Consider the following 72089-nt stretch of genomic DNA (forward strand, 5'->3'; position numbering starts at 1 on the left):
ATTTTTATTAAACAATAAAAAATATTATTATTGATATATTTTTATGGTAATTATTATAAAAATTAATAAATTTATTAAATATGACAATTTATAATTAGATAATATTATAATTTTTTTATATTATCAATGTATATACTACTATTATTTACAGAAAAATATTTCTTAAAAATTATTTCATTAAATAACTCCATCCGACTGAATTAATCATTGGCTTTAATTAGAATAAATAACAATAATGCTAGTACTAGTATCAAAAAAGAGAAAGCAGGGGAAGGAAAGAGAAAGGAAAATGGATGCAAAAAGTACAAGAAGAGAAATGAGGGTGTGATGGGCACCATGACACAAAAACATTTCTTATTTTAAGTGATATTACTTAATATTTCCATCATTGATATTTATAAGATCTGAATTATTAAATTTGTTTGTTTATATTTTTATTGATTGTCTTATGTATTAATTAATTTTAAAATAAAAAGCTTATCAATCATAATAACTACTTTTTTTTTTATTAATCTTTTGATGAATTAAATAATTAAATCTAATATAATTTAATGATATAGTAGTATTATTATGTCCCCGTGACCTATGCTGATGTAATTTTTAAGGTTTCACTTTCATAACAGTCTTTAGTTTCCTCAAAACCAAGGTTGGTACTTGCTAGCTAGCTTCCAATAATACCCCAAAATGCGAAAGCCCCTAACCCCACGCATGCATATAATCATACTTTTCTAACACTGTTCTGTTCCAACGTGCCCTTTCCTCACTCTTCCATCTTTCTCGCTCTCACCTTACTCCTCTCTCTGTTTCCCCTCTTCATTTCGATTCTTCTGCATCTGGGTATGTCCCGTGATCTTCAAAGTTTCGTCCTTTTCCACTTTTCTTGCACACCCTTTTGTTTTTCCCAGGTTCTTGTCCACCCCCATTGCCCCTTTCCTTCCTCTGTTTCGTACATTTTCTCTGCTGGGTCCAGTGATTTGATTCAGGGGAAGATCTTGAAATGTTAGAAATTTTTTCACTTTGTCTTGTCTCGGGAAAATGATGTTTCGATTTGTGACGCCAATGAAATGAAGGTTTTTGCGGTCTTTTTTATTTTATTTTATTTTGGGGTGGAAGTAAAACTTTACTCTTCTTTATGTGGCGATGCTGAATGAAAGTTTAGATGGGTTAGATCTAATTGAAAAGCTTAAGGGGTTGTTTTCTCTGTTATTTTATATGAAGATGTTAAAGAATGAGTCAATTTCTTCTTTTCACCGAAAAAGTATTTATCTTGTTTTAATATAGCAATTGGACTTTGCTTGAGAAGAATGGAGTTTTGGTTGTTTTGGCTAGCTATGGATTTCCCCCTGTTTTTTCATTGTCTTTTTCATGCGATCCTCGTGTCGGTTAAACCCAATGCATGCAGCTCTGTTTTCGTGTTCCATGAGGTGCTTATGTGTTGTATCATGTAATGCCAGTTTTGGAATTTCTTTGATATGTGTCTTTTGTTTCTGTTTTATGAGGAGGTTTGGGTGGTGCTGAAAAGTGTGTGTGGATTAAGCAACTTGTGATCATTGCCAATACTCTAAGCATGTTTCTCAAATTCACATGTATTAGCTCTTTCTTGTCACACTGCTGCATGTGCATCAATATCTCACTACCCCTTTTGTTAGTCCTCAATCTCCTACACAAAAGTGACTGTAATTATGTATATGGCATTTAGTTCTGTGCATTTTTTCTCTGTTTTGGACCTTCGGGGTTGAGTTGGCCAGTGATTAAGCTCAAGAGTCAAAAGCAATCCTTTTCCCTTTACTCCCGTGTGTTTTGTACGATGAAATGATTTCTGATACTTTCTATTGCAGCAAGCAGTTTGTGATGAAGATTGAGTAAGAAATTCATTTTTTCTATGAGGTCAATCAAATCATGGAGGTGGCCCACGAGAAAAAGGAGTTTCTTGCCTAATGGTTTGTCTTGGTTTCTTTGAAGTCATTACTTTTGATATTTCTAAGCAGAGTATCTTGTAACTAGATTTTTGTTAAGGAGTTCTGTTTGTAACTTCACTCTTTCATTGTGGATTTTCTTGGACCAGGGAAAATCAAGTTTGAAGATGACACAACTGCCTTTTATGGCGGTTGTTTGTATAGTAATGTTGTTTGTTGTGTATAGGACTCTAAAGTATCAAAGTTACCAAGAACAGGTAAGAGATTACATGTCATAACTTTTTGGGCCAAAAATGTTGATTAAATTTCTGTTCTGCATTTGGTTAGGGATCATTTACTGCTGTAGTGCTGCTTTATCCAGAGTAGTATAACAATATCCCTATTCTGGTTAGGAAATTTGTGTAGTGGTTTTGAAAAACAATAAACGATCAAACTCTTTGTTGTCATTAAGTGATATTGAAAAAGTATATCAGCATAAAACCCTATAGCCTTGTTTGAAACTTTTTTCCAGCTCCTAGTATGGACTATGGTGTACATTCAAAAGCCACTTTTTTTGGCAGGTGGGGGCTACATGGCTCAAGTTTACCTTTCTTATAAAGCACCAGTTCATGACTTTGTATTCTTGTTCTTCCTGTTCTAATTTGAAATTTACTTTGTTTTCATTTTTTATTTTCAGATAGACAAACAGTGGAATATCAGGGAAGAGGAAAAGGTATACTCTGATGCTAATCAGTTTTCTTACTCTTTCTAAATTTAAGCTTTGGTGCATTTAGAACAAAAGCTTTGCGGGTTATAGTGAATGATGGCTATGGTTGCTTGAAAATTTTGACGCACCTGCCTACTTTACAATATTAATTTGATAATGTAATTTGGATACATATTCTTTTTCATGTGGGTGCTTTTGATGCCACTGTGCAGGCATATACCGAAACTTCTGGAAACCTGAAGGGCTTACCACAAGGTATAATACAAGCTACTTCAGATCTTGAGTTAAGGCGTTTATGGTCGCCAAGTAATTTGAGGTCAAAGGTCAGCATCTTTGCAATTTTGTTTATTTTACATTGTATAGTTCTATTTAAACCGATAGATGATGGCCGGATTTGTAAACTGCAAGGGGCACACCATCAGTTATCAAAGCTGCTTCACCTGAGCTAGCTAATTTATTGCTTGCTTGCTTGGTGGTAATTATTTGATTGCAGGCTAGTGTTTACTCCAATCGCAACTTACTGGCAGTTGCAGTTGGTATTAAACAAAAGCATAATGTAGATGTGATGGTGCAAAAGGTATTTTTGATGATTCATTGGGTTATCAAAATTGTTTGAATCAGCACTCCTAATCTAATTTCATTGATTTCAGTTTCTTCCAGATAATTTCACAATTATTTTATTCCATTATGATGCCAATCTGGATGGGTGGTGGGATCTTAGTTGGAGTAGCAAGGCCATACATATAACTGCTCAAAACCAAACAAAGTGGTACATATCTAGACTGACCATATAGACTCTTTTTTCTGCCTGAAAAGCTTATATTGTTTATTGTATGTTAATTGAATGGAGTTTGCTTTAAATCTTCTCTTAAAACTAGGAATATATGGAGCATGTCATGTCTATATCACTGAAAGGATTTATTGAAAATCAAAATATCTTATGGACTTTATTGAGTCAATTAAGCTATGCAAACATCTTTAGAAGTTGGGAGAAAATTTTAGTTTCTCGCTGTCAATGTATTGAAATCAAGCTCTTTATTTAGTTTCCTTTTTCTTTTTGGGAACAGCCACTCAAATTGAATAAACATCACAGAAAAACATAACACCTCATTGAAACCATGTGAATCTTCTAGTTGTAGATGAGTTGGGTAATATGCCACTGCATGACCATGGCTGTTACGATTGCTTGGTTATGTATCCCTTTTTGGTCTGTACTGTAGTGTTTCTGTGGATACCAGACTGCTGGTTCTCTTACTTTTTGTTCCTAACATATTACATATATGTTTTTATTTAAATAATTGTGAATGTATATATTTCAAGGGCTTATTTTTTCCCAATCTATATATTAATTCCGGGGTTCTTTCTCAGGTGGTTTGCAAAAAGATTTCTACATCCAGATATAGTTTCTATTTATGATTATATCTTTCTCTGGGATGAGGATTTAGGGGTGGAACATTTTTCTCCATCAAGGTATGACTGATGGTTTTGCTGCACTTCTCTGCTGATGGTATACTTTGATATTTGATGGCCTGGTGGGCCGGTCCAGGCTTGTAAAATAGTGGCCTAAAATGAACCAGGCCAATTTGGCCTGGCTTAGCGGGCCAGGCTGGTCCTGAAAAATGTAAAAGCACTGGGCCTATTTGGTCCATTTTTTCTTAAAATTCATATAAATATAAATTGAAAAAATAGACAGATCAATTTTGGCCCAGCCAGGCCAAGAAATACATAGCCTGTAGGAGATTCGGGTCGGGCTGGGCCAGCCCATTTGACAGCTCTCACGCACAATAAGCTCTATATCATCCTTACTAAGGTCACATTTGATTACTAAGTAATCTTTGTTTGTCTGGAAAGGTAGAAAAAGTGGTAATTGGTTTGATTTATATTCATTATCTTGTTCTTCTCTTAAAGACAAGTCAATCACCTCATGACAGACTTGTGCTCTCAACAAAGAGAATGAGTTAACATGGGCACCTGTTTTTTTCTTCCAGATACATTGAAATTGTGAAGGAAGAAGGATTGGAGATATCTCAACCAGCCCTTGACCCAAATTCGACAGAGATACATCATAGAATTACAGTTAGAGCTAGGACTAAGAAAGTTCATAGGTGACTTATCATTAGAGGCAATTGATATGTACTTGCTAATCAATTTCATACTTAAGCTTTGAGTTTTTGTACATGCAGGAGAGTCTATGAACTCAGAGGCAATACTAAGTGTTCAGACGCAAGTAAAGGGCCTCCATGCACTGGGTAACTGTTACTTTCCTTGGATCTGGTTGTGCTGTGTATTTTTTCAAGATGTTGTTCATTTTGGATCTTATTCACGTGGTGTTATCATCCTTTTTTCTGCCATCTATAAGGCCGATGTTTAAATTTAACCAGTCAATGTATTGAAAATGGAACTTGACAAAATCAATTAACAGTTGCTGTTTTGGAGTTTTATGATATTTTTTTTTTGGTTGTATCTATATTCCTGTTATAAATGACACTGAAATTTCAATACAACTTGGCAGGTTTGTGGAAGGTATGGCTCCTGTTTTCTCTCGATCTGCCTGGTATTGTACTTGGCATCTTATACAGGTAATTTTCATGGTCCATACGAATTGTAAAAATTCTAACTACAGACTTTGCCTGAAATTCGTTCAAAATTATTTAAAGTTTTGTCTCCTTTAAAAAACAATTGTGTTATCTACTGTGGTGTAATGCTATAAACTGAGAGATTGATTGATAGTAAGGTAGGAGACTAGATAAAAATATGAAAGTATATTCTGTATAACTATCTCCAGATCTGGAAAATTCTTGGAATTCAAGAACTGAGAAGGAGAATCACATAAGAAGAAATAAGTAAATTACAGAATTGAGCTCCCAGCCTTAAGAGAGGCTTCTCCTCACTCGGAACCACTCTTTACAATTTTATCTTCTCTCTACTCTTTTGTGTTGTTCTTTTAATCTTTCACTACAATTACGTTAGGCTCCTCCCTCTCTCTTCCTTCCAACCTGTCGTTACTTCTTTTTCCCACTGATTAATCCCTTCATGTCCCTTGATCAGCTCTTGTTTCGACCCTTCAACGATGATGAATACTACTACTCTGCCCTGCTCCTTATTTCCATTAAAATATAATGTATTGCTTAAGCATTCTAGAATTAACTTTGGTCATGGACCTAAAATATACTTTTTTTTTGTTTTAATGAAATTCATTATTTAATATATTCAACCATTTAGTTTGTCAATGTTTTAGAATGCTTGCAAATAGGTTTTTGGAGATGAGGTTGCGGATTAACTTTCTGCCCTTTTCTAGTAATTAAAAATTAAAACTATTCTGATTCTTTGGATTTTAATATTTTATTTTGGTTGATGTCCTTGTGGAGTTTAACTTTGTCTCTTTTGTAATTTCAGTATTCAATTTGTTTTTTATTGGATTAGTTATAGATCAAAATAGTCCATAATTTTGATAACATCATTATCCTTTTCATTTTCTCAGAATGACCTTGTCCATGGATGGGGATTGGATATGAAAGTAGGATATTGTGCACAGGTGAGATTTATAAATTTTCTGGACAAGATTTTTAATTATTCATAGTTCTGGAATGCTTCATGATTTTAATTCAACTTGTATATCAATAGTTGGCTGTCATTATGCTAACTGATTTGCACTTCTTTCTTCCTCTCTTTTTAAATTCATTTACTACATGATAAGTATCATTAACAGTGAAATCAATGTCATTTTCCAGGGAGAACGCACTCAAAATGTGGGAGTTGTTGATAGTGAATTTGTTGTTCACAAGGGAATACAAACTCTGGGTGGTAGCGACGATCCAACTAAAGTATTTTGCTTCTTTCTCTCCTGTTTGAATTAATTTTGTATCCATTTGCTTCCTTGCATACAAACTGTCTTTGCTCCCCAGAAAGAGCATTAGTTTGCAAACTTCATTAAAATTTGTATATATATATTCAATGGTCACAAGCAATCCTGTATTTTTGGCCAAATCCCCATGATTATACATAGGAACAGCCCTTAGGAGCGAGCATTGTTAAGGACACATTTTTTTAACTTCCAGTTGTTTTTCAAAAGATGTTTCTGTTGCTCTATATTCATTTTGTCTGGTGAAATTTATTGGTCTGATCTCAAGCTCCACTAAAACTTGTGTCAATACTCAATAGCATGAACACATTGAGTTGATCATTAGAATATATTCAATGGCTGCAAACACTCCTATAACAACACCCTCTCCCCCCTCCCCCCTCCCTCTTCTTTCAATCATTAGCTTTGATTTTTAAGAATCTTAACCACTTCAAGCTTCCACTTTGATAAGTGATAATATATCATTATCAACAAACAACTAGGGAACACAAGAATTAACTTAATAGGATAAGTTGAATAGCAACTGGACGTCAAGAATCTGCAACAATAATTTTTCTTTTTGGTCTTTCTTTTTGCAGGTTTCAAGTCAGAAAAGGAAAACTCCGGTACAGTTTTAAATGTAATCCTGTTTCCTTTACTAACACACTCAATCCTAACTTCATTTTCTTGCATTTTGTATACCAATCAGAGACACGGTGCAGCGGCCTTTGATCAACGAGTTGAGGTGAGACTTTTTAACCGCCTTTGAATCCAAGCCTTGTATTTGATCACTAAGTAACTTGCAAATGACCTTGTTACATTTTTAGCTGCTTTTGAAACCAAGTATTGTAGTTATTTGTTTTGATTGCAAATGACATTGTTTACATTGCAACATGGACTAATCAGATACGAAGACAATCAACATGGGAACTTGAAGTCTTCAATGAGCGGTGGAATAGAGCTATTGCTGAGGACAAAAACTGGGTTAATCCATTCAAGAGTGATAAAAAACGCATTAGACAAAGGCAGAAAACCAACCGGTTCTCTTAACCACTTATTTTTGTCTAACCTGGTTTCATATGTTAGCCCTTCTTCATTCATAGGGCATTAGTTTTTTCATTTTTTTTTTTTATATATAGGCTTAATTTAGTTTTTGTAGCTGAATGAATTCTCAATTCATTCAATTTTGGAACCTCAACATATTTCTTTATATTCTTTTGTTCTTTTCTTCATGTCACAAATGCTTCCCTTTCTCTTTTTTCTTTTTGCCATACGAGTCCTCTGATATTTTTTATTTGGATGTAATTATCATATTATATGCATCCTTAGTTTTATCATAAAATATATAATGAAGAAGCTTCCATTCTTGTAGTGTTTTGGTTTTGGTGGTTTAAGTTTATTAGCTAAACCATACTCACCAATGTAAATTGCTTCTTATTTTCAACAGAAGCCGAGTTGATCAAATTTTTCAAACTCTAGGTGGAATTTTGTGAGAAGACAAGCAAATTATATTGCTCAAATTCTTGTAAGGACATGAAGATTTAATGCTTGTAAACATGATTTTTATTATATCCCATCATGTATTCACTCTTTTTATATGCAATGAAATGACAGTCTTATTTCCCCTTAAATAAAATGAAAAAAAAAACAAACTGAGGCCGAGTTTGATGTTATTGCCAGTGTAGCAGCCAATTGACATTTTCTTAGACGATAAAATTGGAGATATATAATAATATTTTACAATTTGAATTCATCATTAAAAAATAATTAATGAAAAAAAATTCCATGCAAATTAAATTGGAGATATGTAATACTATTTAATCATTAATTACTTTAAAATTTTCTTTGCATGAATTTTTTTTCATTAGTTATTTTTTTACCTCAAGTTTTAAAATTTCATCATTTTATAATTAATTAATTCTTATTTTGTTTCATACTAACACTCTTTTTCTTTTAAGCTTAATTATTTATATTTATATTTTTTACTTTTTAATTTTTTTTCTTAACAATATAAGTTGTTTATATTTTCCTCTTAAATGAAAAATATCCTTGTAATAACAGAATACGAAAGGCCGTAATCGATACGTTTGTGAGCCCGTCAGTCAAGGTTAGTGAGTGTTCTATTCAAAAACAACCTGCAAATGTCTACTCTAATCTCTCAAACAACCAATTGATCCGACCGATATTATATTTGATTTTAAGATTTTGAGTTTGAGTTTTATGAAAAATATATATAATTGAGAAGATGATATTTTTATCCTGTAAAAGTGATTGATTTTCGGATGAAAACTAGCCATCAATAATGTCAGTAAATATTTTGTATTAATAACATAATTAAAAAAAATATATGATATATGATGTAGTATGTTTTTATTTCCAAGTGTTACTAGAATTCTTTGTAATGAATTTTCTCTTTTATAGAAAGTACGAAAAAGGATAACATTTTTATCCCCCTAATAAGCTCTTATATGTTATCAGGTTGCAACAAGCAACATTACCATCCCACCTAGAAAATGACATGATTTTGAATTAAAGTTCTGTTCTGGAGGATCTGAGCGAACCCAAATTTGAAATTTTGGCTTCCTCTAACAGCAAATGCCAAATACACAATTTGAAAATTTTGGCCAGTTTTCAACAACAAATACACAAGTCCTATTTGGACAAAAAAAGATTGATTACCTTTTTCATTTTACCACGGGTAAGATACAATTGCTTAAAAAAAATAAAAAACACTTGATTACCTGCCTTTGTCGTGAAATGCGGTTCTGTTTTTAGGATGATATTACCTGCCAAATATAAATGAACCACAACACCAACCACTAATCCATCCCATTAATATTTGAATTTTCTATTATCAAATATAAATGTAAAAAATAACAATATCAATAACTTGGAGCAGCTCCTATCCAATTCTATTATTAATAGTTGAATTTTCTTATAATTGAGTTAGTTGGAATACTATTAGAACAAATGAGTTCTTAAAAAAATTATTATTTAAGCAATTTAAAAATAAAATCCACTAAAAATAAGTTTAAAATTCAAGTTAGATTCTATTATTAGAATGAAAATGGCAAATATTCTGAAATCTTATATGACACCAAATATCTATTAAAAAAGATTAAAACCTCAAATTGAGTTCATGTATTAAAAATAGTCATACATACTATTGCATATTTTTATATTATATTAAAAAATATTATGAGTTTAATTTAATACTTTATAAGTATATATTCTTATATTGTAAAAAATAATAATTTAAATATATATTTTAATTAATTATTATAAAAACAGTAAATTTATCATACATAAAACTATCTAATTAAGTGAATAGTTTTTTATACTATAATTATATTTTAGTTATCTGTCAAAAAAATATACTCTAATTAAATTTAAATCTTCTATAATGTCACATTAACAAAAAATTAAATTTTTTTTCTTATTTTTTTTTCGAATATCAAATCCTCCAATTATATTTATAGTTTAATTCCTATTTGTTTTTTCAAATATCAAATCCTCCAATTATATTTTTAGTTTAATGTGTGGGAAAGCAAAGTTGAAAGCAGAGTCAATGTCTTTAAATTTTCTTCTGTATTAAGCTGACCAAAGACAAATCCTTTTTGTATCTGTAGCTGGAATTTTCTTCCTTCTTACTTTACCTTCGATTGTCACCTTCTAATTCTGCAACAAGTTCCAAACCTTCAAATCTCACTGCCCCAAAAATCCTTTCTTTTTTAAATAGCCATTTGACTTCAGCCTCTACAGCAGAGTCCCAGATCTCTGCATTCCAATTCCCATGGCTGGTCGCTATGACAGTAACCCCTTCGATGAGGAAGAAGTTAACCCCTTCTATGTAAGTCCTTCTTTTGTTGCTGCTTTTTTTCTTTTTTTTTGAGATTTTGTGAACTGGGTATGCTCAAAGTTGAGATTTTGTGAACTGGTTATGCTCGAAGTTGGGATTTTGTGAACTGGGTATGCAATTTTTTGTTGAACTTGATTTGATCCTGTTTTGGGGTGTTTCAGCATGCTATTTTGGTCAAATTATTGTTTTTGAAATTTTGTTGTTGTTGATTTTCGGTTGACTTGTTTGATACTATAATTGGATGTGGTCGAGGAAACCGGATTCTTTGGGTAGTTAGTTATAGATTTTGTTCTCTCTGCTTCTTCATGTAGGGTTTGGTGTTTTTTAAAGATGTTTTGGCCTGAAGAACTTACCTTTAGAATTAAGCTCAATATTTCTGGCCTTTAAAAAAAAAGCTCAATATTTCTGGACGAATCTCTTGCATGTCCTTGAGATTTGCTTGCAGATGCAGATACTAGTATTGTGTTTCCTAACTTTAGAGTGTCTAATAACTTTTAGTGAATTGACATGAAGTATTTGTCCCTTCAGGGTTGATGGGATTCTATAAGTTTTTAAATCCATTCTTTATTTAAAGAAAAAAAAATGTGAAACTCCTGACCACATAGGATTAAATATTAACTAGAGACTGAAATTCCTGGTAATGGTTTATTTGAAAGAGATACTGAGAGACAACTCCCCTTTGATGGAGGATAAATTGTGGTGTGTGTGTGTGTAACTATGATTGGAAAATATACGGGTTATATTAAGTAATTCCATATGTTACTGTGTGAGAGGGTGTGTGTGTGTACAAGGTACAAACACACACATATTCTATTAATTGGACTTTGGCTGGCTATGCAAATCAGCACTGAAAAGTAGAATTTGATTAGAAACAAAGGCATAGCAAATCAGGAGCAGCTTAAAATATCCTCAATGGATGGAACATGATATAATTACAAAAAACAGAAACTAAAATGCATGACCATATACCTCTAATCCTGTTAGATACCAGACAATGTATTTCCTTAAAGCAACCATCTGTAAGGGGAAAAGCATCAAGCCAGTCAAACTTCAGTGGGGTGCGTTTTACACCGCAGTGAGTTTATTAATCAAGCATCTGTGAATAATAAAGTCAATCAAATTGGTTTTTGATGATTTAAAAAGTCCCATAGGGCCATAGCCTATGATCAGTGGTGTGTGTAGGACTGAAGGATAGATGGCACACAGCTTTTATGCAAGTGTGTGAACACTGAATAATATTCACTTTTTTTAGAATATTCTAAATTTATGATTCAGAATTTTAAAATTGTATATAGTTTTAATGACTGACATTGCATAAAGAAAAAGTATTGTCAAATATATCTTAACTTTTTTATTTGTTACATATTAGTTTTGCAAATGCAAAGATTTAGGAAGTAATATAAGCCCACAAAATATTACCAAAGGTCTCTAAAGATCACAAAATAACTAAAAATGCAATAATGCTATTCAAAGCTATGTTGTGTGACGTTTTATAGGTGTATGATTGTGATATTGACATTTTTCCTTTACATGAAATGGACTGATAGATGAGAGAAGAAAATTTAGATATTGTGATTACTAGTGAATCATTTGGAGAGCAAAAATTGAGGAAAAGGAAGAGGTGAGTTGGGAGTTGGGAGCACTTGCCCTGCTGGTGCCTCCTCCCACATTTAAAAAAAAAAAAGGAAATTTTGAGTTTTCAGTTTTCACTACCTTGTCATGGCAACATCCTTATTGTAGTTGAACTCTAGGGTCTATGTTCATGACTAGCTTTATTTATTTATTTTTTACAATGTACATTACATATCAGATGCTGATAAAATGCTATAAATCTTTTGCAACTTACTTAATGTCTTGTAATGTTTTTAAAATGTTAGAATCCTGGAAGTGTTCCCGCTGCCACTAATTCAAGGCTTTCACCTCTGAAGCCAGAACCTGTTGATTATAATTATGGCTTTGGTGCGACAGTTGATATACCTCTTGATTCATCAACGGTATGTATATAATTGAGGTTGTTAAAATCCTCAGGTTTTTTTTTTCTATTTATAATGTGTTGTTGCAAGTATTGAGTGTGGTTTTGCTAATTCATTTCAACATTAGGATTTGAAAAAGAAGGAGAAGGAACTTCAAGCCAAGGAAACTGAATTGAGAAAAAGGGAACAGGTATATGATGGTATTTCTTGTTGTCTCTATGTTAGTTGAGAGTTCCCTTAGTTGATATTTACTGAGATGGGAACATTTTCCCCTTTGAGAGGTATTCTTTCCCCTCTTTCAAGAGTTCTGTTCTCATTTCTTCTCATCCCCTTCAATTTCCAACTTCTATGTTTGAGATGTCTTCTTGTCCTCCATGATATAATCTTGGTTCTCTTGCATTATCCCTTTGAAAAAATGTACTAACAGTTGAAAATACATATGTTTGGTAGAGTTACAATTTGAAAAGTCTTGGAGAAAGCATTTCCAGTTTAGGAACAATTTACTGGATGAGTGGTTAGTTGGTATTGCATAAAACAATATACTGACTAAATAAACATTCTGTTAACTATTCTTATATATATATATATTCCTTTTACTAACTTTTTATGGACATTAAATTTTATCAATTTAATGGTTTGATTAAAAATTCTTAAAAAGATCAAATATATAAAATGTTATACAATTTTAAAACTAGTTGATACTTAATCAAAAAGCTTTTTTTTAATGTATCATATGCTTTTTAAAATATAAGTATCGGCTAAAAGATTACTTACCTATAAATGTTCAATTAATCTAAAATTTGGTGTGCATGATTATCGATACAATATCATATGATTTAATGGTTTGATTTGTTGAATTTGTATTTTATAAAAATATATTGAGTGGAGTAGGTGTCTAACACTTACTCCCAGAGTAAGTGAATCATTTCCCATATTACCTGAGTCTACAAACATCAAGAATTTGAACTGAATCTGATTGATTATATTACCTGACTTTGGATATGAATATCTGTCAACTGCAAATGCCTGAAAATTCACATGTATTTTTGTTTCTTTTTATTTATCAAATCCAGGAAGTGAGACGGAGAGAAGAAGCTGCTTCACGAGGTGATTTACATTTCCTGATTCTGTATTTGAAGTTTTTTACTAGTTTTTTTTGGTTCTTTTGGGGGGTGGGGGGGGGGGCGGGGGGGTGATTTTTGTTTGGGTTGGCATTCAATTGCATAGAGGAAGTGTCTTGGAATTATATGCACTAATTTAGGTTCTGCTTTAGTACTACTAGTAGGTATTTATATTTTTGTTTTGCAGCTGGAATTGTTCTTGAGGAGAAGAATTGGCCGCCTTTTTTCCCAATAATCCATCACGACATTGCTAATGAAATTCCAATTCATCTTCAAAAATTGCAATATGTTGCATTTACTACACTGTTAGGTATGTTATCTGATATATATATATATATATATATATATATATATATATATATATATATATATATATTATTATTATTATTTTTTTTGGGGGGGAGGAGGAGGAACTTGGTTCCTATTATGGCATTGTTTCAGCATTCATGCACATTTATTGTCAGTTCTTTCATTTATTTTTCAATTTTTTCTTTAGTCAATTCTATTTCATGGATCCTTTTCTTAATTATCTTTTAATTGGCATCAATGTCAAAAGCTTTACACCTTATATTAAAAAGTTGCAATTTGGAATCTTTATTCTTTTCTACTCCCTAATTTTTTTCTGATAAAACATTAAATAATTTTAGGCCTTGAAGAGAGGAGAGATACTCTGAATAACTAGTTTTGTCTGAAATTGATTGATTTGAAACCATTAACCTGGATGCTTCGAACTAATCTGTTTTATTGAGTAAGATAATGGCCTGATAAATACATTCTCTATTTATTTGTTCGTAGCATGATCTCATGTTTTGATTAATTATGGTCACAATAAATGTATCTATCAGGATTCATGAGTGATTTGTAAGTCATGTAATTTTATACCCAAAATCAATGCAAGTATGAGATTGGTTCACTGTCATTGATAAATAGTTCTATCATGCAGGATTAGTGTTGTGCCTTTTTTGGAATGTTATAGCTGTTACTGCAGCTTGGATTAAGGGTGAAGGTGAGTTTAGATACAGAGTATTTTCTTAGGTTATTTTACAGCTCAAATTACAAATCTGACATTTCCAAATTCCATGCATTTGGAACTTGGCCTTGTTTGTTGCAGGTGTAAAAATATGGTTTCTTGCCATTATCTACTTCATAGCAGGGGTCCCTGGAGCATATGTTCTGTGGTATCGCCCATTATATCGTGCTTTTAGGTAAAAAAAATAATTCTTATGTGCATTTATTTGTTTTATTTTTTTTAATGTATTATGCAACTTCAATTTGTGAGCATTTATTTTATAACTTGTATACTAAGACTAAAAATTGTTTTCGAGAACAGATGCATGTTTGGGTTTTAGTGATTCAACCTCGGGGCTTTATGAGTGTTATCATGTTTTATCACATTTGGTTGTGTCCATAATTAATGTAAACAGTAGAAGTTTTGAATTCTTGAAGTAAATAAATATTAGAATTTGGGCAGAGGGCTTAACTCCAAATAATTGGCTTATAAGGTGAGGTCTGCCTAAGCTTTATAAGGATTACATTGGCTATATCTCTAGTTAATGTGGGATCTCTACACTTGAGAGCCAATGATCTGTCGGCTGCACTCTATGACGTTTCACTCAACCTTTCTAGTCATCCTCTCCATAGGTGACCTTTTTTGAGATACTGGAGCCATCTCTGCTAAGCCATAATAATGGCGGGATGTAACCACAAATAAGGCAGCTTTCCAACAATAAATTCTGAGACATTGTTGTTGACAATTTATTATGAGAGACATCAAGTACAGAAAATTCTGCCTTATGCTTTGAAGCATTCATGAGAACAATAGGCAACTATGCATGCATTTCCTACAACATGGACTAGCCATGGCTGATGGATTGAGGGCTAAAAGATGGAAGTGGTGGTGGTGGATAGCTGTCACGTGGACTATTTGGCAGCAATGAAATAAGCTGATATTCTCCAATGATGTTTTTGACAGCAACAAACTCATGGATGATGCAGTCTTCTTACTTTGGACATGGTTGCGGAATTTAGAGAAGGATTTTTCCATGCATTTTAACCAATGGTCTAGTAACATTACAGCAGGGTTCATGTAACAGTAATATTTAGACTAATTCTAGCTTGCTCAAATCTGGGGTAGCCCGACTGTGGTTCCACTCCCGACTCCATTTTAGTCTGCTTTGGAACCATTGGCACGGGCAATCCAATATCTGTAATTTAGTACCTCTGGTACTCAATTAATATATAATATTTATTTTTGCTGAGCAAAAAAAAAAAATTTGGTCTTACTGTTGATCTTGAATATGCTGTTCTTTTTTGCAGGAATGAAAGTGCTTTGAAATTTGGATGGTTTTTCATGTTTTATCTGGTAAATGGATTGTACTTTTTAATGTGCATAAGCTATGCTTAAAAACTGTAAGAAATCTAATCATCTTCATTTCTTCTGCTTACAGCTTCACATAGGATTCTGCATCTTAGCTGCAGTTGCTCCTCCTATAGTTTTCAAAGGCAAATCCCTGACGTACGGCAATTTCATATATGTTCTCTATTTAACATGCTAATATTACTCATATGGCTTTATTTTTGTCACAAGAAGACTAAGCTTTCAAATTCATTTTCTTTGCACAAGATAGGTTTCTTTTTTTTCTTTCCCTTTTCAAAAGTAGAAGTAAATGACAAATCTATTAGTCATTGATATTAGTTGGTTGGGCTGACATTGAGAGGAATTAAGGCATATTACCTATAAATAAGAGGAGAGATTGATAGAGAGGGGATCATGCCATTTGTGAGGAAATCAGGGGCATTGGGAGGTGTTGACCCTCAAAGATATGTAGTGTTGTAATCAAGTAACGGGTTTCTATTAAAATCTAAGTTGGCATGTTGGTGAGTATGGTATAATTTGGATTTTAAGGGTTGTTTCATATCTTCAAGAGGCTTAAGTTATTCCCATTTTTTAACCTAGTGATGGACACTGTCTACTCATTGATACAGGGGCATTCTGGCTGCCATAGATGTGCTGGGCGACCATGCTTTGATTGGGGTAAGAGTGTCTATCATGAATTATTTCTTATTCCTACGTACTATTTAATTGTCAATGCCGTAGCAATTTGATACATGTTAAGTCATATGTTAAATATAAGACTTTCTGCATGGCCCATAATGCCTCATCCTTTTGCAAATACTACAGAATGCAACCTAAGCAATATTCTGCTTCTGAATGATTGATCTTTTATTATGATTTTCTCCATTTGCCTTGTAGATCTTCTACTTCATTGGATTTGGATTGTTCTGCGTTGAAACTTTGATCAGCATTTGGGTTATTCAGGTTTGACTACACTTCTTGAACTTTCCAATCATCTTAAGCACATGCACCAGCATTTTGAATGCCATGATTTCCTTATGAATTACCACATACCAACTCACTATTTCTTTGGTTTGCTATACAGCAAGTATACATGTACTTCCGCGGCAGTGGGAAGGCCGCTGAGATGAAACGGGAGGCCGCAAGGGGAGCACTGAGGGCTGCAATATGATTCATCAGTCTTGTGGAGAAGGAAGTGTGGATAACTTGTGTATGGATCAATGTTGTATATTAGAAGCCACACACAGAAATTGTGAACAAAAATATTTCACTGAGCATGATTTTTGTTTACAGCTGTTATTTGTTTATTTATTTTTCTGTTTAGCATGCTACCTATTAATGTGGTTTGTTAGTGTATATCGAAAGCTGAGAGCTTGGACATACTAGTGGCTGGTAGAAACATGCTATAATTTATGGAAATTAATCCTCTATATAGTTTAAAAGGTTCACTTGTCTTGTTCCAAAAGCTAGTTCTATCAATCTATCTTGAATGGCCAATATCAGACTTCAATGCCCATCTTACTTTGGGGATAAGAAATTGGCTTAATTGCATTTTTTTTACCATTGGCTCTTTAATTTTTAGCAATTTTTACCCCAATAAATCAAGATTGAGTTAAGGTTATTTAGTGAAACTTGCATGAAATTCAACAACAATAAAATAAGGAGTGCTAACAACATACTCTTTCCAACACACTTTCTTTTATTAATTAAATTTTATTTAAAAAAATACAAAATTATGATTGAGGTTTATCAAATGAGTGAAATTTACACAATTTTGTGAATTTTATCAAGATGATGAATCTTGATTTAACAAAGTGAAGTTGTGATTGATGATTGATTGATTATGAGTTCAAATTTGGAAATAGTCTCTTTATAAATGTAAGAGTAAGGTTGCGTACACTAATCCTTTTCGTACCTTCACATAGTGAGGAACGTTCTAATATTGGGGTACATTAGTTTTTCTGTAAATTTACCAAATTTTAGTAAATTCTAGCCTAATAAAAAATGTGTTGAATTTTTTAAATTCTAGCCTAATAAAAAATGTGTTAAAGAGTATATTGTTAACATTTTTTATAAGATTATGTTTTGAAGAGGGTTTTGAAAGGAATGTGTTGCTGCAAACACTCCTCTTTGGGTCAATAGGTGTTGATTACACTTGATATTTAAATGTCTAGCATTCACTAGCATATATATATATATATATATATATATTGCTAAATGTCATATAGTTGTACGATAAAATATGTCTTTGAATTTGGTAGATACTTTTTTATCACAAATAATTTTTGATGTCTTTCTCTATTTTAAGTCATTTCACTTATATTCTGTGTGATATCCACATTAATTTTTCTATCATATTATATGATTGATTCCAAATATTTAAACTTAAAAAATTTAACATAAATATCCATGATTGTGGTGGGTACTCAAGGTATCTAAGAAATTCTTAATAAAATGGAAATAAAACATAAACCAAGTCTCAAGCATTGAGGTCTTAATGGTAAAACATAAATCATTAAGTCTATGCAACCAAAAGCTGTAAAAATCTAAGCTAAATCATTTCCCTTCTCACAGCTGAAGGCCTCGTAACGTGTCAAACTGAAATATAACTAAAATAATTCCTTTCCCTTGCAGTACATTGTACACTGACTTACCCTCAACTGTTTTGGATTCTAACTAGAAGTTAAGCAATTTGACATATTCACATTAGTTATTGGTCTATGAAGCCCTTTTCAAGAGGTGTCATGCCTTAGTAAATTCCATTCAGAGTACAAAGTAACAGACATAACCTTTTTATTCACATAATTTCAAACAATAGTAATTCAGCCTAGCAAACTGGCACCAATACATCAACAATAACTGATGTTTATAAGCTGGGTTTTTCTATGATACTGTGTAAAGCAGAAAAGACAAGATTATAAACATTATTCACATAATCACAGTATATATCCTATATAAATGTACATTATTAGAAGCAGTCTCAAAGACAAGAAGAGGCCCAGCTAGCATCAACAGCATCAATGATCTTTTCATGTAATGTGGGTCCAGCACAAGCAACTATGCCACGATCAAGCCTTTCTAAATATAAACCTTTTGAGAATTCCAAGGGATGCCCCCTAACATCTGTTACTATTCCTCCAGCCTCTCGTATGATGATAGCACCAGCAGCATGATCCCATATTTTCTCCTTGTAACCAGCCCTTGCAAACTTCATGAAAACCTCAGCATCCCCACAAGCTATTGCAGCATATTTCATCATGTTGTATACTCTTACTGGCTGATTACTGCATATAAATGACGAATAATATACCTTATAAACTATGCTAGAAATTTATGTTGTCTTTGGTGACCTTTACCAAGTGACATTTTAAATATTCAATCTTTTTCAAATAGACAAATAGGAATTGTAATTTGTAACTAGTCATTAAGTAAGGAATATGCAACTGCAAATAACAGTTTTCACCTTGCTATCATACTCTAAGAATCCTTCTATCCCTATAGTATTAAATTAGCAAAAATGACTAAATTTTATCAAGAATTTAACAATGGATATCATGCTAAGTTGCTAACTGAATACCAAAAAGAAAGAGAGAAAAAAAACAGAAAATTAAAGAGCATAGGAATAAATCCCATTTTTGAATGTCTAGACACTACAATCACACATGGTAAAAAAATTTAAAAACAGAGAGGGGGGGGGGGGGGGGGGGGTGACTGATATTGAAATGGGATGAAATGAAAATGAACCTGAGACCAACACTGTGAGCCAGTCCTTCAGTGAAAGAGTGACTTGAATTAGCCTTCTCAACTGGTTGGCAGAAAGTGGCCATTGCTAGGTTGTCAATGGAAGAGACAGAAACTTGTTTTGCATGGTTTGGCCACACAGACTTGTTATTGACATGGAGCAGTGGTTGGATCCAAGCCTTGCCACTACCCCTTTTAGCATAAATTATACAACCTTTATTCCAAGTTTGAGAGGTTGGAGGAGTCAACTTAGATATCATCCTAAGATAACTATGATCATAACTAAACCAGTCCTTTCTCATAGGGTAGTTAGGACAGCCAAGAACTCCAACCACCACTTCTCCATCCTCTATGAGGGATAAAGCTACAACATGTTGATCACCACATGAAGACCCTCCTCCATCAAGAGGACTAAGTGTCCAAAATCTTCCGGAAGGACCTCCGTTGCAGCGACTAATGATTTCGAGAACCTCTGAAGTTCCAAGAGCTGATTTTGGTTCTTCAAATCCAAATCGAGGCACTTCAGCTAGACATTCATTCACAATTTTAACCACAGCTTCCAATAGTTCAGATGCATCAGTACTGGATAGTGTCTGAACCTCTTTTTCAGTTACAATTGAGACATTTTCATTCTCTAAACACTCAAACAATATCCTGCTGACAATTGCTTTGACACTCCAACCTATATAAATAACGTATTGAAGAGTACAACTCAATCATGATTGTAAGTATGAATAAAATTCAATAGCTGCCACGAATAGACTGATCAGTCGTGCTCTCCAAAAAAGAAGTTATATTCACAAATTCCAGAGACTAATAAGCATCAAGTATCTCGTGACCAAAATTGTTAAGAAAATATAATGAAAAGAGAACACCATAAATTTGACTGTGGCTCAATCTGAGTAACCTACGATTAAGCATATATAAATATTTTTCAAAGAGCAAAAAGCATAAGGTATATTATTTAAATTTGTTATCATGTTATGGAGACCTACTTAACTTTTAGTGAGGATATTTGTCCCTACTTTCCCTTCTAATATAATTTCTTATTTTGTAAACAAAATTGAAAAATAGGTAGGTTTTATATATATATATATATATATATATATATATATATATATATGCACTTGAGAGCAAGAGAGCAGTGAACAACAAAAGAAAAGTCACATAGGTTTTTACCTGAAGGTAAACAATTGAATTCGGTAAAATCAGTTAGCTTATGAAACAGGACAAGGCCATAACAGTACTTACATGATAGCACTGCTATTACTATAGTCCAAAAAAAGAGTTTGAAGGTCAGCTTAATTTAGCCGGCACATTATTTCCTTTTTTAGATCTAATCACGAGTTTTTGAAAGTCCATGAAACCTCCAAATTTCATAGTCACTTTTCTTACTAATAATTTTTCATTGACTTCAAAGCATTTTAATTTTAGAGTCTAAGTAGTATTAATTTTGATAATTATGTCCTTTTTGTAGCAGACAATGTTTGTATTCCTCTCTCTTGTCACTTCTAAGTTCTAACTTCTAAGCATCAATCTCTAAGAAGTCAGTTGCCATTATTAGATGGGATACAAAAAAAAAAAACATAAACAAATGTTAATCAATGCCAATGTAATATATGTAATATAAAAAGAAGAAAGAAAGAAAAATATTAATCAACCTATGTAATATAATAATATATATGATCTTCTACTGCTTATCTAGGTGAACACACATGATAAGAAATATTAAATATATATTATTAAATGCTTGAAATTATTTAAAAAATAAAATGACTAAATATAATAAAATATTTATTTGTATCGCTATATTGCATGTTTATACATACATAATAATATGAAATTCTATATAAAAGACAAAGCTTATAAGCTTGTTTATATTTTTGCAATCAAGTTTTTAAATTAAATTATGAGACGCCCATATATAGGAGATGTACTCAGTGTCAGAGTCATTTTTATACCAAAGTGAAAAAAGTAAATTTAGACAATATATACAACCATATATAAATTATCGAAATTAAAAGTTTTTTGAAGTTGAAAAATCACTTGTCTTATAAAAACTCAGTAACTTACATGTTTTAATATTAACCATTTTAGATAATATATAATGATTAATATTTGCTCATCTTACACTCACACATCTTACTCTCTCACACAGTCTCTCATTAAATATGCCTCATGTGAATAGTATTTATTTCCCCAACTTATTCTTAATAAAAATTATTTAAAGATGACGGTTAGAATTAAGTTACAACATAAAGAACTTGGTACAGGTTTTGTACGTGTGTATATAAAAATAAAAAGGTTAAGCAGATTACGGGGATTAGGAAAATTCACCTGCAACTGTGAGGGGAGAATTGAGATTATTGTTGCTCCGAGACTTAGAAATCAAAGAGTCTTGAAGTTTCTGACAGAGGAAGCATGCCACCTGAACTGCTCTGACTGCAGCATCTAACTCTTTGCAATATTCCTCTTGTTCTGAGGTAAGACCAAACATTTTGTGATCCTCCTCCATCATAGGAGAAGAAAAACTTTGATCAAATTTTGACACAAAAGCAATGTGGCTAGGGAGGGTGTTAAGGGATTTATTGTGGAGAGACATGAAGCAAGAATTTGCTGTTTCTATGTGACTATGTGTGCAGTTTTCACTTCTCCTCACAAATCCTAAGATACTTGGGATTTTTGCACCCAAAGTGGAACAATATAAAGGCATGTCAAGTACACCACTTCACCCTTTCTTAATTTGGTTTGTAATTGGTTAATGGTTGTTACCAATAGTGTTTATACGACCTTATTTGTGACGTTTGAAAGGAGAGAATATATAGCAAATGGGAAGGGATTGTCAAATTATGGGAATAACAATAATCAGCCTACGAGAGTATTTATAGGACCAATTTTACTAGCAAAAACAAAAAAAGCAAACAATCGCTAGCTCACTTCTCTTTTTTCTTTTAATCAAAATAAAAGGGCAAATTGCATTTAGATGGGATCTTTTGTATTGATAGATGTTGTGCAATTAAACAAGGAAAAAGGACAAAAGTCACAAAACACAAGAAAAAATATAAGAAAAAACAAGGACAAGGGTTCAAGTCATAAACTTATCATTTGTGAAGAAGACTAATCTTTGTTATTCCTCATTTCCTTGTGATCAGAAATTTTGAATCATGCATCAAGCTTTAACGGGTGTAGATATACTTTCAGATTGTATGTTTTAATAATATCCTCGACATATATGTCTTGTAATTTTTAAGTAGGGTATTGTAAATTAAATTTTAGTGTGATAAAAAACTTATGCTTGAAGAAGGCTTTAGGTTTATACATTTGAGTTCAAGAGTTTAATTTGTCACCCATATAATTTTTTTACTTGAGTAAGATTATCATTGTCATAATTACTACTATTATTATCATTATCATCACCAGAGTCACTTTCATGATTATTAAGTTACTTAATATCATATTTATTGTTATAATTGTTGTTATCACTACTATTATTTTTATCTGTCATAAGTCATCATTGTCACATTCTTATCTCTACTTCGTCATCAAACTAAACAAGTTTCAAAAGAAAAGTGAAAAATAATTTATGTGATTTAAATTTAAAGTTTGATGTTAAAATTAAAAAAACTGAAAAACACAAGAAAACTAAAACTACAAAATATAAAACTGAAAGTGTTTAAGTTTTTTTTTTTTAAAACTTAAATCCTAAAGAAACAACCATATCAAGCAAGACTTACCCATGGATGAAGAATTTCCAAATGATAGAGAATTTTAAACGTCAAGTAATTTAATTGAAAGCAATTAAATTTCAATCAATTGTAAATTAACTTGTTTAGATTATAAAATTTTACAAATAATTGAATTTCAGAACAAATGTTTCTCGTGATTTTCTTCTCTCTCCTAGCATATTTTGTCTCTCTACCACCGTTTCAACCATCAATTCCAACCATGCAACACAAATCTCACCACAAAAATTGAATTTTGAAAATTTCAAAACAGATTTCAAGTTATCTTATAGTAAGAAAATAGATTCATTCACACCCACTTCTAGTCACTGATGGAGGTGTTGGCATGGTCAAGGACCTTGCGGAAATCGATGACATTGACGACAGTTACGATGCAACAAAGGTTCTTCACAATATTGATGATTATGCAATAATGCCAATGAATGAGACGTTTATTGAGTGAAAGGCACAATGGTGGAACTCAAGCTTAAATGAATCAATCTTGTCAACCATCGTGTGGACTTGCTTTTTCCCACCGCCATCTCCATCGTACCGGTTAGCCATTAAGTCACTGAAAAAATAAAAGGAATATAGTGACAAAAGATGAGATTGGGGACGCGAGATGGAGAGTGAGAAAATTTTTAAATCTCACCTATTTTAGTGAAATTTTAAATTCTTAATCTTAAAAAAGATAATTTTTTTGGAGAATTCTTCAAATTCTCCTATTAAATAGCCAAATGAAATATTTTAATTAACACCAATTAAAATACCTCGTTCAAACATAGGGTTAAGGTTTAAATTTATCGTAATTGTCTAAGGATACAAAATAATAATTTTAGGGTTTTAAGTAGGAAAAAAAAGATAATAAAACCAAGGTTGCTTAATTTTAAAAATTAAAGAATTTAATTAACTTAAAAAACTTAAAATATCAAAATAAACAAAAGAGACTGAAAGTGTAATAAGTCGTGTGTGTAGACAGAAGTCAGTATTTAGAAGTGATGTATTGCTATCTATGTGGTACAAAATTCTTCAAAATTAGACTCATTTATGCACTATTCATATTCAGTTTTGACGGTATTTTTGTTCTCCTTTTTGGAGCAAGGAAGAAAGGGTATACCTCTGATCCGTATATACCATTGGTTTTGTGTAAGATTTGAGTCATAATGAGCTCATCATCAAAATAACATATTCCCAATCTACTTTCATCATTCATAACTCCAATCATAACTTCATGTTATTTATCACCCCATCTTTAGCCGAAACCGGAAATACAACTAATCAGTGAGCCAATTGGGTCAATAATTGTGGCTGATCACAAATTGACAATAACCAGCAGTGAAGCAGGGGACCAGCAAAGAGAAACTTTATCAAGGCATGAGTATCTAAAAGCAAGATTTCTGTTTACCAATGTGATTCATTGGCAAAACCATGTGATCTTGTACATGAGTTTTGTTTATTCAGTTGTGAGATTCATGTTTGTGATTTGAGACTTTGTCGTGCATGCTTTTTTTTTTTTTTAAGTGTTCAATAGAAAATTAAAGACTAATTCTTTAAAGTTAAATGAAGTTAATTTTGATATTATATAAATTAATATTAGCTATAAATTTACATTAAAATGTGCATTTTTTTATTGAAAACTAACGGAATTGATTTTTGAACACTTAAAACAAACTTGATTTAACACCATTGCTTAATGCGTGCACGAATTAGAGTCTGAAAAGGAAGAAAAACAAGGCACATCTGTTACCGAAAGCTAAGAAAACTCATTTGATGCTGCCATACACATAATGGCATTATGAAGTATGAACACAAGAAAGAGGGAAAGAATAAATAAAAAAGGAAGAAAAATGGATAACTTGAAGATTCCGGAGTGATGGCCCTTTCTGGCTTATAGTAGCATTGATGTGAAGCGCTTCTTACTTCTTAGAGATAAGTGCTTTTATTCCTCGTGACGTTAAGCATATGGCATTATGATATCATCAACGTTCTCGAATATTATAATTTATCGTAATTGTCTAAGGATACAATCAAATGTTTTAACTTTTTAAAATAATTATATAATGTTTTAAGAATTTACTTGATTGGTGTATTTTGAAAGTTATATATAAGATTATTTTTAATTCATTGACAGTATAAAAATATTTGTTTTAAATATAAAAATTCAACTCAATATAATAATTTTAATTTTCATCATCTTAATGACTTCATTTCATAAGGTGAGGTTGATTGGCTCTCGATAATAAGAGTTATATCAGTAAAATTCGAATGGTAGGTCTCGAACTTTTTTTACTATAAAAACTACAAAAGTGGGATCTTCCAAATTAAAGGAAGTCATTTTATTCATTTCGCGCGTAGTAATATTTCATCAGAAGTCATACTTGATTAACAGATTGAACTTTATCAAAATATATTTTTGCTGGTCACCAAAAAATATGTTTTAATCAAAATGCATGTCTATAATCATGATAAAATAACAAAACTCCTTAATCTTTTGTCAATTACTCTTTAAGCTAGACTTTGTTTAATTTATTAAATAATAAAAAAAGAAGGCTAGATTTTTAATTTTTAATTGTAACATTTAGTCGCCTAATTTTATAAATTGGTGATTTTTGTCCCTTTGGTAGATTATTAACTAATAATTGTGATTATTAAAAATATTAAATTAAATATAAATTAAATAAAATTATTAATCATTAAAAAAATAATAAAATATTATTAACCCTAAGTGGTATTATTGCCGTTGGAGTCATGTGTGACAAGGGAGGTGAAAAAAGTGTTGTGAAGGATTAGGATTAATAATTATTTATTACATTTTTTAATAATTAATTGTTTTAATTAATTTATAATTAACTTAATAACTTAATTAATTAGAATTTTTTGTTAATAATCTATCCGAATGAACAAAATCACTAATTTATAAAACTAGAGAGATTAAGTATTACAATTAAAATTTAGGAAAATTAAAATCATGAATTTGAGAAATTAGGGAACCAAAATTACAATTTAGTAAAAAGGGGAGCATAGTTGATTATGTTGGTTTGAAAGGAGTTATTTTTCATCTTTATATTCTTAACCTTTGCCAAGTATGTCTAGCATACCCTTTATTAATAAAGAAATAAAGAAATTAAAAGTTGATTAATATTTGCACTGGCACAAAAATACAATGATGAAATTCACTGGCACATACATCACTTGAATAATGTTGTTATGTACATCTTGCTTGTAGTCTTTAAGAATCTTCTTCCAATTAGTATAACCGATAAGGAATACGTCATAGTCTCTTGCAAAGTGACCCAAGAACCTATTTGACAATGCTCCTATCTTTAGTCGTTGGGTCATCATCATTCCATTCCACAACAATCCTTCAATAGGAGATAAAGACCAAACATCATTGACTGTAAGTGACTTTGTATTCTTTGTGCCTTGTTCATCTATCAGATTATCAAACATATAAGAAAAAGAATAATTTAATTATACAAGTACTAAGACCAAAAACCTAGGTGTGCAAAGTTCACAGTTTTAATGGAAGAGATTAAGTGCTTACCAATAACATCAACAATCCAAGTTCTCTTAAGAGCTACAGGTTGTGATTGTTGCATTTCAGTTTCTTCATCTTCTTCCTATTCACTATCGAAATCGAATTTTGGTTCAACAACAGGTGTAGGTTGAGAATGGGATTGAGATGCTTGTACAAGCTAAGAATCAAATTGAGTTGCACATGTACGCTGAGAATCAAACTGAGATTCAAGTGGAGGTTGAAAATTTAGTTGAGGTGCAGAGTTAGTGTTATTGGTGAAAAGTAGTCTCATCTTTAGGGTTTCTGGAAAGCAATAAAAACTATAAGTTAACATGCAATTAATGCAATTGAATGTTGAGTACCATATTAAAGCATGACTTGAGGTATCTTACTAGGTTGAGATGTAGGTGAAAGTAATGTACTAGACTAATGTGCAGGTGGGGCTGGAGGCGGTTCAGTACTAGAATATGGATGATGGACATTCATTGGAGGTGTTAAGGTATTGTTCTTGAAGGTTTCACACTTCTTCAAGGTTTCTAACAACCAATAAATATTGTAAATCAATTATTGAGGTCTTGTATTTAAATGTAATTTTAAATATTAATAATTAGTGAGGAAATCGACCAGGATGAGGTGGATTAGGTAAAGATGGACGCATAATACTATGATGAGATGCATTAGTCTTGGCTAAAAGAGCCATTCTTCTTCTTATGTGGTGCTGCATTAGTCTTCTTCGTGGAAATTTTCTTCATCTTCAAAGTTTCTGAGAAACAATAACATTAGTAGAAGTCAAAATCCAACTTAATAAATAACAAAATACATTCATGATAATTAAGGATGATAAATGACAATTAGTAAAGAAAATGACAATTAAAAACAAGGCCTTGTTAAATGTATATTCTCTTTTGCATTTGGAAATAATATTTCCAAATTTTGATGTTTGAAATGGATCACATTCATGGAAAATGACACTATCATCTTCACCCATGTTGTATAAGCCTCATGGCTTTATATGAATGGGCATGCTCCAATTTTTATGTAACTCTTCTACATAATAAGTCATTTGAGCTTATGAAGCCAAGATGTATGGCTCATCATCATCACCATCACCGGTGTGTATTAAGTGTGCAAAACTCACTAATGTAAATCCTAGATCATCCGTCACAATTCCTCTATGAGTAGTTGAATTGGCTCATGTACATTTGAACAAATAACTGAGAATTGACCATGGTAGTTTAACTCAATTATGTCTATCAATTTCCCATAATAAGGAACACCCCCAAACCACATTTCATTGTTGGTAAATGTCAAATTTATCGAATTTTCATATACATTTTGTGACATTTATTTGGCATTTTAGTTAACCTTAATCCTTGTTTTGAATCAAATTAACTTTAAATTCCGTTTTTACATTGTCTTAAGTAGAATTTTATGTTTTAATTTTTTTAATGATTTTTTTATAGTTTTTCCAGCAAAAATAAGTCATTTTGGCCAAAGCTCTAGGGACCTAAAATCAACACAAAATTTTGGAAGGATAAATTGTAAAAATTGAAGATAAAAGCTAAGAAAATCAAGAGAAATATATTTTTCAAGGATAAATCAGCTGAAAAAGATAATTACTTGAATTAATTAGAAATATTATTTTTTTGTAATTTTTTGTGATTATCTCATTAATTAAACTTTACTACAATTCTATAAATAAGAAACTAGACATTTATTGTAACAATGTAAAAGTCCCGAACAGTTCTTAAAATTATATTTTAGACTTCCACCTAGGAGAGGAAATGATAAACCTTGTTTTGCTTTAATTCTATTAATTCAATACTTCATCTTAAGTTCTTTATTTGTTTATGTACTTAATATTTTTATTTGATTGGTCATCTTATAGATAAATTTAGGAATTGACTTGTGCTTTAACAAGTCTTGTTTAAATCCTAACATGAATACAATACTTAATTGGGATTATCTTTAGGGATAAAATAATCTTGATTAAGCCTCGCTAATTCTCGACCATTATCTAGTGTTAGTTTGTTATTCAAGATTTGTCCCTGCTACTACTAAGATGTTTGTTATTCAAGATTTGCATCTAAGGTTTGTGTTTCACACCTATTTCGAGGTTGCGACATAGTGCTGATTTTGTTAGTCCATTATTTGACATTTAATGTAGTATTTTGTTTGGTAGGAGTAATATGATAATTGTTGTGCATAAATATATTTTGTAATTAAGTCACAAAAATTATCGCATTTCGCCTCTTTTATTGCTTCTTTTTGTGTGAATCATTAGAATTTTGACATCCTATGAGTTTTTGTCAAGTAGATGCTTAGAACTGAGTTGCATTTTAAGTAAGGAAAAAGGAGGGAATTAGACATTTAGTCTTCCCCACATTGAAGAAAGGCTAGGGCACATCCAAGGAGAGGACAATCACCCATTGGGAGCCATTCTTTCCTTTATCTCCATTTTCCCTCCATTCTTTTCCACCACATTCGCCCTTGTTGTAATTTTAAGTTTATCATGACAATAAGAGGCTAAACCACTCATTGTTGAGAGCTTAACAATCAAACACTCTTAATGTAATAATTCTTACTATCTATTTAATGTTATTTTAGTTTCATTGTCTATTTTCTATTCTTATTTTCATGCTTGTGGTTGATCATCCATATTCATGCTATGTTTTAAGATTTAGGCATTGAAAAGTGTTTATCTCTTAAGAACTGAAAAAGAATATCTAAATAATTCATCTCTAGGGATAGAATGATGTTATTTAACCTGTTTTATGCATCTTTGTTTATAATGCAATTTAGCTGGTTTATCTCTTAAGGGATTAAAAGAGGAATTAAGTAAATTAGACTCTTTCGTGTGAGGAATCATGACTAGAATATACGAGTAGATGTAAGTGATAATTAAAACAATATTGAATAGAGAAAAAACATTAACATTGCATTAAGAGTGGTTTTGGTAGACTAAGCTCCAACATATTCGTAATTCTGCATCAGCCATCGTTTCACCGCTCCGAGTGTTTTTTTTTATTGCCTTGCACATGCTAGCCAATTAGTTTAATTTTATGTCAATTTACTTTTAATGTCAAATATTACAAATAGTTGAATCAATTCATTAATTACTTGAAAATTGGATATACATAACTCTAAGTACAATTAAAGTCCTTATGGATTTGATACTCGGACTTCTATTTTAGTTTACTACTTAAATGAATTTGTACACTTACTAATGAGTTAACATAATAGGGGAGAAAATGCTACTGAACCAAGTTACGAGGTTCATCAAAGTCCTTTATCACTAACAAAAATCTAAAACTAGAATCAGTGCACCAACAACAATCAAGAACAAACACTATCCCAAATTACAAGTTCCATCCCCCATCTTATTACATAATTGTGATTCCCCAAACTAGCTAAAAAACCTCATCACCACAAGGAGCAAATATAATATAGATGGTCAGCTAAAAGGGAAAATTCATCAGCACACTTAAGAAATGTATCTACTAGACCTTATCCTACTGAGGCCAGAACATAAGAAAACAAAGATTAAGATTATATTGTTGACACAACCGAAAACACATAAATAACAATGAACATGCGGCATTTAAAGAGCTATCCCTATAATGATCGCCCACCAACATAGTTAAGTTAAATCTGATCCAGTATGCTGTGACCAATCATAAATGACTATGGTCTATGGAGTATTAACTCTCAGCTGTCAAGTCAAGCTTTGTAGGAATCATATGAATTATATGTATCACGTTGACTAACACTTTAATTTATTTATAATTCACAACACTGTCAGTCCACTCATTTTCATCAGTAATAAAAGACTCACATTAAAAAAGATTGCCATTTACTAAAATCAAAAGTGCTCAATGTAATACATATATATGAACCATTTTAGGGTTTAGTATTTTAATAATCTTACCTCAAAAGAGATTCTCTACTTGATTCAGAGAAAGGTCAAAACGTGATAGTGAGAGGGGACGTGAAACATGAGAGGGAGAGAGGGAGGGAAACGAAAAGGATTTTTGTATTATTATTAGTAAAGGGGGAAATAATAATTTAAAGCTACCTGGGGTTTTATGTAAAACCACTGTTAATTAACTATATATGGTCTTTTAAACCCCTGTTACCTTTTTGATTTGCCTATGGTTAATATAACCGCGGGAAATAAACTATAGGTAAAAACAGTTTTTCTTGTAGTGAAATATGATGAAACATAATATATAAATAAGTTTGGAGTTTGGTATCATTTAAATAAAATTAAAGGTAGTGAATGAAATAAAATTTATTCTTTTATTTAATATGTATTTAAATTATTAACTATTAACTTCAATCCTATATATAAGAAATAAATATCTAATTCATTAAGCCTAATAAAAATAGTTAAGTTTAATGAGAAAAAAGTATTAAAGCTCCTTAAACTTTATTTCTTATGTAAATAGATGTTCTAAACTTTAATTTTGCCTCAATTGATCCTTAAAATTTATTTCTTTTGTAAATAAACACCCTGAACTTTAATTTTATTTCAAACAATCCTTAAACTTGCCTATTTTACACACAGATAACTAAATTTCAATTCAGATCAATTAATTCTTAAAATTTATCCATTTCATAAACAATCTCTTATATTAAATTGAAGTTAATTTACTAATAAAAAATTTAAATTGTTTATTTATTTAACCTCAACTATTTATTATTTTTATTTTTATAAATCACTTTTCCAAACATTGAAAAATAATAAAAAAGAATGTGAGAGAATGCGTTATAATAAAGAAGGGTGGTATGGGGATATTAAATTTTGGACAAATTATGTTTTTAGTCTTAAACTTTTACTAATTTTAGTTTTTAGTTCCCTAAACTTTTTATTTGAACGGTCTTGGTCCCTAAACTATTTTATGTTTGATTTTTGTCGTGTTGTCAAGTTACTCCATTAAATAATGACGTGACAAATAACATGTGATGATTTTTTTAAATTGCCAAAAATACTTAGTGAAACATTTAAAATAGGTTTAATCATACAATTTTTCCCTTAATTATATTTTAAAATTCATTTTGGTCACTTAATTATGAAAATGTTCAATTTAATCCCTTAATTGTTTAAAATGTAACATTTAAATCTTTTTTCATCATATGTCAATTTCAGTGACATAAATAATCCTTTTTACAACCAATGTAAAATGTTATAATTTTTTAAAATCGGTAGAAACTAATGTAAAAGCCTAAGTTTGCATCAGCAAACACTTATTCATCAAGAACACCCTAAAATCATTTTTGACTTTTTTTTAAAACGTCATAAACTAACTGACACATCATCATTTAGTAAAGAATCTTGATGGTAGAAACTAAAATTCAAACAAAAAAATAGTTAGGCATTAAGACCGTCAAATAAAAATATAGAAACTAAAACAGAACTTGGTAAGAGTTTAGGTACTAAAAACAATTTTTTCTTAAAATTTTAGGTGTGCCTCTAGCAAAAGTTGTAATGCAGGAAGCAATTACCCATATCCAATCGTCTCATTAGGCCCAACAAGCTTCAAGCCCGAGGTCAAACCACGAATTGACCAATCATGTCCCTTGTCCCGCTTCAGCTTTCTCCCTCTTTTCCGAATCAAAACCCCCCAAAAAGTACTAAGAAAAAATAAAATAAAAAACAGAGAAACTTAAACCAAAGATTCAATTCAAATCCCGTCCTCTTCATTTCAGATCTCATAAAGAACACGAAACAGTGTAAAACACGCGCTCTCTCTTTCTCTTGAACTTTCTTCTTCCTTTTCGTTTTCTCACTCTCTTGTTCTTCATTCACCCCCACACATTATTCTTAGGGTTTCCAACATTTTCTCCATTTCCCTTTATTTTTTCATTTTTATAATTTTCGAATTCGGTGTTTGAATTGAGAAGCGGTTTTAGACGATTCCGATGTCGGCTTCCACGGTGTCCATCACGGCGGCGAACCCGGGGACTCGTCGGAGACCGGTGATCGCCACTGAGAAGAAAACCGCCACTAGCCTCGAACTCCTCGCCAACGACGTCGCCGTCTCCCCGGCCGTCGCCACTTCCGGAGACGGCGCCACCGGGCGCGACCTCAGCCATCACTCGATCCGCGGCGAGGCGCTCCTCGACCGGGCGCCCCGTGACTTGACTCCAGCGAAGAAGGTCGCCGGCGCCGGCCCAAACTCGGCGTCGGGCCCGCCGCGGCGGACTCGGAAGCCCGCCGCAAAGTCCGAGAAGCCGCGGTGGCTCACGTTGGTGAGCATTTTCGGGAAGAATTTGGTGCTCTTGGTGGTGCTGGCTGGGCTGGTCCAGTTGATCCGGCGGATGTCGTTGAAATCTGGCGATGCCGCGGCAGGCGGGTTCGCTGGGTTTTCGGAATTCGAGGGCCGGATTTCGGATGTGGAGGGGCTGTTGAAGAAGACAGCAAAGATGATTCAGGTTCAAGTTGATGTGGTGGATAAGAAGATTGAGGATGAGGTTAGAGGGTTAAGGAAGGAGCTAAATGAGAAAATTGAGGAGAAAGGGGTAATTTTGGAAAGTGGGTTGAAGAAATTGGAGGCAAAGAATGAGGAATTAGAGAAGTATTTGAGTGAGTTGAAGGGAGAGAATTGGTTATCAAAGGAAGAGTTTGAGAAGTTTGTTGAGGAAGTAAGGAGTGTGAAGGGGAGTGGGTATGAGGGTGGTGGGTTGGATGAGATAAGAGAGTTTGCAAGAGGGGTGATTGAGAAGGAGATTGAGAAGCATGCTGCTGATGGGCTTGGGAGAGTGGATTATGCTCTTGCCAGCGGCGGTGGTACGGTGGTGAAGCATTCGGAGGTGTTTGATCTGGGGAGGGGCAATTGGTTCTTGAAGTCTGCTAGAAATGGTGTCAACCCCAACGCCGAGAAGATGTTGAAACCGAGCTTTGGCGAGCCTGGGCAGTGTTTCCCCTTGAAGGATACTAGAGGGTTTGTGCAGATCAGGCTCCGCACTGCCATCATTCCCGAGGCTGTCACCTTGGAACATGTAGCAAAGGTGATGCATTTTCATTCTAAATCTAAATATTGTTGTGTTCGTGCCAGTCAGTTAGTATGGTATATATGGTATAATCTTTAATTTGTTCTTGTATTGTTCCTTGATTTTAGAGTAGATGGGATGTTTGATACAGCAATTTGAGTATGCATTTACATGATGCAGTTCTCATGTTTATATACTTGGCCTGTTGTCTGATTGTGGCAAACCCAATTTATGAATTTACATGATGTGCCTGAAATAAGTTTATGTTAATACCCTAATGTATCACGGAGATGCATAACTAGTTTATTGACAAGTTTTTGCCTTTGGGTAACTTTTCAGTATAGTTTTGTAGAAGATACAGTTTTTTTCCTCCTTGTACTTGTGCTAGGAGTGCGAAATGTGATGAATTATGATTTGTGTGATTATTAGCAGTTAGGAGTCTGTATGCCGGATTTTCAAATCAAACAAATGATAACAGAAGGAATTAATGTGCTGTTTTGATTCATGAGAGTATCAAGCTTATTGTGCATGTCATGGGGGAGAGTGTCATATGTTTTTGCTTGTACAGTTGTTTCTCCCTTGAAAGTGTAATGCAATGTTTGGTTGGCCATCTTTTTTATATGGTTTGTTATACTAATAATATTGAGCCATGTTTAACTACATGGTTCATATCTCCTATATAGTGTGGCAAGCAGAGATTAAAGTCCATTGCATCAATTCATATTGACACTAGAAAATAAAATAATTTGAAGAACTAACTATAACATCTATGTTTAGAGCAGTAATTTTCTTTTATTAACTGTAAAGGAAGAGAAGAGAGGGCAAGGTTTTCAGAATTATGTGACTTTGTTTTCAAACTTTCCAATAATTATCTAAAGAGCTTGGCTCATGTTGTTGAGTATTTGAACTTTTGTCTCTTAAGAAGAAAAAATGCTTCCATGTTGTATGATTGATAAAACCCATGATACCAATATTTATCGTGTCCTTTTACTTTTAGTGTTGGATGTTAAGTTTTTTTCTGTATTGAGGCTCTGATGACCAATCCAGATATAAGTTGCTAGAAAGGGGTTTTAACTTGGACCAGGGGGTGGGGGGGGGGGGGGTCATTAGGGATGAATTTTATTTATTATTATGGAAGATACCATGATTGCTACATGGATTTGCCTAGATGGCTGTTTTTCTGTATCACATGTATATCTGATATTTGTATGGTATGAATGAATGTGAAATTTTAGATATTTTCTCATTTCTGGGGAGGACTGTTGCTTGTGTAATTTTTGCATATTTTTTTATCCAACCTGCATATTTTTGTTGTTGCATCTTATTTCTCATCTACTAGTATTTAGTTTGCTACTCTTTGAAGAGGATAAATTTATGCTTTGGACATGTGCTTTTTGTAATAATCAAGAAAACTAATGCAGAGGTGAGGACGTGGGAATAAGTATTGGAGATTTAACTAGTTGTAATGATGAATATAATGGGGCTTTAGACAAGATTATGTATGTTGTCTTCTTTACACATGGATATATGTTACATTTATTTAATGTACCTTTTCTTGTCTATATCTAAGAAATTTCAAACGTGGACAATTTCCCTAGAGTATTATATCCAGATATTTAACAAATGCTTAAGATGCAAAACAAAGAACTGAAATAAATTTGATTTGTGAACTTTCTTGGGTGATCCCAAAATATTGTATCTTGTCCCGTATCTGTTGTTTTATTGTGATTCCAAAATATTGTATCTTGTCCCATATCTGTTGTTTTATTGATAGGTTGGTTGTCTTTATGTTTTTGGCAGTTTAGAGCATTGGAATTTCTTATAATCATTTCAGAGTGAACTGCTTTACCAGTTATTTCCAAGTTACTAATGATCTTTCCTGGCTTTTTTTCTAACTGGATTTGTAGGAGTTAAATTTGTCCTCACTTTTGCTTATTGATCATTGAAGCTCCCTGCTTCATTAAAAGTTTTCTCTAATCTTTTACAGATATGTGTTATTGATTTACCATAAATTTCCCTTATGTTTTGTGTCTCTTTATGCTTTTGTAGGTATATGATTGAACTATTTTTTTTTAATCTTCTGTTAATTTCTCAGTTTGAGAAGTTGATGAAAACCCAAATTTTTTTGTGATGATCCTTTTTTTTTATTATCTGTTTCTATTTGGTGCATTAATGTTTAAAGATTGATTAATGATGCCATTGTAGCATACCTTGTCATTTCTGAGTGCTGATCAGACCAAATGGGAATAGAATAACTCTGATAGGTTGAGAAACCTGGCTGCTTTTGTGGGTGGATATTGAACAGAATAACACTACTTTTGAGAGACTCGGTATTAAAGATTTAAACTTGTTGTCGAATTCCATTTGGTATTTTGTTCATGATGGACATTCTTGTGTCGATAATTTTATCTTGATTTCTCTGGTGCAAGTGATTTGCCTCATTTCTTTTTATTCACTCTTTTCTTCTTATCTTTTTATATTGTTAGATGTTAGTACTGATGTTTCTTCTGTTGAACAGAGTGTTGCATATGATAGATCAAGTGCTCCTAAAGACTGCAGAGTCTCTGGTTGGCTGCAGGAGCATAATGCTGATTCTGCAATTGATACTGAAAAGATGCATCTTCTATCAGAATTTACATATGACCTTGAGAAGAGCAATGCTCAAACATTCAACGTGTTGAATTCAGCAGCTTCTGGTGTAATCAACATGGTGAGGCTCGATTTTACATCCAACCATGGAAGCCCTTCACACACATGTATATATCGCTTTAGAGTTCATGGTCACGAGCCTGACTCGGTTTCTATGATGGCATTGGAGTCATAATGTGCATGTCTTGTTTGCTTTGAATTTTGTCAATTTCTGTGTAATTGTCCAGTGTATTTTCTTTAGATGTAGGATAGGATGTCATGGACTCCTTAATTACTAGATGCAGAAATTTAACTTCGTATTGCTGCTTCAAATGGACTTTGTATCTAATGTATGATTTGAGTTAGGCAGTCGATAGATCTTGGGTATTGCAAAGCAATTTTTTTGTCTTTTAATTTTAGTGCAATGATACTAGGCAAATCAAGTCTAAAAACATGATTTCCCCCTCTTGTTAAAAGAGGCTTTTGGTGAGGTTTATTTTTTCTTTTTCCCACGTCTCTTTAAAAGTACAACTTTTTTTTTAATATACTTTTATCTTTTCTGGTTTTTATTCATTCAAGTTTTTGGTTCCCTTTTTTTACAATTTTACCTACTAGTAAAAAAACCAGTTTAATTCAAAAGCTTATATAACAAAATGGTACGCTCGGTTGCGCTTACATATAACTCATCATCAGTTGTCCAGTGCCCAGTAAAATTGACAATGTGTATCATCGCTAAAAAAAATTGAAATTCTTACATGTCCTTGAATTTGAACATCACTTCTTTTACACAGGATTTGAGCATTTCTTAAATTATTTGCTAATCTTAAATGGATTGATAAAATAAAAAAAGTGCAAAGAAAATTCAAGATGTATCACGGGCATTAGTGTTCAAGAATAATATATACATATGCATCTATTAATGTAAGTGGTTACTTGCGATTGATTTGTGGGTGAAGGCACGAGAGAAGAATTCGTTAGCGCTGGAAAAATTGAAGTTGCAAAGAATGTGTAAAAGATAATGAAAGAATGTGACATATTAGAAGTCAAAATAAATTAATTATTCTAATTAATTTCATAAGAGTTATAAAGTCAAATGTACAACTTTTTATATTGATAAGCCAATCTTAATTCATGGCATGTGTGACTTTTATATTAAGTAGTTAGGATAAGATTCAAACTTTACAAAAATGTGAGCATTTTGTGATGGATTAATGGTTTAATAAATTTTTACATTACATACTAATTAAATCCTTTTTATAATACCAAACACAAGTATTTTTCGTAAAAAAAAAAAAAAGAAGAAATTTTAATTGAGTTGAGTTTAATTGACAAATGAAAAATGAGAAAAAAGGAATCAAATGGTAATTTTTTTTATAATAGATGATAACTAGGTTTAAATCTATTGATTATTTCATGTAAATTATTAAAGTCCCTTGCCATTCAATACCAAAAAAAAAATCATGACAATACAAAAAAAAAGTCCCATGCCATTAGTCCAATCCTAATGATTTCATGTGATTTCAACCCTTGGATAAACTTCAATAGCGCTTTTAAGAGCTTTTGATCTAGCAATTAATTATTTTATAGATCTTTTCAAACTCTTGTACCAGTAGTACAGTAAAGTTGTGGCACAGATTTGTCCATTGATAACCAAGTCAAAGGTTTTATCACTCTCTGATGAGCAAATTTAGAAATCAAGAGATTTTATACAACAGGTAGAGCAATCTAGTACTTCAAATTGTACCTGCATATTTTTTTTTCATGCCCCTCTTAATTAATTTGAATGTCCCATTACTCTCAGTTAGTTCTCTTTTGCTCTTCCATTTATTGACAATATATATGCTGATCACGTGTAGTCTCCATTCAGGAATGTCAATTTCATATACATGGGACCATTATATGAACTATCATCATAGATAATAATTGAGGCCTTGTGTCATTGTGTGTGGCTAAAAAGCTACTCTAGCTGTTATTAAATATATGGACATTGAGGCAAAACACGCTTAGGGAGAAAAATATTGGGAATTGAATATTTTCCAACCATTTATTATTTCCAAAAAATATATATAAGCACTGTGTAGCTAATATTTTCAAATAATTATTTTACTGTATAAATATTACTCATAACTGTAGGTTACATCATACTTTGACAAATGACAACTTTATATTCCATTTTACAATTCCGTGTTTGAATAATCAGATGCTGCTGTCACAACACAGGCATCTGCAATCGCATAACTTTTTTATTTTATTTTATTTTATATTTTTGCGTGTATGATGGCATGATGATATATGGATCAAAACAGTGATTGGAAATCTTATAAATTATGAGTTCAGATAGTGCCACACACCAACCACACACTTGCTATGGAAATAACAGCATTATAATATGATAATTGATATAACATGCTGAAACATATGCCACTGTTACTGTTCAATTGTTCTAGGTTTCAATTAAGCTATATAGCATGATCCGGAAGGGAAGGGAAAACGGACACAGATTGTCTAAAGCTGCGTCATTATCGACGCCATCTGTTAAGAAAGAAGTATTGTCATCTACTTAGGATATTAATAAAGTAATATATATTTAATAAATATTTTAGGTGTAAATATTCTATGCACTAACTCTATGTGTAAAAAAGTTATAATATATTATCATATATGATAATTTTGGTGTTAATTGTTACCATAATCAACTTGAAATTCATAATAACAACTTCTGATTCATTAAAAGTGTGACAAACTTTACATGGACAATAAATTGAGGTTAAACTCTATTTTTAATTACTTAATTTGTTTTACTTCTTTATACTCGCAGAAGGAGGAAACTACCCCGTTTTTTTCACTCAAGGAAAGGAAATTTGGTCGCAAACAAGTTGGCTCATTTAACTTTAAATTTTGATGAGATGTATTGGGTTGAGGATGCTCCCACCCAGATTGTGGCTCTTATTGAGTATGTATGTAATTGTCTTTTCAAACTTATCTTTTTCGCAATAAAATTAATTTGAACTTAAAAAAAGCTATTAGATTTTATATATCTTAAAGCTAATTCATATTAAGTAAAGTAGTAGTAGATATATAAAGTGCATCTCAAGAGTTGAGGCATCCTGACATGTGAGACTAATTCCCAGCACCCCTTCAACTAGAATAGGCAACTGAGAATAACATATTTATTGACTTTATTAATAATTAATTTTCATTAGAAATTTTTTTTTTTTTATTTGAATTTTGTTTTTAAATTATTTTTTTCATACATAAAACTCAAACTTAACATCCTACACTTAAAAAATCCAAAACGAGTTTCACTCGCCCGAGATAATATCTCGTTGATTACTTAAATGTTAATAAATGTGTTTTTTTTATATATTTTCGATATACTTATGCCTTTTCTATTAAAAATCTGAAGAATTTTAACCATTAATATATTGGTCAAAGGGATATTATACTCTCACTATAATTTAAAATAAAAAAATATTTATTAATTTTTAATTGATATTTTGAAGACTTTCATTAATGAGCTCAAAAGTTCTCTTCTTATGTAATGTTGCACAAGTTATTTTAGTTAATTTTTAATTTTTTTTATTAGATAAAAAGTTTATTTGATTGTTTAATTAATAAATTCTTTTAAGCAGTTTATAGTATTTGTTTAAATACCACCTTCTAACTTTTCATATTTTATTATGTTTAAAATATTTATTCAATTTTTTTATTATTCTTTTTAAATGTTATTTATATCATTTTATATTTTTTGTTACTTTAATAATTAATTTTATTATATAGTTATGATTTAATAAGCTAACTTAAATGTTTTTGACTATCAATTACCAACTAACTTTTCAACTATGTTAAACATAATTTTAATATATATATATATATAATATGTAATTAATGTTCTTATTTACTTTAAAACTATTTTTAAATTTTCTGTTATACCCTTTATTTACTTTTATCTCTCATTAATAGTACTGGAGTAGTAATTTATTAGTGCCTAAGAGTTACTCCTATGCAACAAAAAACAATGGTTGACAAAATGAAAACTCATGTGATCTTAACTAGACAAATACATAAAAACAAATTATCCTCTACTATGTGAACAAATAAAAAGGAACAATCCTCTTAAGACATTAGTTAGCAATAATGTAAGAAATTGGGACAGAAGATTAAACTCTCAAGAGCCATTCATTGTCCTCATTCCTTAGATCACATAAAAATTGGTGAAGATAACTTGATATTAGATTGGAATTTGGATTAGATTGATTTGGTTTAATAAGCATGAAAACAGGAATACCAAGGAGTGTGTCTGTGAAGTGGTAGTGTAGTGGGCTCCACTATGCCATTCGAAAAGCAAATGGTCATCCTCTATTTTGGGGAGAATGATATACTTTTTCCATGAAGAAAACTGCCGCCATTTTGGTGTTATTCTAGGCTGGCTTCGTCTCTTTGCAAGGTGGCGTATTACCACAAAAGTTAGAGAGAGCATGCATGAATTAATAGTTTATTACATCACCAAAATCATCATTGGGGACCATACTACTCTACCTCCACCTTTATAACTAGCTTCAATTTTCACTCCTTTTTTTTTCCTTATTTTTTTTTTCTTTTCCTTCATTAGATTCTATCATGGCTGATAAGCGGCAACATGCATTCATTCAGCTACTTTGAAACTGGCCCCATTTGGTGACCAGTTTGACTTTGACTGTTGATTCATCCCTTTGGGAGAGCCTCTTTGTGCCTATGGTTTTGAGCTTTTTTAACATTTTGTTTAAGGGCCAATTTCATTCATGGAGTTAGGTTAGAGGACCACTTTTCCACTCTTTTCATATGTACGTTATTTCCCAATGGACCATTTGCTAATTGCTTTGCTAGTATAACAAATTGGTATAAAATTATGCGGTTTAGTATAACAATAATAGTAAATCAAATTTGAACAATGTCACACGTTCTTCAAATTTGATTTAATTACTATTAGTACGATGGTGACTTAGGTGGTTTGGACATGTAGAGAGAAGACCGGTAGACTCTGTAGTGAGGAGAGTAGACCAGATGGAGAGAAGACAAACAATTCGAGGCAGAGGAAGACCCAAAAAGACTATAAGAGAGGTTATAAAAAAGGATCTCGAAATTAATGGTTTGGATAGAAGTATGGTACTTGATAGAACATTATGGCGGAAGTTGATCCATGTAGCCGACTCCACCTAGTGGGATAAGGCGTTGTTGTTGTTGTTGTAGTACGATGGTGACTCAAAAAATTGAACAATGTACCATATGAATATGATGTCCCAAATTAATATTACCCGGAACAAATTTTTTCATAAATATTCGATGGAGATCTCAATCCATGCTGGCATGATGTTGCGCTTGATTATTTTCATAGAAATCATGATTGCTTTCACGAAGGTTGTTATGAAAGTTTCTAAAAAATAACCACTTCTCTTCCTTAAAGACTAATACATTTTTATATTCTCATGATTGTTTTTTTATTTTAGAAGATATTCTCATGATTGTTGAGCATTAAAAAAATGCTTCAAAGGGCGCTTCAGGCAAATTCTAGCTACTAACGTAACTTAATTACTTTATCTTTTCACCCCTTATTTCAGCAATATACTTTAACATCGATCAGGAAGTGTATATCAAACAAAAGAAAAGTGAAATGAAAGTTAGATCAATATATAAAATCATGATGTTTAGATTTATGTACAAAAACTAATTGTACCAAATTTATTAACAAAAAAAAGTAAAATAAAAGGGTATAATTTCTTCTAGGTGCAAAGCATTATATATCTATTGATAAATATTTTGGAAAACATAATATTCACTATAACTGTGAAACATGCTTATAGGAAAAGGAAAAAAAAGAAGACGATTACGGTTAGATTTATGTAATTCATACGCTGTTAAGGTGCACTCTCCGCATCTAATTTTTTTTTCCTTTTCCTTCTCTTTCTCTCTCATCCCTTCTCCAACTGCCGCTCCGTTCTCCGACCGTCGCTCACCGCTGCCGGAGGCACTTTCCGGTGCCGATGACCCTCTTTTTTTTCTATTCCTCTCTAAAAAAATTAGAAAAACAGAAATGCTTCCACCGCTACCGAAGCGGAGCTCCGCCGTCGCTCCCATTGACAAGAGAATCGCAGTGAGTGATACCACTATATGAAGAAGACAAAAGGCCCAGGAAAAGCGTATTCATCGTCGTCGTCATCATCATCATCATCCTAATCGACAGAACTGAAAAGAATCAAACTCGAGAAGTGAAGATTCAGGGTTCGATCCTCACTGTGTTGTTGTCTCGTTTGTTTTGGCGCTCCATCATGAGCAATAACATGGAAATCAACAACAGGAAAGAGATTGAAATTGTCTGACGCGGTTGCCGACGTAGTCGGAGGCACCAAGAGAACTTTGACGATGAAGGTGAAATTCAGAGGGTTAGGGTTTGAGTTCGAATTGGGTTGGGAGAGTGATATTGATACTGAGTTGGAATCCAGGGTGGTGGAAGGGCTTGCGTGACGAGGACAAAACGGAAAATGCCGCCATCGGTGATAGGAGGGGAATGGCGGTGGTGGGTTGTAATGAGCTGCCGGAGACGGTGGAGGAGCCACTGGAAGGGAGAAAGAACCGTCAGAGAGTGTATGATAAGAGTGTGTGTCTTAGATTAATTAATCGATTTCAAAAAATGATACTTGATGGATCACTAACACCTTAAAAAAAAAAAAGTAAGGTTATCGTCTTTCAACCTATATTATAAATTTAAATATACATTTATTAAAGTTATATTGTCCTTTTCATTTTCTCCTAGTGATTTTTATACAAAACAAACAAGAAGATTCAAATATAATCCGAAAAAATCTTCTACGGGTAGATAATAAAATTTTGTTAACAATAAAAAGAACAAAAAGTATGGATTATTGTGAAAAAAACATTATTATTTGCAAAAAAGAAGCTAAAGTTTAACTATTTGTAATATAATGGGTATAACTTATAATACTTTGCATATTATTTGTTTGAAGAAAAAAATGATAGGGATGACAAAGGAGGGTTTTCTTTAACTATTTATTCTATTGGATGAGAAATATTAACAATATTTTTTTTGTGATGGGTTGCATTTTATTAAAAACCACCAATTTTGATAAGTTTTGTTTCTTAATTAATGTTTCTTTCTCTTTTTTATATTAAATGAGAAGCAAAACCTAAAAATTAGTGATTTATAATAAATTCTAATCAATTATAGAGAGATTATCCAAAAGAGAGTGTTTTAATACTTTACATAGTATTTGTTTGAAAAAAAATGATAGGAATGAAAAAGTAAGATTTTCTTTAACCATTTAGTTTGTTGGATGAAAGATGTTATAGATACTCTCTTAGATATTCTCTTTGTGATTGATTAGGTTTTATTGAAAATTATCAATTTTAGTAGGTTTTGTTTCTTAACTAATGTTTTTCTCTCATTTGTTTTAAATGAGAAATAAAACCTACCAAAATTGATGATTTTCAATAAATTCTAATAAAATAAATATTAGAAAAAGAGTGTTAATAATATTCTTCTTGGTCGATCTTTTAAGAGGGGAGAAAAATCTCCCTTTATCTAATTTTGACTTTCTTCCAGAAGATTTGGAAGGGAGGAAAAGTAATTTTTTTTTTAAATAGCTTGACTGAAATATCCTTATGATTATTTTGAAATACAAAATTACCCCAATCGTATTTAGGTATATAATTTGTTTATTCTTTTGCTACCATTCTTCCATTCGCACGTCCCATCTCCGCCGTTCCCAACCTGCTAGAGCTTCAACCAAGAAGCCTCAACAACTAGAGCTTTGGAACGTCCCTTTATTGATACAACTGTGAAATTGTCCCTTGTCTCTGGTGCATCGCCTATCTCCAATTATTTTCCATCCATTTTCTTTTGCATCTAGGTAAATTTCTTTACTTACTTGATGTTTGCCATTGTTTAGCATATGTTTTAAGCTAGTATTGATATTCTTTACTACATAGTGTTTGGCATTATTGTGCAATAAGGATTCAAATGATGCAATAAAAATAAAATAAAAATTTAAAACCTATCCTTTGTCCTTGTAAACCAAACAAGGATAAGGTTATTTCCCCCTTTCTCCTCTACTCTAACCAAACAAAATATGTAATTGAAATTCCTTTCCTTCCTTCCAATGATTCAAACAGAGCTTTGCGTACAAATGCTTGATTCATCTAATATTTAAGGCGTATTAGATTGGTTTTTGAAAAGATTTTAAAAGATTTCTTTGTGATGAAAAAGTCTTTTGATATTCAATCATGACTATCAACATATTTTAGAAAAGAGTTTCAAAATCTAGTGATATTCAATTGAAACTTTTTAGAAATAACAAAATGTCTTATGGTATTAATAAAAAAAACATTCAAATTTTGATGATAATTTTCTAAAGTGGATTTTGTGTAATATTTTAGTAGAAAGTCATCCAACAGTCTCATCTAAATCCTTGTAACTTTTCCAAAAAAAAAAATCTCCCATCAAACATAAATTTCTCTTTTTTATTGAAGGCTATACAAACATTGGTACAATGCCTAGATGATTTTTTCTTTCTTTTTATCTTGTGGTGTTGTTTATGGTGTACAAGCAATTAAGTGGTCCATTAGTAAACCACCAAAATTTCATTTGTTTTAGTTGTTCAAAGTCTAGTCTACCCTAACAACCCTAATTACCAACCTTTATTTTTAGTTTTCTGCCACCTCTTATCTCCAACATTTTTTCACTCTCAATCCTCATCCACAACCGTGGTGGATCTTGACAAACCCCAATTTACAACATGAAATCTAGTCGTACCTGTTCTCTTTTGTTCTCTGCATAACCACCTCGTCTTTAAGGTTCTATCCTGTTGAATAAATACACACAAATGCAACACATAAAGCAAAAACCTAATTTCAAATGAGATGATTGTTGGAGGAGCCCTAGAGGCCAATCCATTTATATGATATGTTTTGTATCATGACTTTGGTTTATATATTTTATACACAATACATTTTAGTTATTATATTATTTGTTCTATAATATGGTAACGTTCTTATAATAGGTGTACTATTCAATGATGCGAGATTCATTGAGTGATAAAACGTTATTCTTAAATCTTCGTAGTTGAGTATTATTGTTAACTAGGATGATGATAATACATTAAGACTATTGTGTGAGTAGATTGATGATCACATCTCAAAGGTCAAGAATATGAGATATCAAGTCGAGACACAAGTATAAATGTTAGAAGTTATATTTGTATTGGATTGATCCACCATGAGCGAGAAGGCTTGATAATAGTTATGTAAGTGCCATAAGCAATGATAGTTCGGTAAATTACTGAGACAATTTCTACATTGATGGATTATTGACCTATATTTTGTCTCGTCCAATGTCTGATTTTGAATGCTCATGACCACCCTTTGACAATTTCTCTCAATGATGTAGACTTGAACTCTCATCTCAAGTAGCCATTGAATTGTTTCTAATATCGCTAGAGCTTCTCCTTCATGAGGTAAGGGCTAAGAGTTCTTCAAAACTATGCACATCTTGACAAAGCATCCCATATCATCTCAATTGCACACCCCAAAACCATATTGCCTTAGATTGTCAAAGAAGGTTGTGTCGACATTACACTTTAAGGCTCCTTGGGATGGTGGAGTTCATCTAAGAGTCCCCGAGCTACAAGAATGGGGATTCTAAAAAACAGTGATAGACTTGGCCTATTTCTAGTCTTGGAGCAAATGTTTGGTGTGAAAAATAGTCGAATGAGGATCCTATGCAATGCCATTCCAAAGTAAATCATTCTTGCAGGATCATATGCTTCATAACATCATGGCAAAGTCTTCATGTTACTGGTCACATAGAGAATTAATTAAGCACAATGAAGACTAATTTTACAAAGCTTTTAGCACTTCCTATGTAGTAAAGGAAGTATTACCTAGTCAAGGTTAGCCTTGCTCTAACATTGATGCATTGCTTGACACCCCACAAAAATGCACCAAGAATTTTTAAGGTTTGACTCACACAATGGGCATATTCTAGGGTATGTAACTCCACGGATCTAGAGGTTCAACCTAGTAGGTAGACATTCCCTACACAACCTCCAAAGGAAAGCCTTGACTTTCAGGGGAATCTTTAGCCTTCATATTATATTTCAATCCCCTTCATTTTTCCAAATGAAGCAAAGAATGGATTCTACTTACATAGGTATAATAAGTTGACTTCAGTGTAGGTCCCATCTCTTCTCCACCTCTAAATCCTTGAATCATCTCTAGTTAGATCGATGCTACTGATGGTAGATACATCCTTTTCGTCCAACACAACCTGAAACTTTATGTGATCCCAACATCTTTTGTCATGAATAATAAAATCACTTACATGCAATATTTCCTCAATGTTGGGATGTGGTGTTTGAACATATGCATCATTTTCCTTTAGTGAAGGGTCACCCCAAACCTTAATAGATGCTTCATTTCTAACCATCAACTACCTTCCTTAACTAATGGTTGGGAATTCCAAATGATTCTCCAAGTATAACTTGGATTATAGCTAAGCTTAGCCTCCAAGAACTCTATTCTTGGGTAATATTTAGCTTTGAAGATGTGAGAAATTAAAGCATCGAGGTAGGTAATCAATCTTCACCTTTGTTTCCCTAACATAGCTAGGTTGGAATTAAACCATGAATATTTCGAAAGCCCATTGGCTCATTTGTTTTTGTGCATAGTTAGTTTCTCCAAACATAACCAATTGGTACCTTTTCAACCCCTTCTAGATGTCCCTCATCATGATGAATTCATCATTCATTCGATTTTCTCCCCCAAGGAGACAGGAAAGAGGAAATCACTCATAATATAGGAATTAATTGACTATAAAACAACCTTAACCATCACTTATTTTCCAGCCCCAATTCCATGACTGAATTTTTCGCCACACCTTTTCCTTAACGAAATTAAAAACATCGTTCTTCTTCCATCCCACTAACAAAAGCATACCTAAGTACCGCTTTATGCCTAGACACTCTGTAACACCAAGAATGCTTGTGCCCACCTCCCTATGATTCTGAGTAGTGTTATGACTAATTTATTTTTTTGGATTCAAATTAATAGCCTAGCCCAACACCTTTTGATAGTGCTTCTTGATTTGACTCATGAACAAGGCCTCCATTTCATATGAATGAAAGAATAAAAGTAGTCATATGCGATTGATGGCTAAAGCTCCTCCACAACCTTTGTTCCATGCAACTCCCCTTAGCTTCCATGTTGTTTATAAAAGTTGTTACACCTTTAGAACAAATGATTAAAAGATAAGGTGAGAAGGGATCTCCATGCTCCTAGGGTCATGTCTAACTCTCTCAAATTGAAAATATTATATTAATTTTACCTTTCTTTATTCAAACCTTATTATTTTGTTACATTTTTTTTATTGACTCTTGTAACTTTGATGTTTGCTAAAAATTCATCAAGTCCTTTCAAATTTTATAAATTCACAGTCTTTTACAACCTTAAAATTTCTTATGATATAAATTCATTAAAATTCAAAGTCTTTTAAAATTAACAAGACTTTTTTTTTTACTAAAATATTCTTTTAAAATTTTAATCCAATACACTCCTACTATATGTAAATAATCATTGAAGAAATATAAAAATGCTAAGAAATTAAATTAATAAATTTTAATATGTAATTTTTTTATTAAATGAAATAACTTTACCAAAAATTATTCTTAAAAGGCTTAAACAATTTTTGTTTTGAGTCCTTTATATATATATATATAATTTTTGTTTTGAGTTCCTGATAATTTTGGTTGTTGTTTTGAATTTTTGGATAATTATGATCAATTAAGTGATGATATGACACCATTTCAACTAATGATATATATTGAAATAGAAATAATAGTTGAAATAATATCACATAAACTTAACTAACGACATAGATTCAGAACAAAACTTTTAATATATTAGAGATTTAGAATAATAATTTTTTTAAGAACTAAAAAAAATTGAATATATATAAAAAAATCTTAAACATATTTAAACCTTCTTAAAATAAGTTGATGCATCTCTAATATTATTTTTTAAAAGATATATATATATATATATATATATATATATATATATATATATATACACGATTATTAAAAAAATTATTAATTACCATAATCATAATACATCAATAGTGATATTTTTTTTATTTAGAAAAGAAAACTTGCGTTTTGTATTTTAATATCATACAAAAAAATCCATGGAAATGGGTAAAAGCAATTCCTTAGCACAAGGCCGAAGCTACCTTTTGGTGTCACATTCATAGGAAACATGGCACAACAAACTATTGTGATTTTATTTGCAGGCACACACGTGGGGTTGGTTACTTTCTCTCTCCATGGACTACGAAAGTAACATCTTTTCTTTCTTTATACCCTTTAACGTTCAAACTAGTACAAAGGACGAGGTTCAAACTTCGAAGACAATCCTCAGCATTTGAAGCCTCAAACAAAATGCTTTTTTTCGTTGGCTCTTGAAAAGAACCCCTTTTTGGTTTTCAAATAGAGTAAACACCAAGAACAAACGGACCAATCATGGCCTTTGCCACACACCTCAAAAAGTTAATTTAATAATAAATACTATCAACGAAGAGGGCACATGAGATTCTATTATTCCATTCTCCCTTTTGACTGTTTCCTTTTTATCTCTTTTCTTTTCTATTTTATTGTTTCTGAATTTTTCATTCCATTTTCTTGAGTAGGGAGGACCTACTCTCCCTATTTGTACCTATTCCTATTTCTCTGTCACCTCTTCTATCCTTTTTGATATCATCAAATACTTGTTTGGTATATATGTCAAGTTTTATGGCTCTTTGGAAGAGAAAGTTTGGACCCTTTTGTTGCACACAAGAGTAAGAGTTCTCAGTTCTAGCTACAAGGATTATGCAGGTTCCTTTTCTTTTCTTTTTTCCCTTTTTCAGTTTATATAACTTCTCTGGAAAACACTCTGATTTATAATTGGTTCTTGAAGGGCATTGCATGAGAAGTTGACTTTTACAAGAATCTCATTTGGTATTTTTAAACCCCTTTTAAAGGGTAGCAATGCTTTCTCTAAATGACTGAGATTTGCTTCTTCAATCGATGCCATTTTTGTGCTGATACTGTTATGATTAATTGGATATGAATTCATGGCTAAGAATTGGTACTTGTTGCATTGTTTAGCACTTATTAACATTTTTGGGGCATTTGTGAATTCATTCGTTTCTAATTTGGGTCATACCCCATGTGTTTCAAATAATCTGAATATGTCAAGTTTTCTTTTGGTGTGAATGCTTTGAGATGCCTATTTTTTTGTGAATAGTTACCGGAAAATAATCATGTAATGGGTGTGTTGATTAATTTCTTGTGATCTCATGTTCTGAATGTACTAACGTACGTGTTTTACCTCCCCCTTTTGTTGGGAAATTAGATGGACATCGAATTTGAGGATAGACAAGAAGAAACAGTTTCAGATATGATACCAAGCAATCGGCAGAGGAAAAAACAGGTTTTCTTTTCTTTTCTTTTTGAATATGTTGTTTGGTTTGCCTTCAGTTTAGTTGTATAGAATTTTTTGGGTTTGTCTGTCTCTTATTCACTGTCATGAAGATATTTAATGGATAACACTCTGGAATCTCTCAAGTCATGTGACTCTATGTATTGCTTATGTAATGTTTATTTCTTAACAGGATTAAATGTTAACTTTTTTTTTTTCCTGCAACTATTCTTCTGAATGTGATTTCAGTCGTTTCTGTGGAAAGTTTTGGCCATGAGAGAGAGAAATGGAAGGACAATAGAGAGAAGTTCTAATGATTCCCTTGGTGAGTTCTACATTCTGTTTCAACTAAATAGAGAGAGGTTGGTAGCATTAGCAGTACACAATATTCTGTCCACGTATCTAAAGAAGTGGGAAAGATAGAATAGTCTTTTTTCAATTATGGGTGATTGGCATAGACATTGTTAATTCTTTTTCTTATTATTTTGGATATATCATTCAGCATCTCAATATGCTTTCTTTCCTGAAAAGGTGGAATCACTACTATACCATTGAAGAGAGAGTATTTATAGGAATCACTACTTTTCTGTTGAAGAGATTATATATTATTTCTTTGTTTCCCTTTGACTTAAACCTTTTTTCCTTCTATTTTTTGTGTAAGCACGATGTTTTTAAAACCACATCTGAACTGTAAAGTTTAGGAGATGAGCTGGCTGAACTGATAACTGAAAGTTCATATTGGCTTGGTGGAACATCCTAAATTATTTTTTTTAATGTAATCCATAAGAATATATTCATGCTTGTGTATCACGAGGTGAAATAAAATGAAGCAAGTTAACAGGATTCATTTTCCTTTTCAATGTTAATTATCCACAACATTTTACATCATCTTGGCACAAAATATTCTTTCTTACTGTTGATAAAAAAAAGTGGGTATTGAGAAAGGTATATGCCTTTATTGCTTAGTAGTATGTTGCTATGTATTACCCGTGGTTGGGAGAATTTATCTTCTATTTTCCTTTGGGCAAGAATATTTTGAGAATTGATAAAAATTTCATAGATTAGAAGTTGATATGGCTTCATTGACTTTTAAAACTGTAATGTAAAGTGGAGCACCTAGTGATTTGTTCCAAATTAGAGAATATGTTCAGCTTTAAGCTTTATTATCCATAATAAATGCTTATCTTAACTTTTACTGTTTGTAAATTCCCTCACTACCAGAGGATGTTGAGAACAATAGAACCTCACACTTCACATGTTTCAGCAACAACCATTTTAAAAGTTCCTCTTGGCATGATCACTTTGAGTCTTTGACCATCTCTTATTTTCCTTGCAGATCCACTTTCTGTTTCATCTTTTGACAATCGAGGCTCAGAACCTTCTATGCCTTCTAATGAAGCAATTCAAAATTTCAGGTATTTATTAGAAGAATTGATTTTACTTTTAAAAATAACAGTCCCTGTCATTACAATATTGGTGACCAGATTAATGATTGCAGTTATTTGTTTAATAGAGTTTTTGCAGCAACATGGAATGTAGGAGGGCAATGCCCCACTGGAAACCTTGATCTGAGTGATTTTCTTCAGGTTCGAAATGAACCAGATATGTATGTTTTGGGGTATGCTCTCTATCTCTCTCTCTCTCTCTCTGTCCCTCTCTTTCATACTTCTGATTTTAATCGATGAGTAAGTTTCTAGTCAACAATATGCCCCTTATTTTAAGGGAGTTAACTAACTACCCTTCCTTCCTCACTTTGTCAAAGAGAAGGCCATTTATCATTTTTGGATTTTAACTTTTGACCTTTCTGACTTGTTATGAAATAAATTTATTTGCATTCTTTGGTATTTGTCAATATAGTTTGGTGCATGTGTTGTTGTCTGCTTGAACAATAAAAATGCTTTGAATAATGGGTAGTGCTTTGTTAGGCGGGTAAGTAGTCTAATTGGAGATATCTGCTTTAATTTAGGCATGTTTGTTGTGCAAAAAGGAAAAAAAAAAGTGATTTAAAGATTGCATATAAAGTAATCTTTTCTTAAAGTGTTTTTTTGATAAGCTACTCATTCTAGCTTTTCAAAATAATCTATAAGCTTATATAAAGATGTAAACATTTTATAAAACTGGTTGTTTTTAGCATAAAAAGAGTGATTTTTTAAGAAATAACTTAAACAAACACATTCTAATTCACAGTATAATATGTCTTTCTCCAATTTTTCAGCTTTCAGGAGATTGTCCCTTTAAATGCTGGAAATGTGCTGGTATTAGAGGATAATGAGCCTGCTGCAAAATGGCTTGCTTTAATCAACCAATCACTCAATGGTTCTTCAGATTTGGCTTCTAAAGGACTAAAACCGACCGCGTCTTTTGGAGGCCCATTGTTCTCACAAAAGCCTTCTTTGAAGAAGATTAAGAAAACTTTCAAGAAACTAAATGGAAAGAGGCTAAGAAGTTGTAACTGTGTTCTTGAAATGGAAAGGAAGGCTGGTAAGGATTTCTGTTTTCGCTGCCAAGAATCAAACTTCAATTCAGATGATTCTTCCACCGAAGAGGAGGATGAGAACTTCCCAATTCCTGTTGCATTGGCTACTAGTCAGATGAAATACAGTCTTGTTACATGTAAGCAAATGGTTGGAATTTTTGTAAGTGTCTGGATGAGGAGGGAACTTGTTCAGTATGTAGGCCATTTGAGAATATGTTGCATTAGCCGCGGGATCATGGGTTGCCTTGGGAACAAGGTAGTCATAAAAAGCTTTATTCTATCTATTTAATGAATGTTCATTTCAAAGTACAAATGGAAAACAAATTTTTTCGATAAAGTTTTGAGTTACTATCTACATTACCATGCTTGTTTTGTGGCTGCAGGGGTGTATATCAGTGAGCATGTCATTTTATCAGACAAGTTTTTGCTTTATCTGTAGTCATTTGGCTTCTGGAGAGAAAGAAGGTGATGAGCTTCGCAGAAACCTTGATGTCATAGAGATTCTAAAGAACACTCAGTTTCCAAGGATTTGCAAGACACCACATAGTAGGATGCCTGACAAAATCTTAGATCATGAGTAAGCATCGTTTGAAACTATTTATAAATTTAATGCAGATGAGATTTCTTAAGTATTTAATAACATTGAGTAATTTTCATATCAATGGACCCAAATTTTCTGATTATATGAGAAATGTGTTCTCCAGCCGAATCATATGGTTTGGAGACTTGAATTACAGAATTTCATTGAGCCATGATGATGCAAAAAGGCTTGTGGAAAAGAGGGACTGGCCTGCTCTTTTTAACAAGGATCAGGTAATTTCCTTTGCCTCAGAATGTTGTGTTGATTTGAATAAATACTATACATGTTGGCATTGCTGTTGAGCTTATAATGTTTTCCTAATTTAGGTTTTTAATTTTCATTGTTTTCATTTAAACCAGAAAATTTCTAAACCATGAAATGGAAGATATTCATATTGATATGCTCATAATCTTCTGAAAATTTAAGTGGAGTTCCATTTGGGTGCTTCTATTTTTTGTGGTGAATTCTAGTTACATTTCTGATTATGATGCATCGAATATATTCTTCTTTTCACAGCTTAAAATGGAAAGGGAAGCAGGTCGTGTATTCAAGGGGTGGAAAGAGGGAAAGATCTACTTTGCACCTACTTATAAATATGCCTTCAACTCAGACACTTACTATGTTGAAGGTGTAAAAGTTTCAAAGAACAAAAGGAGAACTCCAGCTTGGTATGTGTCAGTTTGAAGAATTACAGATATTTTCTTCAAGTAAATATTCAATTTGGTCCCTGGAAAATGTTACTTTTATTGGTCCCTAACAATTTCCATCTAATTCAATTTGTTCTTTGAAATTGTCAACTTGCTAACAATTTCACCCTACCAAAATTGTTATAACTTACTAATAAGTTCACTTTTTGGAGACCAATTTGTTTAGACAGAATCTTCTAGGAACCAAAACAACACAGTATCATCTTTTGTGGACCAAATTGTCTATTCATACTCTTTCTTTCAAATCTGAATGATGATGGATGTTGTAGGTGCGATAGAATCTTGTGGCATGGAGGGGGAATACAGCAACTTTCGTACGTCCGCAGAGAATTTAAGTTCTCTGACCATCGACCGGTTTGTGCAACATTTAATGTAGAAGTTGAGGTTATGTTCAGGGGACAGAAGAAGAAAGTTTCAACTTGCAACTTTCAGAACATTCATGATCTTGTATCCACAAGAAGTCCATATTATTCTTGAAAATTCGTAAGTTACCAACCAAATTTTATCATGATATCATACCAAAGAAGCATGAATCTTGACAATTTTACATGGTGTAGCAAGAGAAAGAGTTTGACCATCGTAAAGTGCATTTTGCAGTTTAGAGAGTAAAATTGCTAAGGAATTTGATTTCTGATCTTTACAAACTATAAGGCATTGGATAATGGTTCATAAGCTAAGACAAATGTACATTGTCAATTTAAGAGTAACTTTTTTATACACTGAACCAATAAAAAAATCATATCATATATGATTTTTAAAGTAGTTATTATAAAATTCAGCATACCAATCATATATGATAATTTGTTATTGGATAACAGTATAAAGTTTGAGGAACTATATCTCTCTTTTAACTTTTTCTTATTGTAATTTCATCTCCTTATGGATTTTTTAATCTTATTTAAATCAATGCAAATAGAGAAGAAACAGCTAGTTAGAATATTGAACTGTTCCTTTAATGTGAAAGCAGGTATGTTGGTGCACTAACCACAAGGACTGCAAGTGAATAATAAATATCAAATTTTTGCGGTTGACAGGTGAAGAAATTTTTGAAGGTTTTGGAAAGCATCAAGAAGCATATGCATCCAGAATCGAAGAAGCTATGAAAATGCAATAGAAATGTTATTAGAATTAACTTCTTTTCTTTTTTATTAAAAAAAGGGGGAAACAACAAGTTCCTATATTAGCTACTAAAGAACAATCTGTCAGTGCTTTATTTTTGGGACTATATATAGGAACTAGGCATTGGTAGATTGAGGGATGGGAACAGAACCTAGCTTCTCACGTAAGTGAAGAGCCTAGGTTATATGAAATGAGTATATAGCTATATTTATTTTTCCTAATGCTGCTTACATTGCAGTTAAGTGTTAACCAAGATATATGTGTTAATTAAAGTTGCTTTGTTATATGTGTTAACCTCAATCTGGATACTTGAGGTTGTCCCTTGCTACAAAGTGTTTTCATGTGGACTCAAACCTCTAAAATTGAGGTTCCTCATCGGTTGGATTCAGTATCGTTAATTTGTCAAGTACATGGATTTTTTCTTTTTATAAAAAAATAGAATAAAATATATTTTTAGTTCTTATATTTGTTATGAATCTTATTTTTAGTTCAAAAAACTTTCATATCATACAATTTAGCATCTCTACTTTATAAAAAAAATCGGCTTTTAATACTTCATCAGTTATAACAACTTAAGTAGAGATTGGGGGTAAAATCTGGAAATAAAAATACGTTTTTTTTATATAAAATTTAGAAACTAAATTATACTATATAAAATTAAATTAAAAATAAGATTCAACAAAAATATAAAAATTAAAAATATATTTTATTAAAAAATAATATAGAAAACATCAACGGTAGAGGCCGTAAGTCATCAATTACAATAGCAGATAATTGAGGAGGGTGTAAGTGACTTGAGATTGGATTAAGATGATGTTAGATTAGACTGAATTGGGTTTTAATAAGATAAAAAATTTCAAATCCTCCCTCAATCTAATTATAATAAATTAATCTAATTCAATAATCCAATCCAACCCAAAAAAATCTAATTGGATTGGACAAGATTGACCCACTTAGGCTCCTACTATCCAATATCCCTCAAACATCAAAATAACTACAACTAACAGGTCCTCTAACTCTCCATGCATCCACTAGTCGTTTGCAATCAGACTCAAATATAACTAGAGTCAAATCCATCTGCGTAGTGGTTTCAATTGGTTCAAAACAATTGGGTAAAACACGTGTTGCAACAGCCAACACTACTCCCTCCTGATCTCTCAATTGGGAAAATTTTAAATGGAAAGGAGATGCAAGATTATTTTTATAGGGTGTAAAATGAAAAGGCCTTATTCATTCTGAATTGTTTACCCCAGCCATTCTCAATGTTGGGCCTTTATATTCACATTGGGCAGTTACTTCTTCTTTCCCTGAAATACTCTTTCTGCACCTTTTTTTTAACTATTTTTCTTTTACAAATTCTTAAAATTTGATAAACTGATTATTTTCTGGATAGACAAAACCCGAACACATGAAAATGGGGGAGTCTTCCAGAGATGCAAATCTTGAATTAATTTTTGATAATTTTGGATTGAGTTTTCCAGAAAAAATATTAATTGTTTTCCAGAAAATTTAATCCAGGATTATCAAAAACCAATTCCGGATTTGCTTTTCCGAAAAGTTGCACCTTTTTTTTATTCCAGATTTGATACTCCGGAAGGCATTTTCTCAAGGTTCTGCATTGCTTTTTCTGGAAAGAAAATTCAAGAAATGGAAATGTATTCCGAATTTGAACATATATTGAATCCGTAAAATGTTCAGGAATAGAAATTCATGAAATAGGTACGGATTCATCAATGCATATGTAAAGTCAACTGTACTGAAGGGCATTTTTGGCATTTAGGTCTGTTTTAAATTATAAAGGGAGTGTTAGGGAGTAGGGACACATAAAGTCAAGTCTATTTTTCATATTTATGGCTGCTGCATGCTAGTTGTTTTTTCTTTCCCATGGGCTTCTTTGCAGCTAGGCCAGATGCACAACCTGCTGTCATTGAATTGATCAAGGCAAATTCTTATGTTTGGGAAATTAATTTTTGGAATATTGTTTATCTCTTTTCTCAATTTTCAAAAATTAATTTCTGAAATTTATGAGAATGAAATTAATTCTTCCTTCTTTTTTTCTAGGATGCCGAAGCTTCACTCAGTCGATCATTTTTTTTGGTATTATATCATTTTCTTTCTGTATTTAGATATAGTACCCAAAAAAAATATAGTTCTTGAATTGAGCCGAGTGCTAAGAAATCATTCTAGATGGTGTATTTACTGTAAATCCAGTGGTAGAAAATAAGAAAATAAAACCAGTGGTAGAGAATAAGAAAATAAAAGTAATATTTTTTTCTTGGAGACTAAAAGTAGGAATGAAAATAGACAGGATCCCAACAAAAGTCTATAAGCTAAGTCTGATCTCTCATGACTTATTTAATACAAAAGTTAAATTTAAGTTTTTAAAAAGATCTATTTAATTAAATAAACTAGATTTAGACATAAAAATCTTAGTAAGTTTGGCATGTCAACATGTTTATACATTTAAATATAATAAAATTAATATAAATAAGTCGATTGAATGATTATATTTTTTATTTAATATCTTAATAAGTTAACAATCTTAATTATATCATAAATAAAAGAAATATTTGTGATAAATTTTTTTTAATAAGCTAATAGGTTAGATTAAACTTTTAAGAAGATCATACAAACCTGTAAAAAACCTCTGATAGGCTAATAGAACATACCATATGCCTCAAATTTTTATAGCATGCCAGATTTATTTATGTAAATTAAGTGATCTAGTCTTGGGTATTCCCACGCCTATGCGCCAATTTTTAAAAAGTGGAACTAAAACAGTTACTGATCTCTCATCCAATAGCACGAGGACTAGTAAATTGAATTGACAAGTCTTAACCTTGTCAGGAAGTAGTGTTTGTAGACGAAGAACATTGAAAGAGGTGAAGGATATAAAAAATAAGAACAAAGAAAAATGAAGAGCATTGCCAGATATAATAAAGGTTAATTACAATGAGAAGAAACGAAAGAATGGTGGAAGGAGATGAATATTTGATCGATTGAATGGGAAAAAAATGAGAAAAAGGAAAAAAAGAAAATTATGTAAAATTATTAACAAAGAGGAAGAGAAGAAAACTCCAAATTAAGAAGGTCAACATAAGCCTAAGTGATTAACCATGATTTTCTAGAAACAAGTGGGTATATTGATTTTCCAATCTTTTAAACCAAATCGGTTTCGGCAACATTGATCAGTTGATTGCAATTGTAAACCTCTGAAACAGAAGAATCCAAAGCTGACAACAAACGATCTGTTGATCACGTTCTACATCACCTAAACCCCAGAAAAATAAAGTCAACGTTAAACTTAATAACCTAATGCTGATTTAGCATTCTCTGTAAGCTGAATTAGTCATCAATAATTGTCAGATGAAAGAATTATAAGATTGACTTAATAATTTAAAAGAAAATTTAAGAGTTGAAGGGAGGAGTGATAGCGAGGTTGTGGGTTCTAATCACCTCATCAACATTCTAACGAAAATTAACAATTAATGTCACATAATCTGCACCCCTCACTGAATTTCCAAATTTAGTACAACGTAGTTGGCAGCAAAATTATGAATTATAATGAACTATATATATATATATATCATGCATGTACACAACTCATCATCTTGCAAGAAGCGCATATATAGGCAAGTGCAAGGCATCCTCCAAAGTCAGCAAGACCATGAATTCCTTATGCAGATCAATGGTTGCAGTTATGCTTGCAATGTCATTGATCCTTTCACTTGGGGTGATTATGTCCCAAGCTAGGGCATACCCGTCATCCTTAGTTTCAAGAATGTCACAATCTTCCCAATCACTTTCACGTCCACTTTGGCACAAAGTAGGGCAAAAATCAACTCTGGAGCCTGTGGTAACTGCTAACCTTAGAAGGATACCACCTAGCACACCAAATCCTACACAGAACATGTAAGATTTCCTTTTTCTTCATTAGTGTCTGCTCATTGTGTTTTTTTATGATATCTAGAAATTGACACAAAAGGGTGCTTGTGCAGAGGGTTGACGCCGCCACCTGGGGAAAGTGACTAAGCAGAAGGAACTGATGGCATGGATTGGAGTATATACGAAGATATATTCCAAACTGTGGCATGCATGAACTCTTGGTCCTCTAGTTTCGCTTATTTTAATTTTTCAGTGTTTTACTGTTTCAGCTTCAAATTCCTAGGTTTGATAGTGAGAGTGGTATTGTTCATGTTCATGACTTTGAGAATTTGTATTGCACTTTATTTTATCTTACCTTTGATGCTTCAGACTGTATATAGAGAATAATATTGGATCCATGAGTGGAAAGGAAAAAAATAATAGCCATGTTGATGGTGGAAATTTATTTTGAGCTTCTTTTAAGAATTAATTTCAAAGATTGTTATGTTGAAAAGATAACTTTCAATAATGACTGTAATCAACAAAATATTTTTATTTGTGAGACTTATGGAATCAATTACCTAATATTGTGAGGTGTTTTTATTTAAACCCTGTAGTGCTATGTTTTCAACTTTATGGTATGAGTTATGCGTTAAGCTAAAATCCCAATTCAACTACCATCTAGATATGATAAATACTTTTATTTGTGAGAATTATAAAATCAATTACAAATTGTGAGTTTTTTATTTTATTTTAAATGTAGTGCTATGCTTTCAGTTACAACTTTATGGTATGTGTTAAGCTAAAATCTCAATTCAACTACCATCAAGATTTTAGTTATTAGTGTGTAAGATTCTCAATTCGATTTGCGAAAATTGAATTGAATAATGATTATTTTTATAAAAAAAATTGGTCTATATATATATGACTAAAAAGTCATTTTTGTTTTTTTATTTTTCTATTTTTTAATTGATAATTTCATTCTTACTTAAAAAAAAATCTATAATTTTAGTTTTTACGATCAATTTTAAATGTTGATCTATATATTCATTGACGAACATGTATTTGTTTATTATCCAGATGACAAATATTTTTTAAAATTATTTAGTTGTTAATAAGTTTAAATTATTATAAAAGAATTAAAAAAATACACAATCAACATAGATTTTTTAAAAGTGAGGAATACAATATCTCAATTAAAAAATAAGGAGACTAAAATCACAATTTTTTAAAAAAGTTGTGAATAAAATGTCTAAATTAAAAAATAGGAAGGACACAAATTACAGATTTAAATAAAATAAGGGGGCGAAAATTACAATTGAACCTATATACACTATATCACAAATATGATTTTTAACAATATTTTTTTGCCTAGCACTTAGTAAAAATATTGTCACATATAAATATTCATAAAATAGGTATGGATTCATCAATCCGTAAACCATATGTAAAGTAAACTATAATGAAGGGTATTTTTGACATTTAGGTCTGTTTTAATAAATTATAAATGGAGCGCAAGCAGGAAGCAACTACCATCACATTGTGGTCAATTTGTGGCTTCTTTGCCGCTGAGCCAGATGCACACCCTGCGTATTGATCAAAGCAAATTGTTATGTTTGTGAAATTGATTTTTGGAATATTGTTTATTTCTTTTTTCAATTTCAAAAATTAATTTCTGATATTTATGATAATGAATTTAGAAAATTAATTCTTCCTTTATTTTTGTCTAGGATTCTGAAGCTTCAATTCACTCAGTCATTTTTTTTGGTATTATATCCATTTCTTTCTGTATTTAGATATAGTTCTTGAATTGAGCCGAGTGCTAAGAAATCATTATAGATGCTATATTTACTGTAAAGTCAGTGACAAAGAATAGGAAAATAAAAGTAATATTTGTTTTCCTAGGGGGCTGAGACCACTAATATTTAAAAAGTGGGACTAAAACAATTACTCACTCATATATACAATAGCACAAGCTAGGACAAGTAAATTGAATTGACAAATTAATCTTAACCTTGACAGGAAGTAGTGTTTGTAGAGGAAGAACATTGGAAGAATTGAACGATCACAATAAGAACAAAGGAAAATGAAGAGGGTTGTCAGATATAATAAAAAGTTACAATGAGAAAAAAAAATGAAAGAGAAAAACATTTGATTGAATGAAAAAAGAGAAAAAGAAAAAAAAATATTTATGAATAATTGAATTTGTCAATAATTTATCACATGACACCCCGCACCCCTCGCTGCATTTCCAAATTTAGTACTACCTACCTGCAATTGCATGACAACAAAATTATAAAAAAAATCAACAAGATATTTATATATATATATCATGCATGTGCACACAACTCATCATGGTCTTGTAAGAGTATATATATATAGGACATCCTCTAAATTCAGCAAAGACGACCATGAATTCCTTACGCAGTTCAATGGTTGCTGTTATCTTTGCCATGACATTGATCCTTAATTTCATATGGAGTGAATATGTACCAAGCTAGGGCATACCCATCTGCATCCTTAGTTTCAAAAATGTCACAATCTTCCCAATCACTTTCACGTCCACTCTGGCACAAAGAAGGGCAAAAATCAACTCAGGATCCCGTGGTAGAAAAGCACCATCTGGCAGTTCCAATCCTATAAATAACTAGTAAGATAACTTCCCTTTTCTTCATTAGTGTCTGCTCATTGTTTTTATTTATTTATTTATAATATCTAGAAATTCACAGGAAATGGTGCATGTTCAGTGGGTTGAAGCCTATGAAAAGGGGCAAAGAAAAAGCAACATGAAGATTCCAAGCTGTAGTATGAACTCTGTTAAGGTCTCTAGTTTTGCTTTTTTTTTTTTCAGTGTGCTTTACTGTTTCTCCAGCTTTAAATTTCTAGGTTTGATAGTGAGAACGGTATAGTTCATGACTTTAGAATTTATATTGCTCTTTATTTGATCTTACCTGTGATGTTTTAGATCGTAGAGAATAATCTTGTATCCTATGAATGGAAAGGATCGGAGAAAAATAATAGCAATATATATGTTGATGGTGAGAAATTATTTTGAGTTTTTTTTTTTTATGAATTTCAAATGATTTTAAGTTGAAAAGATAACTTTTTATATATAATGACTCTAATCAACAAATATTTTCATTTGTGAGACTTATATAATTCAATTACCAACTATTGTGTGTGTGTGTTTTATATTTAAACTAGTAATGCTATGCTTTTAACTTTATGGTATAAGTTACGTTACGTTTTTTTTTAGAAGAGAGTAACGTTAAGTTAAAATCCCAATTCAATTACCATCAATATTTTAGTTAGTGTGTAAGACTAATTCTCTATTTGATTTCCGAAAATTGAATTGAATAATGATCTTAACTTAGTTGGTTTTAACAAGTATAACAACTACTTGTGAACAAAGTATTTGAGTATATAAATGACCAATCGAGTATCAAATTTGAACACGTACAAAATTTAAAAGAAAAGACAATTAAATGATTGAAGAAATAATGCCGATATAAAATATTGAAGAAATGATGAAATCATCATGAATGACTTGAAATGTAAATGTGAAATGAAGTAAATTGCATCGAAAAGTAAATGAAAGATAAAAAAACTTGAAATATAGAAGGCAATGAAAATGTATAAGTTTATAGAAATGTAAATGACTTGAGTTTAAATTATATGAAAGATGAATGCTCGAAAAGTTAAAAATAATGAAAAAGACCGTACGTGAACTATATAAATCCAAAAACTTGTAAACTGCAACAAATTTAAATAACTGAAATCGTTAATGCGAGAAAATTAAAGTGAAAACAAACATAAATGCTTGAAAATGTAAATTGATGCTTAAAAAGACAGCGCTGAAAGATAAATGCATGAATTTAAAAGAGGAAATACAGCTGAAAATAAAGAACTGAGAAAAATAAATTGTAAAAATGTAGATGATCGACAAATGAATAAATCAAAATTAAAAGGCGAAAGGCAAGAAAGTAAAGGAATTTGCATTAGAAGTGGGTGAATACATGTAGCAAAAGCTTTCAAGAGGCTTTTAAATGGAGGTTCCATGGAGGGCAGTTTCAGGATATTTGAAAATGAGGAGGTGCATGTAGCAAAACAATGGGGGTGCAGTTTCCATTTTTATTTCTTCTAAATTGTTTTTCCCAACCATTGTTTTTCTTTTTCTTTTCTCTCATGTTGGGCTTCTTTGCCGCTGAGCCAGATACACATCCTGCTGTCATTGAATTAAAGGCAAATTATTATGTTTGAAAATTAATTTTTGGAGAATAGTTTATTTCTTTGCTCAATTTCGAAATGAATTTTTAAAATATAACTATATAGCTTCCTCCTTATTTTTGTTGAGGACGCTGAAGCTTCACTCAGTCTTTTTTTTTTGCTATTAACCTTTTCTTTTTATATTTAGATAGAATTGTTGAATTGAACCAAGTGCTAAGAAATCACTGTAGAAAGTGTAGTTCCTTTAAAGTCAGAGGCAGAAAATAAGAAAATAAGTAATATTTTTACTTTTTGTCTAGGGGACTGAAACCACAGTTATACAAGTTTTATTAATTATTTAGGGTTAACCAGAAAATATGTGTAATATATAAAATAAGGAAGAGAAGTTGTCAGAAATTAATAAGAAAGTCATACTGAGAAGATGTGAAAGAAAGACAAACAAATGATTTTAATCATGGGATATTTTGAAAATTTATGTTCTCTTCCGCGCATCCAAATCGCGATTTTCAAAATGATCACAAATCTTCACTCTTGTGCGCAACCAAACCGTGCCTAAGTGATTAACCATGTTCTTTTACAGAATTTCCAATCATTTTAAACGAAATCCATTTGTCTTGCCTTGGTTTGAGCAACATTGATTAGTCGATTGCAACTTAAACCTCTGAAACTGTAGAATCCAAAGCTGCCAACACACCAACTGTAAATAAAATCAGGTTCCACATCACGTGACACCCCCAATAAAGATAAAATCAACTTAATACATAATCTAATGCTGATTTAGCTTTGGGATTTGTAAGCTAAATCAGTCAAAATTTGTCACATGATCGACAACCCCCGCATCCCTTGCTGCATTTTCAAATTTAGTGCAATCTAATTGGCAACAAAACTAAAAATATAATGAACAAGATATTTATATATATATAACAAGAACATTGCATATACATGATCAAAATTCAGTATATATGTGACATGTGACTCATTCATGTCCAAAACTCATCATTGCAAAGACCATGAAATCCTTATGCAGTTCAACGGCTGCAATTATCTTTGCCATGACATTGATCCTTTCAATTGGGGTGATTTTGTCCCAATCTAGGACTCACCCTTCTTCTTCACCCTCAGTTTCAAAAATGTCACAATCCTCAAAATCTCTTTCAGATTCACTTTTTCACATAGAAGACCAAAAATCAACTGAGGAACCTGTGGTAGCTGCTAGCCTTAAAAGGATACCACCTAGCACACCAAATCCTATACAGAACTAGTATGATTTCCCTTTTCTTCACCGTGTTATTTTTATGATAAAATCTAGAAATTGACAGAAAAAGGGTGCATGTGCAGCAGGTTGAAGCCTATGAAAAGGAACTAAAGAGAGGAATTGATGGCATGGATTGGAGTATATATGAAGATTCAAAGCCGTGGCATGAACTCTGTTGGTCTCTAGTTTCTATTTTTTATTTTTATTTTTCAGTGTTTTACTGTTTCAACAGCTTCAAATTATTAGGGTTTTTTTTAGTGAGAGTGGTATAGTTCATGACTTTAGAATTTATATTGCTCTTTATTTTCTCTTAACTTTGATGTTTTAGATTGGAGAGAATATATGAACCTATGATGTAAAGGGGAAAAACAATAGCCATGTGTTAATGGTGATAACTTTATGAGTTTTTTTTCTTCTGAATTTTGAAGATTTTTAAGTTGAAAAGATAATTTTTACAGTGATTTTAACCAATAAATATTTTTATTTGTGAGACTTGAAATATGAGTTGTTTAAACTATCAGCTATGCTTTCAATTTGATGGTATGAGTTAAGTTAAAATCCCAATTCGATTATGATATATATGATCAATATTTTAGTTAGCGTGTAGATTCAATTTGCAAAAACCGAATTCAATAATGATCTTAATTTTGATAGTTTTAACTAGTATAATTGACTAAAAATTTGATCACAAAATTTAAAAGACAATTAAATGATCCAAGAAACTAATGATGAAATCATAAATGACTTGAAAGGTAAAATGTGAAATGAAGTAAACTGCATTCAAAAGTAAATGATGAAAGCTTTCTAAGTTGAAATATAAAGGAAAACTAGAAAGTAAAAGTTTGCTGAGAAATATTACTGACATGAATTTAAATTACATGAAATGAAAATGCTTGAAAAGTAAAAAAAAAAAAATGAAGAAGGCCATGCAAATAATATATATAAATGAAAAAGAGGAGCTAGGGATCAATAATTCTAAAAAGATTTACTTCGTAAACCCATCATTCATTTGCTGCTCATGGTCAGAAGTTCGTTATTTGCTGACGGTTTATTTGGCTTTCAAGGAATACTGAAATCTTCAATGATAAAGTGTGGCCATCTTGGCTTGTCATCAACAAGAAAGAGTCCCTCCTTCATACTATTCATGCAGATACAACTCACTATCTCTTGTGTTCCTAGTCATATGGTGTGTTGTCTCCTCTGGTTGATTTTCTCATGCTGGAATTGTGGATTGATTCGTGATAATTTGAGCAATTGGTTTCTCGATTATTTTGGTTGTTGCAGCTTCACAACGAGTCTGAATGCAGAGTTGCTTGCCATTGCTCAAAGGCTGCATATTGCGTGGGATCACAGTGTTAGAAGCATCATTTGTGATTTGTGAATCTAACTTCAAGTTTGTTGTGGACATGATTTTCCTTGGAGTGAGTTTCTATCATATTTACGCTCCTCTGGTCAAAGAATTATGCGTTTGTCTTCTATGTAGTGGAATATTTGAATTCAGCATGTTCTAAGAGAGGGTAACACTTGTGCAGATTTTCTTGCTAGGAATATTGGATCTTCTTCCTTTGATAAGTTAGCTATTTTCAACCAATGCCCATCTTTTCATCAATCTGGCTATCGTGTCAAATGTTTGTAGCATTGTTCATGTTAGGGATTAGTTCTTCTTGTTATTTTTCTGAAAGATAAAAAAAATCATCATTCATTTTTTTTAAATCTAATGATTAAAATTTGTTATTTATTACAACTATTAAATTTTAAGAAAGAAAATGATAAGGACATGAGTAAATATTTTAGAATAGTCTTAAGAGTAATTTAATCTCTTCCCAATGAAAAAACTTATAAAGAGTAATAAATTTAAATAATTGACCTAAGGATGGACAGGTCCAGGTCCTGATGACCTCTTCCAAATGAATCAACAAGTTTATTAATTCCAAAAAAATGTTTAGGAACTTGTGGAGGATGATTTCTTTGACTCTTAATTTTAAAAATTGGACTGATAATTAACTTGGCTAGGGCATTAGTCACCAAGTCAATGATTGGATTGGTGGGTCAATAATTGAACTATGCATGAACTAGTAATATAAGTATTATATATACTGTATATAATAAAATTGTTAACTATATGTCAATTTGGCTTGGTAGAAAATTAAAACTGGGTTCAAATACAGGTAAGTGTATTTAATAGATTTGTAAGGCTTGCGTGAAGGAGCAGTAGCACGTAAAAGAGCAGCAACGCAGTGTGCAACATTGCAGCTTGAAGGAGTTGATATTGTTTGAAACAGTCCGAATCAAATAACCCGGCCCATTTGTTCAACGATTGAACATCAAACCTAGCCGGTTAAAATCAAGTCATACCGATTCAATGACATGACAGATCCAATTACTTGATCAGACTAGATATACACTAAGTGTTCTAATCGAACCGGTTAGTCCGGTTTTTAAAATTTTGCTTTAACTTGTGCTAGTTTAAGTGCTAGAATAGGCAGTTGAAATAGTGGGTTGTTGGAGATCAACACTAATGGCTTTAGTACATGTCATGCCCAATTAAGAATCCGCACATTTTCTCAATATTGTGCATGACCAGTCATCGATACAGCTAGCATGCATTTTAGAAACTAGTTTCTAAAATGTATAACAACATTATAAAAAGTAGTTTCCATTAAATCTTCAAAATTGAAGAGAAAAAAAGAAGCTCCAAATAAACAAAATCTCGAGTAAGGTGAAGGGGAGAGTGACGAGCTAGATTGAAAAGGCCAACATAGTAGGAGACAATAGAAGGGAAAGGGAAAAGGCCACCAGACGGGGTGCATGGAGTGGGTACATGGGAGAAACATTTTTCTTTTTTCGAAAGAGGTATGAAAATTTTGAAAAGGATTTTTGCTAAATACACGCCTTACTTACTTACTGATTACAACCCTTTTCCTTTTTTAAGTCAATTAAGTTAAATATCCTTCCCTATTCAAATATTCTCCTCTCCCTCGCACACTCTATCCCACTTCACAACACACTTTCCTTTTTTTTATTTGATTTTTTTATCACGCCCTATTTTCTTTGGCCGCATTTCCTCCACCACCTTCTTTGATTGATCTCCCTCCATTCCCCTTGCATCGATCTCTTGCTCCAAAATTAGGATTTCTCTATCCTCCAAAACTCCATTGCAGCACGTTTTTGCTCCCAACAATCTCCACCACTTTCATTTCTTGTTTTATTTTTGTTTACTCAGATAATATCATTGATGATTCTCTCATTGTATGAGACTTACAGATTATCCAATTCATATCAATTTTAGGGAAGAATAAAAAAAAGATTACATAAATTATATTTAATGTACCAACAATTTACATTGCGCGTAGTAAGATCCAGTTTGGCGTAAGGGATGTTGATAGCCCAATTGATTGGCATTGTAGAAGGACTTTTTCAAGGCCTGTGACAGTGTTCTGGAAGGTAGGCATTTTGAAACATAGCACGTCATATTTTTGTGCAATTTGTGCAAGTTAGTTTTTTTTTTTTTCAATCAGTAAAAATTAAACTAGGACAGGAAAATTACAACACTCATATACCCTCTTCAATCAAGTAATAGTTTTTTATTATGTAGGAGTTATATATATTTTTCTTTAAAGACTAATATAACTAATAATTATAATATTAAGAATTAACTTCATATATCATTTATGCATTTTCGTATAATCAACACTATATAATATATTTGTGTAATAGTTATATATTTATTTTCCAATACACATCGAACTGCTTAGAACTATACAGTTCATTTTAAACAAAAAGAAAGAACTATACAGGGTTAAATCTTCGTGCCTTCTCAGTGACAAGGGAAGAAGAAAACTCCAAAGAAGATGAATATAAGCCTGAGTGATTAACCATGTTCTACTAGAGACAACTGTTAGAAAAGCATACAAATTGTAGTATTTCTGATCACTCCATTTCACGAGGCACAATTTTTTAAAATTTTCATTCAGTCTTTTTAAACTAAAGCCATTTGCCTCACCTTGGTTTGAGCAACATTGATCAGTTGATTGCAATTGTAAACCTCTGAAACCGTAGAATCCAAAGCTGCCAACCAGCCAGCTGTAAATAAACCACGTTCCACATCACGTGACACTCCCCCAGAAAGATAAAATCAACGTTAAACCTAATCTCATGCTGATTTAGCTTTGGGACTTGTAAGCTGAATTTTTAGTCAATGATTTGTCACATGACACCCCCGCACCCCTTGCTGCATTTTCAAATTTGGTCCAACCAGCTCGCCAACAAAATTATAAATATAATGAACATGATATTTATTTATGCATAACAAGAACATTTCATACACGTAATCAGAATTAGTATATATAATTTTCTTGTAAACATATCATTGATACGAAATATTAAAATATTAAATTAACTTTATCGATGATAATTTTCTAATAAAAAATCTAATTTGTCACATTTAATAGAATCTAAGGTTTTAAATATTGGCATCGCGTTGCGGTTTTATTGTGTTTGTTAATGTCATCAAATATGATCAATGTGGTATTAATAGTGGAGACAAACAGTTAAATTTTCACAATTACAAATATTTTTTAAAATCTTGATAGGGTCTCATAATTTTTCATATTTTTTTATTCACAAAAATCAAACCCAATCTTATTTAAAGAGTAAAGTTAGTTTCACTCGAATCATGTTAATAATGTTAGTGTATATATATATATATATATATATATGTCATGTACACAACTCATCATTGCAAGAAGCATATAGGGCAAGTGAAAGACATCCTCCAAGTCAGCAAAGACCATGAATTCCTTACGAAGTTCAATGATTGCTGTTATCTTTGCCATGACATTGATCTTTTCATATGAAGTGATTATGTCCCAAGCTAGGGCTCACTCTTCTTCATCCTTAGTTTCAAAAATGTCACAATCTTCTCAATCTCATTCACATTCATTTTTTCACAAAGAAGAGCAAAAACCAACTCAGGAGCCTGCGGTTGCCACTAGCCTTAGAAGGATACCACCTAGCAGACCAAATCCTACACAGAACAGGTAACATTCCCCTATTCTTCATACGTGTGTGCTCATTGTGTTTTTTTTTTATAATATCTAGAAATTAACAACAAAGGGTGCATGTGTAGCAGGTTAAAGCCTAGGATAAGGGGCTAAGCAGAGGAACCGATGGCATGAAGCTATGAAGATTCAAAGCTGTGGCATGAATTATGTTGGTCTAGTTTTGTTTTGTCTTAGTTTTTAAGTTTTACTGTTTCATCCCACCTACAAATTCTCAGGTTTATTAGTGAGTGAGAGTGTGGTATAGTTCATGACTTTAGATTGCTCTTTATATTATCTTACCTTGGATGCTTTAGATTGTAGAGAATATAGGAGCATATGAATGTAAAGGAAAAAAATAATAGCCATCAAAATGTCAAGACTGTTTTTGGCACTACAAGATTCAAAACTATTTAATTTTTTCTTTAATTTTTTTGGTACCATAAGAATGTTATTTTAAAAGAAAATAGCTTGCCTTCATGGTTACAACTTGTAAGCAGTTTCTTGTTATATTCAGTATAATATGTTGAATTTGATTCTCTTATTTTCCCTTTTGTGTTTGATAAATAATCTTTATGGTTAGGTTTTGAAAAAGGGTCCATAAAGGTGTTTGGGGTTGTTACGGATATATTTGCAGACTTGCACTCATAATACTAGTATCTATCTTTAATTTTCTATTGTCTGATGGATTAATTGCAAAGAAATTATAACTGTAACCCATGTTTGAAACCTCAATCGCAAGGTTTTAAATATTGGTCGCGGTCATGTTACGGTTTTCGTATGTTTGTTAAAATCGTGACAAATTACAGATAAATACGATAGATGCAGTCTTAGTTGTGTCATGTTTTGCTGCGGACAATTAAAAACCTTGATGTTTTAGACCAAATCACGGTCGTGAACCGTTTTTTAAAACCCTGCTCAATGGTTACTAGTAAGTGCTTAATATGGATTATGCAACAGTTCTGGGATTATAATATGTTGTGTTTACCATCAAGTGCATGGATCAGTTTTTTTTTTTTTTACTGAATTAATGTGTGGATCAACTATAGAGATTGTTTTTAACTTAATTAATAATTTTAAGTTTGAATTTGTAATATATAATTATTTAAAGGGTTCGAACAAAATCACCTTCTTTATATACTTGTGGAACTTAAAAGAAAAAAATCTGGTGCATCCACTCATTGTCGCGGAAACAGTAGTATAAGGGTTAAATTGTAATTTTGATTTTTCTAATTTTTTAAATTTATGATTTTGATTTCTTAATTTTTAATTGTAATATTTCTTCCTTCTAATTTTATAAATTGATGATTTTGATTTTCTTAATAGATCATTGACAATTAATTGTGATTAATAAAATTATTGACTTAATTATAAATTAATTAAGGGGACTAAATATTACAATTAAAAAGAACTAAAAAACCAAGATTATTAATTTATAAAATTAAATAGACTAAATGTTATAATTAAAAATCAGAGAAACTAAGATCATGGATTTGAAAAATTAGGAAGATAAAAATTACAATTTAGCCAAATAATAACATTTATGTATTACGTTTTAATTTAAGTTATTAAAGGTTAAGGTTTATTGAAAATAATTTTAATTAAATATACTTTTAATCACTTATTTTTTAACTTAAATTTGTTTTGGTTTTTCATATTTTTGGTCGTTTATCTCTGAAGTTTGGGTTAATATTTTCCTTTTAAAATAGTGATCTTTTCAATTTTGGAATACAATTTCAAACCATTTCTTAACTTATTTAAAATATAAAATTTGTTAACATTAGATTCTATGAAATTTGTCTCGTTAAATTTTATGTTGTAGTCAAATTTTTGATGCTGTCCTTCTTTTGTTTGTAATGTCTTAAGGGCAGATAGTGCTTGTATTACCTTTTCCAGATGATTCTAGCTTTGAATAAAAGTTTACATTAAAAAAATGCAAAGGGTCAAAAAGAAAAAGAAATAGCCCACAAGTGCATGAAAGAAGTATTCAAATTCAATGCTATTACACAAGCCAATGACAAAAAATAAATATTACTGCATGGTCCTGTAGATAATATGACACGTTACATAGATAATATTTTCATGAGTTTCTGAGTGAATCAAATAGGGTACATGGCTGAAGAGGGTAACCATTTTTTACCAGTGAATATTGGCACCCAACAACTTCAAAAGTAAATCTCATCTCATGATAGAGAGGTACTAAGAAAAATAACTCAAATAGAGGGATTGTTGGCCCATATCATATCTTCAAACCTCTGTTGTGAGTCTGGACTTGATCTTGCTCATTTGGATTGCATTTGCAGAAGCTATTTATCTAATAACAAGACTTTAGTCATCTTACACAATCATGTGGTTGTAGCACCAAAAAAATGGATATGCAGAGTAACCAATGTTATATTGCATCAAAATATGGACGTATGATAAAAGACAGTAACCATTCTGACTAATGGTTATTGTTATATTGAATCAAAATGAAGAGATTTTCACAAAAAAAAAAGTGATGGTTCAAGAATCTAGGCTCACCAGGCCATGGTGGACTGTGATTGCAGCAACCTGTTATCCCTCCACTGTTGGGAATGGGAGGTGTTCGCTGTTCTGTGAAACCAGCCTCACGCAGTGCCCTCCACTCTAAGAACCAGGAGACCTATGCCTTCGCTTAGGTCCCATGATTCAATTCTCAACTTGGAGCGGACAGGCCAACACATTGCAGCCGCAGCCCAACCCAGCAAAGCCAAAGAACTGTTCCATCACCTTGGTGCCCCCACTTGAGTCACAAGCTGACGTAACTCAACTCGGCATTCAGACAACTTTGTCAGAGGGCATATAAAGATTTTGTTGTCTCCTTTTCTTTCCTATGTGGGACATAAGTAAGAAGAAAGTTTGCAGTTTAACACTAACAATCTCAAAGAGCTTCTTTCTGGATGAAATGAAAGATAAATTGGA

At 31.8% G+C, this 72089-nt stretch overlaps 5 protein-coding genes across 11 annotated transcripts; 4 read left to right on the forward strand and 1 right to left on the reverse strand.

The window, feature by feature from the left end:
- The first annotated feature begins 682 nt into the window (after positions 1–682).
- LOC100807744 (uncharacterized) lies at positions 683–7695 on the forward strand. Of its 5 annotated transcripts, none has more exons than XM_006594276.4 (16): positions 683–837; positions 1839–1940; positions 2066–2173; positions 2593–2628; positions 2835–2945; positions 3116–3199; positions 3273–3391; positions 3991–4092; positions 4611–4727; positions 4806–4871; positions 5135–5201; positions 6104–6157; positions 6354–6446; positions 7063–7089; positions 7173–7208; positions 7370–7695. In XM_006594276.4, the coding sequence occupies exons 2-16, from the start codon at positions 1938–1940 to the stop codon at positions 7511–7513; spliced, it is 1167 nt and encodes a 388-aa protein (XP_006594339.1). In that variant the 5' UTR covers positions 683–837; positions 1839–1937; the 3' UTR covers positions 7514–7695. The 5 variants fall into 5 exon arrangements, with proteins under 5 accessions (XP_006594339.1, XP_014621136.1, XP_003541558.1 ...); XM_014765650.3 differs by having other exon boundaries at positions 725–1586; XM_003541510.5 differs by having other exon boundaries at positions 725–1070.
- Positions 7696–10143: 2448 nt separating this feature from the next.
- On the forward strand, positions 10144–17237 carry LOC100795535 (secretory carrier-associated membrane protein-like). Its single transcript, NM_001254072.2, is given in 12 exon segments — positions 10144–10313; positions 12200–12316; positions 12423–12485; positions 13369–13402; positions 13604–13726; positions 14360–14422; positions 14528–14621; positions 15733–15778; positions 15864–15931; positions 16402–16450; positions 16670–16735; positions 16857–17237. Coding segments are annotated over 12 exon segments (867 nt in total). The 5' UTR covers positions 10144–10256; the 3' UTR covers positions 16944–17237.
- Positions 17238–18548: 1311 nt separating this feature from the next.
- On the reverse strand, positions 18549–22564 carry LOC100796061 (PAP-specific phosphatase HAL2-like). Its single transcript, XM_003542728.5, has 3 exons — positions 21851–22564; positions 19517–20195; positions 18549–19056 (listed from the first exon to the last, which is right to left on the reverse strand). The coding sequence occupies exons 1-3, from the start codon at positions 22224–22226 to the stop codon at positions 18753–18755; spliced, it is 1359 nt and encodes a 452-aa protein (XP_003542776.2). The 5' UTR covers positions 22227–22564; the 3' UTR covers positions 18549–18752.
- Positions 22565–32382: 9818 nt separating this feature from the next.
- On the forward strand, positions 32383–36771 carry LOC100796587 (SUN domain-containing protein 1). The gene is made up of 2 exons (XM_003542729.5): positions 32383–33763; positions 36264–36771. The coding sequence occupies exons 1-2, from the start codon at positions 32675–32677 to the stop codon at positions 36567–36569; spliced, it is 1395 nt and encodes a 464-aa protein (XP_003542777.1). The 5' UTR covers positions 32383–32674; the 3' UTR covers positions 36570–36771.
- A 12081-nt stretch (positions 36772–48852) lies between these two features.
- Positions 48853–55047, forward strand: LOC100797116 (type I inositol polyphosphate 5-phosphatase 10). 3 transcript variants are annotated; one of them, XM_003542730.5, is made up of 11 exons: positions 48853–49293; positions 49814–49891; positions 50129–50204; positions 51216–51294; positions 51393–51497; positions 52095–52611; positions 52739–52932; positions 53060–53168; positions 53452–53603; positions 53912–54125; positions 54607–55047. In XM_003542730.5, exons 1-10 carry the CDS (start codon positions 49288–49290, stop codon positions 54117–54119), a joined length of 1524 nt encoding a protein of 507 aa, XP_003542778.2. In that variant the 5' UTR covers positions 48853–49287; the 3' UTR covers positions 54120–54125; positions 54607–55047. The 3 variants fall into 3 exon arrangements, with proteins under 3 accessions (XP_003542778.2, XP_014621139.1, XP_014621138.1); XM_014765653.3 differs by having other exon boundaries at positions 54677–55047; XM_014765652.3 differs by having other exon boundaries at positions 48855–49293; positions 54610–55047.
- The last annotated feature ends 17042 nt before the right edge of the window (positions 55048–72089 follow it).

Source organism: Glycine max, chromosome 13 (assembly GCF_000004515.6).
Source record: "Glycine max cultivar Williams 82 chromosome 13, Glycine_max_v4.0, whole genome shotgun sequence".
Taxonomy (NCBI): Eukaryota; Viridiplantae; Streptophyta; class Magnoliopsida; order Fabales; family Fabaceae; genus Glycine; species Glycine max.

Coding starts and splice junctions, on each gene's coding strand:
- LOC100807744 (XM_006594276.4), top strand. Junction 3,200..3,272: donor TAGATGTGATGGTGCAAAAG/GTATTTTTGATG, acceptor CATTGATTTCAG/TTTCTTCCAGATAATTTCAC. Junction 4,872..5,134: donor AAAGGGCCTCCATGCACTGG/GTAACTGTTACT, acceptor ACAACTTGGCAG/GTTTGTGGAAGGTATGGCTC.
- LOC100796061 (XM_003542728.5), bottom strand. CDS start 22,226: ATGCCTTTATATTGTTCCACTTTGGGTGCAAAAATCCCAAGTATCTTA. Junction 20,196..21,850: donor TTCTCCCCTCACAGTTGCAG/GTGAATTTTCCT, acceptor TTATTTATATAG/GTTGGAGTGTCAAAGCAATT. Junction 19,057..19,516: donor GCTCACAGTGTTGGTCTCAG/GTTCATTTTCAT, acceptor ATTTATATGCAG/TAATCAGCCAGTAAGAGTAT.
- LOC100797116 (XM_003542730.5), top strand. Junction 52,612..52,738: donor TGGGTTGCCTTGGGAACAAG/GTAGTCATAAAA, acceptor TTGTGGCTGCAG/GGGTGTATATCAGTGAGCAT. Junction 53,169..53,451: donor CTCTTTTTAACAAGGATCAG/GTAATTTCCTTT, acceptor TTCTTTTCACAG/CTTAAAATGGAAAGGGAAGC.
- LOC100796587 (XM_003542729.5), top strand. CDS start 32,675: ATGTCGGCTTCCACGGTGTCCATCACGGCGGCGAACCCGGGGACTCGT. Junction 33,764..36,263: donor CCTTGGAACATGTAGCAAAG/GTGATGCATTTT, acceptor TCTGTTGAACAG/AGTGTTGCATATGATAGATC.